The sequence below is a fragment of the Parasteatoda tepidariorum genome, chromosome 4 (assembly GCF_982258835.1).
Source record: "Parasteatoda tepidariorum strain Cologne lab strain chromosome 4, Ptep-v5.0, whole genome shotgun sequence".
Classification (NCBI taxonomy): Eukaryota; Metazoa; Arthropoda; class Arachnida; order Araneae; family Theridiidae; genus Parasteatoda; species Parasteatoda tepidariorum.
Window position 1 is genome coordinate 120,687,862 of NC_141758.1, and position 72,089 is coordinate 120,759,950.

The window sequence follows — 72,089 nt, forward strand, 5'->3', positions numbered from 1 at the left end:
ATCATCATATTTTATGCTCTTAATGGAAAAAAGTTTAGAGGAATACTTAATTACTTACCTTTTATTAATTTACATGGATTTCCTTTTTTATTAAAAGAGAAAATTGGAAAAAGTATAATTTTTGAAATTTATTTCTATTCCAAAAAATTAAATAATCATTCATTTCTATACCTACATCATCATAACTAGACAGCGGATTATATGCACTAAAAAACGGACAAAATATGCATGCAAATATGCACTAAAAAACTTGAATATATGCTTTCAAAACTAGAAATATGCATTTAAAATAGAAATTAAAAGTTCAACTTATTTAAATACTTCTACCAACAAGTTTTCCAACAAACACAGCTAAAACATTTTTTTGTTAAAAGGAAGAAAATCAAAATATTTCTTACTTGAATCTACACATTTCTAAAGAAAAAGCCTAAAACTGAAGTATGATAAATGAGAGAAGAAAAATCATCGCATTTTCGGGAAAGATTTTATTAAACTGAATAATTTTTGTTGCAATACACAACTAAGTGTTTTTCCAAATTTTCAAGGGTGAATTGATGTCGTCGGTCATTTAAGATCATTTTGAAAGTAGAAAATGACCTCTTCACGTCAACCGATGTTATTGGACAAAACTTGTACAATTCCAGTGCTATTCAGTACTTGTACAAAAATTTCCAGTGCTGCTGCAGATTTGACCATATACGGAGCGGCATCACTGACAAAAATCAAAACATCTTCAGAACCATCTCTATCAGGCCATAATAATCTGATAGAATCATTGACAAACCATGCTATGGTTGAATGATTGACTTTTTCAAGGGCTTTGCTTGCTAGAAGATGTGGTCGAGTAGGAATATTATCCATTTTTCCACAAATAAAATGAGCAATATAGCGACCGCACTTATCTGTAGTCTCATCGACTTCAATCCATATAGGGCCATCTCCAATATCTCGTCGAATATCATCCAGTTCTTCATTATATATCGGTTGAAGGTAGTTCTTTCTTAAAGTCGATTAATCGGGAATGATCTAATTGGTACAATATTTTTTTTAAAAACTGTCTTAAGTTTGGATTATTTAACTTTTTTAAAGGAATATTGCTGCTTACTAAGGCTTTGCATAAATCACTAGAAAAATCACTAACCTTTTTAGCTGCTTGAACACGAATAGTTAATAAACTTTGAACAAATCCTTTTGTATTCTGCTTTTTCTTCGCGGAGTGAGCATTAGTCTTTATATGTTGATCGATTTGGTACTTTTTTTCACAGGAAATGTGTTTTTGACAAATCACACAAAATACTATTTCCCCATCGGTCGTTTCCCATCGGTCGTAAAGTCCTTCCCATAGTCCGAAATCCATGTCTTCATTAAATTTGATTTAGTCGACTTAATTTTTGGCATATTATGAAATTCAGCAGTCAGAAGTCACGTTCGAAGCTTCACTAACTACGTATCCAACTGATGGATGTCGAAACTGTCTATCTATCGGATGGACTATCGAAATATGTTAGAATAGCAGCTCTCTCCGAAAATGTATTCACTCCACCTTTTAACTAATCAATCACAGGAAAGGGAGGTCATTTTCTACCTACCACAGAAGCCTTATTTTTCCCACACAGATTGACAATTATTTATTCCAGGAAAAGACATCCCTTCATAGAATATCTGACCATCCCTTTCTGAGGTTTCTATGACGAATGTCTGTTTGGGTGGGCCCTTTGTACCCCCTTCCTGACACACACCTCATTTCTACATCTTTTTCAGGTGATTGCAATCACCCCCAGCAACATCAATCCAGCTGACCCTTTCAGGTGATAAAGAATGACAAAACAAAATTTAAAGCGTTCCTTATGCTAACATAAAAAGAATAGTGATATGGTTTTATGAGGGAAAAGCCATAAAATGCTGAAAATATGCAGTTATAAGAGCAAATATACCTTTTTATGCATTTATATGCACAAAAGGCAAAAAGTGCTAAAATATGCAATTGCATATCCATGTATGCAATTGCATATTATCCGCTGTCTAATCATAACTTTTGAAGCAAACCTACTTATGTCTGAAAAATTGGTTTTGACCTTACATGAGTGGGATTGTTATGTTATGGAAATCTGTGTTTGCAAATAGCAAGTTAATATAAATATGGCTTTATTTGTAAAAAATAAATTATTTGGGAACAGTGAACTAGTGAAATACTTAAAGAATGTGTGCATGTTAATGCAATTGAAGGGAACATATTTTACTCTATGAATTCTCATAGTACTTCAGTGTTATATACTTCATTGTTGTCTCTAATCCTTTTCTGAATTTCATCAAGTTGTTGACATTTAAAAAGTTGATAACAGTCAAAAGATCTGATGTTATGTTCTTTCTTGTAAGTTCAATTTAGTTTTCTAAACCATCATAAATATAGGTGAAAATTAAGTTCTCTAGCAAAGTTCATGACACCCGGTGGCTGAGTGGTAGCGCTTCGCACTCCCGCACCACAGGCCCTGGGTTCGATCCTCAGTCCGGGCAACTCAGTTGACTCAGACTTGCATCCCTTCAGTGGGTCGATAAATGAGTACCAAGCATGCTTGGGAACTAAAAACTGGGGGTTCCGCGTTTGGCTGACAGCCTGACCGGAACATCTGCTCCTGCACCCCAGAGCCCAAAGTCAAGAAAGCTGAGGTAGTCCTTGGCTCTCTATGGGCTGTCGTGCCACTGAGATTAGCAAAGTTTATTGCCTGAAATAGTGACTGCATTTCAAACATTGCTAGTAGTCACTCTATTCGGAAGAAAAAAATGACTAATTAACTACAAAAAAAAATTTAGTTTTTCTGACCACTGATTTTGTTTTATTTATATATGTTTACAGTTTACGGAATTACAATTATTTTTCACTTGTATTTAATATGTACTTAGATCATTAAGAATAAATTTGTGTAAAATTTGGAGTATTTTACTTTCTTATGAAAATTTAACACTTTAAAGGAAAAATGAGCTATTATAATTCTATCAATCCTGAAAAGACATTATGTCCTTTATTTTAGTTACATGAAAAAGAAAGTTCTATTTATATTAAATTAGTACAATATTAAATTGGCTATTTCAAATAGCTTAGACGATAATATAAAAGTTTTATAAAAAATTTACAAGTTTGTAATTTTCTAATATAATATTTATTATTGCTGTACATCATTCAACTTTCCTATTTAAACCTTTCCAATTGACGTAGTAAAACCTTGATTATCGAAATTGCCAATTAATTTGTAGTTTATAACATTTTACTAAGTGTACAAACTCTGATTTATTATGAAGGTGCTATACCTGAAGCTAATAATAAAAAGAGTCATAAGTATAATTAAATATTGCTTTTTAATACTAAATCACCATTCATATTTTTATGCTTTATAAATTGTAGATGTTAGATGATTTGAACATTGTAATTTATATGAATAATGATTACTGATTAAGCATTGGAACAGTAATTTATGAGTGGAAATCAGAATATAGCTAAAAATAATGGTTGAGTCTTTAGCAAACTTTTCAAGTAGGTTTGGTAGCAAGTCAAGAAATGTCTGGAATAATTCGGGTACTACTGTTCTTTTATTTCTTGCAGAAAAAAAATTAAACCTAAAATGTATGTATTCATATTTTATGCCTTATGTGGATTTTTTTTCCCTTTCTCAGCGAATTGCAGAAGTGGCAAAACATGCAGCTGCTGGATATCAATTTGATGAAAATATTAAAGTTAGTAATAATTACATTTTTCATTATTGTTCCATGATTATTTCGAATGTTTATTAGGCTTCTTTCTTGTTTTAAACTTAAGCACATTATTATAAATTCATTGAAAAATTTATTAAAAAAAAAAAAACATGTTAAGAAGTTAGTGTTCACTAACTTTAAATAAAATAAAAACTGATTATAAAGTTTAAATGTTAATTTTCTGCTGACTTTCATTATTTTATCTCCTATATACTTTTAAATGACCAATTTAAATTTATTAAAGAAATTTAAACTTCCTTTTATGGCATTTTAAGCATTAAAACTACTAAGTATTTTTTTTATCATTTTAAAGGCTTTTAGAGAAATTAGAATGATTTTACATTTAAAAAAATTTATTTAATTGAAATTAAAAAAAGTATTTTCTGAATCTAAAAACTTTTTTTAAAAAAAGAAAATAATGATCTTCTCAAGTTTATTTCCCCAGTCACTTTGGTTTTAGATTCTTGGGTTAGGCGACTTTGTATCTTGTTTCAAACTTAAGCACATTATTATAAATTCTTTGAAAAATTTATGAAAAAAAAAACATGTTAAGAAGTTATTGTTCACTAACTTTTAAATAAAATAAAAACTGATTAAAACTTTTATGAAGTTTGAATGTTACTTTTCAGCTGACTTACCATTATTTTATCTCCTATATACTTTTAAATGACCTATTTAAATTTATTACAAATTTTTAAAATCTCCCTTTTATGGCATTTTAAGCATTAAAACTGCTAAGTATTTTTTTTTCTAATTTTTTTTTTTATCATTTTAAAAGCTTTTGGCGAAATTAGAATGATTTTACTTTTAAAAAAAATATTTAATTGAAATTAAAAAAGTATTTTCTGAATCTTAAAAACTTCTTCTTAAAAAAGGAGGTGATGATTTTCTCAAGTTTATTTCCCCAGTCTCTTTGGTTTTAGATTCTTGGATTAGGCTTCTTTGTATCTTGTTTCAAACTTAAGCACATTATTATAAATTCTTTGAAAAATTTATGAAAAAAAAACATGTTAAGAAGTTAGTGTTCACTAACTTTAAATAAAATAAAAACTGATTATAAAGTTTAAATGTTAATTTTCAGCTGACTTACCATTATTTTATCTCCTATATACTTTAAAAAGACCAATTTAAATTTATTAAAAAATTTTAAACTCCCTTTTATGGCATTTTAAGCATTAAAACTGCTAAGTATTTTTTTTTTATCATTTTGAAAGCTTTTAGAAAAATTAGAAGGATTTTACGTTAAAAAAATATATATATTTAATTGAAATTAAAAAAGTATTTTCTGAATCTAAAAACTTTTTTAAAAAAAAGAAAATAATGATCTTCTTAAGTTTATTTCCCTATTCACTTTTGTTTTAGATTCAATAAATATTTCTTGAAAGTAAGGAGAAAAGTTAATTCAGCTGGTTTTAATTTGACACCTTAGGACAAATAAAAACAAAGCTTCAGCAAATATGCTAAAAATAAAATTAAAAAAAAAACATAAGCTGAGTGGGCTAATATTTTTATCTTGAAAGGATTTAAAGATTAGATCGGAAATGCCTAAAGGCATTGGTAGAAAATTGATGGTACTTTTTATATTAAAGTCCTTGTGTATTTATTATGTAATTAAAATATCGGTTATAAGGAGCTTAATTTTTATACCAAGCACATTTGGAACAAAAATGTTAAATAAAAAATATTTCTTGCATTGTCATATGTATGTATTATGATGCTTATCAGGGGTCTGTCTAGGTTTTTCTGAGAGGTACCTATTTTATGAAAATTTAGGAATAATTTGTGAAAAATTAAAAGTTATGTTAAAAAATCAACATAAAAACATAGTAAATACATAGATTTATCGTTTCTTAAGGATACAAAAGTAAAATTTTAAGATAAAGTATTTTGTGAAACTACCGTTTTTCCTAAAGTTCAATTTGTGAAACTACCGTCTTTCCTAAAAGTGAATTTGTGAAGGTACCGCTAAGCGGTAGTAAATTCGGCCTGGACAGACCCCTGCTTATGGATATTTTAATAGATAAATCTTTATTTGTGCTTCCTGAAATGAAAAAGCTTCTTTGTTTTATTTTAAAACATTTATTGTATGTTTCTTAAATGTTTCTATCTCTTTTTATTTTCATTAATATTATTTAAGCATTGTTATTCTACATTTAAAAAAAGTGTTGCTTTATTTAACATTAAATTCTATTTAAGGATGATATTTATCAAGCATATATCTCTTTTAACAAGCTTTTATTTCGACTTAGGAATGTCTCTGTTTCGCAGTTAAAAAAAAATATCCCTCCTATCTTTTATCGGCCTTTGCAAAGCTTGTTCTCTAAATGTTTTGAGATTTACAAGTTAATTTTTAGCAGCTGATTTACGTGTTTGAGGGAATTTTGAGTTAAGGTTTTTTTTTTTTTTTTTTTTTTTTAATTTGACTTTATTTACCTGATATTTTTACTTTATTTTCCTGTTAACATATGTGATTAGTTTGATAAAATTTAAGAATAAAAAAAGAAATCAAATTCGAGAGCTAAACACAGCATTTATGAAGGGTTCAAATATTGTTTTTCCACACATTCTGTTTAATGATGCTTTCTTAAGTTTGTTAAATAAAAAACAAACCATGTACAATAAAATAAATTTTTGTCATTTCAGCATGAATATTATAATGCTCGAATGGAAGAGAAAGAGGTTGAAGTAGAAAATAATGAAATTGATTCTAATGATGTAGTAACTAAAAGAAAGCCCAAAAAGAGTATTAGAGATCTAGATATGAAACCGCACAGAAATTTTGCTAATGCTCCTGTAAATTTTAAACATAGCTCTGTTCATGTACCTACAAATGTTTATGATAAAGGTAATATAAACATAAAATAAATGTTGTTGCATTAAAGAAGCTTACATTAACTTGCATTAAAGAAGTAAAAATCATTAATAATAATTTTTATTTCTTAAATATAAACAGATTTTACTGCCTGTCCACCATTGGAAGACTATTTATTTTCAAAAAACTTTTGTGACTGGAATGTCATTTTGCTAAACTATCCTCATTGGCGCAAAGCTTTCTGCCAGCTTACTATCATTTCTTTTATCTTCCTTTGGTTTTAGTTTTTACTAAGGATGAAATTAACGGATATGGGAGAATTTCGATCCTTTTGCGTAATATTCGGTTGGCATTGCCAAATATTCTGCAAAGTATTATCTAGAAATTTATTTTTCAATAAAATGTTTTTTTTTTTTTTTGGAAGAGGAAGGTTAATTTGAATAGATTTAATAAAGAATATCTGAAATCGAATTTTTTACTAAACATTATTTAAAGATATTTTTACGCATATTTGTAAGTTCAAATTAAGTTAATTAGTTAGTATATGTTCTGAAAGACATATGGAAAAACGAAATGTGAAGAATCGCAACTAGATTACTTTATACTGAACCATGAGCTTTGTAATGCAAATTTGTTTTTTTAATTTATTTGTTTACATTCAGGCAAATCAGTTTTGCCGTGTTTTAAAAATTTTGTGTCTTAAAAATTGAGAACTTTTTCTTAATTTTTCATTTTTGTCTTTTTTTTTCTGTATTAACTATAGCAGAGCATTTTAACAGTGCATTTCCAATAGACTTAATTCTTTAATTGTCACTTTTTTCCTGTACAATAAGACAGATAACCAATGACATGGAAAACTATTATTCTCAACGTTAAAGTTATATTTCAGAATTAAGAAGAAAAAACATTTCTGCTTCTCTTTTGCTAACTTTCATTTTTATCGTCGTTTTTATTATTACAGCATTTTTTAAAGAGCATCTCTAATGAACATTATTCTTTTATGGTCACTTTTTTGTAAAAAAGTTGAATTGAGATTTTTAGTATTAAATCTTTCATTTAAAAATTAGAAAAATTCTTGTTTTGACTTCTATCTAGCTTTTTCAAAAATATTTTTGTTTTTATTATGGCACGACAATTAAGAGTATTTCTATTAATCTTTTAAACTTCATTTTTTCTTGAAAATAAGGTAATTGGAAAACTGAGATGCTTAGCTTTAAAATTTTTTGTCAAAAAGTCATCGATTTTTCTTTGAGAAATCATCGAATTTTATTTTTTCGGTTTTGCTTTTTTCTGTAACCTTTTTTTATATGGGCGTTTTTATGATACTGGTGCTTTTTTAAAAACGTTTCTGATACAGTTTTTTTCTCTTTCAATGTGTTACAGATAATTTTTTCTGGAAAATATTATTTTTAGCATTAAAATTTTGTTTTAAAAATGAAGACAATATTTTTTTTTCAACTTTGCAATTTTAGTTTTTTTAATAGCTGTTAGATAGTTTTTTTTTAATCTTAAATGTTTTTAATTATTTTAATATCTAATTATCTTTATTATCTTAAGCATTTTTATTGAAGTTTTTTTCCCTTTACCCCATACTAATAATACGGCTAAATATTTTATTTTATAACCGTCGTTGAACAGCCGACCCAATTTCATGGGTTTACGACTACTTACGTTCAACTCCGTAGCCTTGTAATTTTGAACCAATCCAGAAGACAAGGAAACTCCTGGATCAGTACCCCCAGAGGTATTGATTTGTTGTGGGAACATGGAGGACTTTGAGACTCGACAGATTTAACGTGCATCAGTCACCATTTACTACACGGGGAGTCTTCGGCCGGCGAGGATCGTACCCACGACCTCTTGGATATGGGCCCAGCGCCCTACCGACCAATAAGGACTAAACTTATTTATGTATAAAAACTATCATTTATTAATAATTTTAAAAAAAGGTTACTATTTGGGCGCCGAATATTCGGTATTTGGCCAATATTTTTGCCCGAACATTTGGTATTCTGCTAAATCACTATTCATTACATCTTTAGTTTTTACATAACCACTACTTTAATTAAACGTCTTTTGACTTTCAATTAGCTTATTCTTGTTATAGTAAAGACTGTTGTCATATTGTATTTATTTACTAATTGAACTTACTCAAAAAATTTTGCTACCAATTGTAATGGTATGTTACTGGTACTTTTGAATTTAAAATCTTTTAAACTAAGCTACCTGTACTCTACTATAATTTAACTTTCAATAATCTTCAAATGGTGGTAGAGAGATTACTTTTGTCATAATTCGTTAATAATTAAACTTACTTGAAAACTTCTACCTCCAATTAAAGTGGTACTTTATTGGTATTTATAAATTAAAAAAGTAAAAAACTTTTAAACTTCCTTTAAAATTATTTATTCATACCATGATTTAACTTTCATCTGTCTTCTTAGGTACAACGGGCTGTATATTTCTGCCTTATTTTCTTTATGCCCTAATTAAATTTTCACAAAATCTTTTTCTACTAATTTACTACCTAAGGAATAAAAAATTATAACCAAGTTTTTATTAAAACCTGATTAACTTAAGAAACTGTTTTGTCCTATGACTCTATAATAAATTGTAAATGCAAAAAAATACTTTATTATTTCTTTTGTTATAATCTGCAAATTTCCACTTTCACTTAGTTATCTTCAAATGGTTGGACTTGAATAGCCATAAATATTAGGCATAATAAAATGTTACTTCTTGATTAGTTTGTAATTTTTATTTTATTAAACAAAATCATCTCTTTTTTTTTAAGCTGTGTATTTTTCAATTTATTTGATTTTTGAAGAATGTTTTAACTATTTTTAAAGCTTCTCAAAAGCTCCTTCTTTTGGAATTTTTTATTTATCTATTTTATTCATAGTAGTTAGAACTATTTTTTTTTAGTGGATATTTTTGTTACATTGCTATTTTCATATTTAGATCCCAAGGTTCTCAACTCCATAAATGGTCAGAATATCTCACTCCTGCATTTCGAAATAATCTTGCCGTTGATCCATTCCTTAATTGGCAATATTTTGGGAGTAATACTGGTTTTTTATGCACATTTCCTGGTAAGGAAAAATTTATGGTCATATTTTTAATAAATAAGACTTATTCTTGTTGGGGGAAAAAATATGTAATGTTAACTTTTAGCCAGTTAGGTTTTTGAAAATATGATTTAAAACCTAGCAATAAACTTAGACTTTAAAATAACTATTGTGTGTAAAGCAAAACAATTCCCTTCTCTTATTGGTATTAATTTTTTTTTTCATGTGTGTGTGTATATGTGATTAAAAAGTAAATTTCCCCTAAATAACTATTGTGTGTAAAGCAAAACAATTCCCTTCTCTTATTGGTATTAATTTTTTTTTTCATGTGTGTGTGTATATGTGATTAAAAAGTAAATTTCCCCTAAAATTGTCCCTAAATATTTTACTACTATCATATTATATTGATTTTGCATTAAAAAAATAGCTGCAATTAGCTATTGTTGATTAAATAAATGATGAAACTGCAACTGTCATCAATTCAGAAGACCGTGACAAATTATTTTGTTGGATACTTTTTTTTAAGTGCAGAAGCATTTAACTATAGTTATAATTGATGTATTCCTAGTTTAAAAATGGAAATAGTAAACTAGTAAAATTGACCATATTAGTCTCTGATAACTTATATCTAATAATGTCACTTCATGTTTTTTAAATTATCTAATTTTTTTGTGTTTCTTTTATACAAATTATTTTAAATTAATAATACTCAAATGTAATTAATAAGTGCTTTATATTAGTTAACTAGTTTTTGAGTAATACTGTTTCAATTTATCTTTATTTCAGATCCAATCTCTGCAATATAAAAAATTAAAAAAATCATCAATTTTTCCATTTTGTTAGGCAATTAATTATTGTTACTATTTTTAAGCTATCTTCAGTTTCAAAATTTTTTCTTCATTTTTACAGCCACTACTTGGGTGAAAGAAGGCAGGGAAAAGCCAGACATTTATGATTGCCGAACTCGCTCTTGGTGAGATTTAAAATTTTGATGAGAAATCTAAATATGTATTTTTACAGGGTTCCCAGAGGTCTTAATTTTAATAAGTGGTGACAAAAATTAAATAATGTCACTTAATAATGGTGTTACTTTATTTAATTATTCTCATAGCATCATTATAAGTTATTTTGCATTTCCCATGTTTCAACCTTTAGTATTATGCTTCATGGATGGGACATAGTCATCATTCTTTCCATGAAGCATATTAGTATAGCACTATATCTGAATATTAATATAGGGCAATACCATCCTTTATATCTTTGCAGTCTTCAGATGTATAAAACTTTCACCTAGTTTAATAAAATCAAGCAGTTCTACTAATATTTACTAACCTTTAGAAATGTAATTTTTTTTTAAAAAAAAGAATTAAAACATGGCTTTTACAGTTTTTACATATCGTAACGTCTGTTTTTTTTTTTTTTTTAAACTTATGAAAGATACTATAGATTGGAGTAAATATAAATGATACTAAGAATTGATTTAACAAAAATTACTCAAACTGCTTTTTTTTCTAAACTGAGCTGTATGGTTTTAAAATCCTCAAATCTGATATTTGTATATCGTGAAATTACCCTATTGCAACTAACTATGAGAGAAATGCATTAGTTCGTGAAAAAAATGGAAAGGTTTACAAAACTGTAGCTTGTAATAAGGTATTCATCGACCACAATTTTCTATTTTTTTTATGAAACTGATATATATATGTATAATTGGAAGAAACCTAATATTTCAAGTATAACTATTTAGATTGCAGATCAAAATATGTAAAATTTAGGAAGTTTTCCTCAAATGCATTAGCAATTCCTCAAATGCAACACACATGCAAATGTAGCTTACAGGGAGTGCCAACTTAAATTTTTCAGTTTTAGTTTGCAACCGACTTAATATCAGTTTGATTCACATTTAACGTATGTTATCTGTCTTTGTTTTAAAGATTAAGTTTCTTTACCTTCACGCAGATCTCTTTATTGCTTTTCGCTATTTAAAAGTTCTTTAAATAAGTAAGATAGTGTTAATTAAACATATTTTGTGCATTTATATAAATGTGTGTATATATATAAATTTTGTTTGTGAATCAGCCTCTCACACTGCCTTTTTTTATGCTATTGTATTGATATATTTTGTTTTTGTTATATTAATGTAATATTAGAAAGCACTAGGTTTGCAGCTATAATTGTTTGAGCTTATTACTAGATTATATATTTTTATTGTTAAATTTAAATTTACTTTTTTAATTTTCAATAATTTTTACTTTTTTTAATTTACAATAGTTTTTTCTTTTTTTCCTTAAAATTCTCCCTTTTTTTGTTTGTTTCCTTGTTCTCTTTGTGTTTTTAACCTACATTATGGGTTCTATGTACTTGCAGCTTATGCACAGTTAATAAAATCTTAATTTTTCTTTCAAACTTTCTCTTTTCTTTTATTTGTCTCTTATGTATATATATATATATTCAAGTTAACTGTATCCTCTGTTTTCTGATATATTTACTTTGTATTTTCAGGTATGTAAAAGCTGCAGTCTCAGCAAAGGACATAGTTATACTTGTTGATAGTAGTGGATCTATGACAGGAATTAGAAAAGAAATAGCAAGGAATGCTGTGACTGATATTCTTATAACATTAACAGAAGATGATTTTGTCACTATTCTTGGTGTAAGACAACTTTGTATATTAATTAGAATTATTAAAAAGTTTATTTCTAGATTTCATTTAATCTTTGTTAATAACTTTTAATCCAAAAATGTACTAATGATAAGTAATGGATCATCTAGAATAATTACTGTGACTAAAAATATATAAAGATTCCAAAAATGCTTTATAAGTTTTTGCTCATTTGTCTAAATTTATTTTTATCATTTTCTGCGATATTTGAAACATTTATTCTATTATCATAAATGTCTATTATGCTTTAAAAAATAAATGCTTGTTACTTATGTTGTCAATTTTAAACTTGTCTACTATTTTCTGTTATTGCTATCGGTTCATAAATTTATCTGTATTGTTTAAATTATTTTCATTATGCAAACTAGAAAATTAAGAAAAATAAGAATTGTTCCTAAAGTTTTGATTATAATGAATGATAACTATGTTCATCCCTAGTTTTCGGAGGAAGTCACTCCTGTTGTTCCTTGCTTTGAAAATGCTTTGGTCCAAGCAAATGAAGAAAATGTACGAGTATGAGAGTTAAATTGTTTACATGAAATTTATTTGTACATTTCAATTATAAATCTGTCTTTTTTTTAATGAATAATGTTTTGAAACTGTTTGTATGTTTTTTAACTGTTCACATTTTATGTATTTATCATTTCATTAGTCAATTTTTTAGCACGTCAAAAAAAAGTTTTTTGCTTTAGCAGAAGTTCTTATAAATTTCTGTTTCATGAAAGATATTTGGATCTATCTTTCATTAAAATTCAATGTATAATGTAATTTTTATTCCACAGCTTATTCATTTATCTGATTTAACTTATTTCAAATCTTTATACACAATTAAATAAATAAAATGCGGTGTTTGATATGTGAATTTAAAATCAAAATTTCAAACCAAATATTCAGAGAGCATTTCTAACTAAAACACCTCTATATTCTCTACTTTTTTTCTCTATTTAACATATTTTCTATTGTACAATTCAATCAGTTGTATAATTTAGCATATTGTTACCTTATATTTATAAATTATCCTATTTTAACTAAAACTATCCTGTCTATGAAGATAGTCTTAGCTGTCTGTGTAAGATAAGATAGTAGTAATTTGCTGTTAATTAATTGGATGGCTGGGACTTCTCAACTAAACTAGAATTCACATCTCAATCTTAGTTGAATATTTTTTGGGATTGTGATTGCTTTGAAATTCTTGATCATTTGAGTGCTCAACTGTTCAATTTCTTCATTTAAGAATGTTATGAAGAAGAATTTTTTTAAATTAAATTCATTACAATAAGCCATGTGTCACTTTTTTGAAGAACAAAAATTTAGTCTTAAATTTTTCTTTCAAATTGGTTTTCTCTTAATGCATGTTATGTCATGAAGTTAAACAATATTTATGTATTTATTTTTTGTGATACATACCATAATTTTAAATATCATACTTTTTAGGAATTTATGAAGCATATGAAAGAAATGGAGACAGCAAATATAGCAAATTTTACATTGAGCTTGATAACAGCCTTTGAAGTTCTCTAAAAAGTAAGTTTCATATGTTTTAAAATTAAATAATATTATCATTTGCTTGCTGAAATTATCATTGAAACTAATATTTTGTGCAGTGATTGATTTGTAATTTTTTTTCCCTCTGAAAACAGATATAAACATGAAATATCTGTTTTCAATGGTTGTGAATCTATCAATTCTATAATGAATAAGTGATAAAATATTTCAATTTTATAATACTGTGATATAATAAGTGATATTTTTCCTAAAATTTTTAGCATATTTTCTGTGTGTTTTCTTCTGATCAGAACAATAAATATGTAACTCATATTACTTTTACAAAAACCTCTAAAAAGTTTGAAGAGGAGAGCTTGTTACAGATGGAAATTTATGAAAATTGATATTTTAAAAATTAGTGTATCTTTTAGCCTCAATAGTATTATTTCACTCTCTGTTTTATCTTTTTTGTCCATTTAATTCTCCTTGTTTTAACCTAACAGCCTAACATTCTCTGTTCACAAATATATATGACTAAAATTTCATCTATCCCTTTTAACTGTCAATTCTAAACTCCAATCAACATAAGACATAGTTTAATTCCTATCAAACTAGTTTCTCACTGCTAGAAATCGTGAAATTAATGCCATGCAGAATAGTGTATCATGAGAAACTTTATTCTCAAATTTACAGGGTGATAAAAAGTTGTCCCTGTGGTTTTAAATTTATCAACAAAAAAAAATTTATCTCTAAAAATATTACTTATATAATCTATTATATATAATTCTCTTACGTGGCTCCCAAATTTTGGCTGTATTTCTTTTCTGCCGGTAGCAACGTTTGCTTTGTTTTGTTTACGTTTTGAAAACACCAAAGCATTCTGCCTTTTAATGATGTGTTTCTGATCTAATATATATAATTATCGTACGTGGCTCCCAAATTTTGGCTGAAGTACTTTGTACAACTAAATAAGGTTCTTTTCACAACACTTAAATATTTACTTTATTTTCTTCATATATCAGTCGGCAAAGAATTCTGTTAGGTTAAAAAACATTTCGCTAAAAAAATAACGAATTCTAAAGGAAATAAAAATAAACCAGTTAAAAAATAAAAATGCTGTTGCCAGGCATAGAATTTTTTGAAAGTTAACTTAGCAACATAAATCAAAATGACATAGAAGCGCAACTAGATCAAAATTATGATACCTGAGCGCTTGAAGTAACAAATCCTTCAATTATATAAGTGTTGTATCGCCAAATGCCCAAATTAACAATTGTGTTTTTAAAGAAATTCTATAAAAAGTTTTAAATGAACAACCTACTTCTACAACTGCTTCTTGAAGAACTTGGCTCATTGATTAAAAATATTGTTTTAATTTTGCAATACTAACTTTACTTCTACTTTCATTATTGCTATGACCCTCTTTCATTACATTTTACAACTTCATGCTAAATTTGAGGACTTAAAGTTGTTTTGTGGTTGAATACTGACGTTTAGAAATGTATACATAAAAAAGTAATATTTAGAGGTTAAGAGTTGCCTCAGAAAAATTTGAATTGTGAAAAATTGAATTGTATTGTTGACATCAAAACTAAAAATATTGTGTTTCAACTTAACAATACTACCTTAATTTATACTTTAGAATTGCCTCGGAGAAATTTGAATTGTTAGAAATGACTTAAACAAAAGTTTTATTTTTACTGACAAATACTATATTATAATTTTAACTTTTTCTATGACTATACTCATTTTCTTATTCTTTTCTTTGTTTTTTATACATTTTATATTTTTGTGATAAAATAAAAAACTTATAGTTGTTCTGCTTCTGAACACTGATGAAAACTCAAAATGATGGGCTTCATCAACAATCAAAAATATCTACATTTATTTCACAAATTCCATATTAATAGGGTGGCGCCCTTCAGAGAATTAAAAATACAAAATTATCTTCATCAAAGCCGATGCTTTACATCCAGCGTTCAGTGGCAGACTACTATTTCATATTGTTTTACAACACATGGCTTTAGCCCTCTGGTGGGAATGACTTTGAAACAAAACTTACAACAGTTACTTTTCTCAACAACTGAAATTTAGAATAGTGTGATTAAGAAAAATATGTGAACTGCTAGGATTTTTAAAATAATATTGAAATGTACAGATTTAGAATTTTCTACAGTGAAAAGTTTTCGAAACTTCAGTATTAAAAAAAGTATGCAAAAGCTAGACGTTAAGAACGTATCCAATGAGCGAGCATTGGATTGCGTAGCAATCCGAAATGAACTACAAAAGCAGTTCCGGGGGTTGGCGAGCGCGAGCGAGCAGGGGGCGAAGCCTCCTAGTCATAAATATAAGACAAATTTTAGTCATCTAATTTAAAAATAATAATAATAAGTCATTTATGAAGTGCAATGCTTAAGTTTCTTGGAATTGTTATGAAAACCTCAATCTAACAATTATAGTTTTCAAATATATTCCAAGTTTTAAATATATTTTATTCATCGATATTTTGTTCTGACATTTTCACTCTAAACTTTGTTTTTGAACTTATATACATATTTGAGCTTAAAAACTAAAATGTGTTGTATATTTAGATTTTTTAAACATTAAAAGTTTTTTTCTTTTTAAAGAATAAACTTAAGACTCATTCCGCAATAACTACATGTTTTTGAATTTGACTAAAAAAAATCTTGTGAATATGTGAGTATAGAGATCAATCTTTTATCTATTTAAAATTTTGAATTTCAAAAAAATTTTTGAAAAAATTTTTTTTTTACTATAGGGGAGAGGGGGGCACATGTGAACAAATTTTTTTATTTCTTCACTTTTCGAAAAATATCATCAATTTTTCATAGTAAAAAAGTCCATATGTTTAAATAGTATTTTCTTTGTCTTGTGGAATTTTTTGAGATTTTTCAATAAAATATTTCTTTACTTTAAAATATTTTAGAAAAATGACTTCAATTGTTCACATGTGCCCCTATTGGGGGCACATGTGAACAGGCCTGGGGCACATATGAACAAGATTAAAAACACAAAGCAATCATCATATTTCAAAGAAAAAAAATCTTTAATATAACAGATATAGATACGCATTATACTGAGGGGGTTGTAGCTTACTATGTGAATTTAAATTGTACAACAGTACTGTCAATAAGAAAATAATTTTTCAGCTGTACAATAATTTATCCGTAATTGGGTTTTTCGCAACTTCATGTTCCACGGGTGTTGTAATGGGCCTTTTTCTTTCTTCTCTAATACTCTTTCATGCTTTTTTTTTTCATTTTTTCTATCTTTTCATTTGTAGCTTTAACAATTCTATTTTCTCAGGTGTATCAGTTACTATGCGTGATGCGCGATCAACCATTTAATAAAAAAAAATTTTTTAAAGGAAAAATTAATAAATTAATTATGGAAAATTAAATAATGATAATTTTAAATGCATACATATTTTTTAAACTTATAATATCATGAGGATAATAATCTTAATACTATGTAGGGGCACTTGTGAACTGTTCATATCTGCCCCAGATGTTTTGTTCACAAGTGCCCCCATCATCCTTCTTAAACCTAACTTGAAAAATAAAGAACTTTTAATTGAGTAAAAAAAAAGAATAATTGTCATAAACTTACCTGAATGTTCATATAATGATCTGCAATAGTTAATTTTAGTTTATTAGTTGATTTATATTATGCTTTCACTTGGAGAAGCGAGCGATTATAATATATGCAACAGCAGCTGATACAAAGAAATTGTCAGAATAGACCAACAAAATGTCTCATTGTTCTGAAAGTATTTCAGAGAGGTAGGACTAGTACTGCCATCAATTGAAAATTTTTCGAGATTTTTTATTTCAAATCATATTGGTAAAACATACCATGTTCACATGTGCCCCCTGTTCACATGTGCCCCCCTCTCCCCTACTTGGAAAATTTTACAGTTGAGAGAAGATTTTATTCGAAGCTGACTAAAATGCCTAGATGGTGTTTTAAAAAATCAATTCCGAAGTTGTTTTAGTATATTGCCTACTATTGTTTCATATGAAATGACTATGCTATTAGGAAAAATGGTAGTTTGTGGAATTTGGAGGAATTGGTTTTGAAATATACAAAAATATCAAGAATCTGTTTATTAGACATCTTTTTTTAATGATATAATTTAATCATTTAGAAAATAATATTCTATATTTTGTTTTTTTACAAACCACATAATTACAGAAATTTGAGTGTTTTCAAAATATTTAACATGTTTTTCCCCAAAGCTGTGAAATCTGCAATCAAATAATATAGAAAATAATTAATAAGTTAGCGAAACCTGTTTACTTTCTCCAAATGTTTCCTTGTGTTAAGGATCTGTTCTACCAAAACAACTTAATTGTAACCGTCTGTTTACAAGCTTTCTCTTTACCTAAATTTAATCCACTGTAACACCTCAACTCCAGTGATCCATAAGGCACTACTAAGAAATCTAATTATGTATGTTACATAATATATTAAATTTCAACACTAAAAAACTTCTTATAGTCGCCTTGACAACAAAAGAATAGGAGCAACCATATTTAGAAATTTAACTAAATTGATATGTTCATGTTGTGAAGAGTAGTGTATTTACTGAGTGTTTGGACTGTTTTCCTGTGGAAAAGAATAATATGTTTATTGTTTTGTATGTATAATGTGAGAGGCCATAGTAAGATTAGATATTAATCATTAGCAGCCTTGCATTAACAGAGTGGATTTGGATGTTGTAAATAATGGTATTATGGCTTTGAATTTGTTTTGTGCGAATTTTATGATTATTGAATAATTGCTAGCAACTTCACATGTATCATGATATCTAATTTGCTTTTCATTACAAAAAATTTGACTCCAGGAATGCACTATTTTTTTAATGTATTTTTGCATCAACTTTGGTATTGTTAACAGGAACGGATATTTTATCATCATCAAAATATTTTTGTTTTTCAATTGTTTTCAATCAAAACTAAAAATAAATTTTGCTTTATTGTTGCAGTACAATCGATCTGGATTGGGTACTCAATGTAATCAAGCCATTATGATAATTACCGATGGAGCTCCTAATACATTTGAAGACATATTTAGGCGTTACAATTACCCAAATTTACCTGTAAGTTTTCTTGTCATTATAAGACAGCAGTTATCATTTAAATATAATGTTTTTTTATAATTTTATTAAATGGAAGCAATCTTGCTTAATTTTTCTACTAATTTATAGGTCAGAGTATTTACATACCTAATTGGTAAGGAAGTTACTGAATCACATGAAGTAAATTGGATGGCCTGTGCAAATAAAGGTTTGTCTTTTTTTTTATATAAATTTTTTTTTTGAACTATGTTAGTACTTGGTTTTATCCAACCTAGTCAAATAAAATCAGGTTTGCATTGAAATAATGCTTGATTATAGTATTAAATTTACATAATCACCTTGTACAGTCCGCAAAAAAAAAAAAGATATCACCCTGAATAACTTTCGTTCTAATGATCGGATTTTCACGAACTAAGTGTCAATCTTAATGGTTCCTGGGGGTGACCTCAATTATGCTAATTAACTAGTGCTAACTATTAATTAAGCTACGAAATCAGATGCAAAAACGTACTTCCTCTGAATAAACATAAATTTTTTTTCACATATTTGGATTTTTCATCTTCAAAATATAGGGGGTAGCCGCAATCTGGGAAATGTGGTCCCCATAGTTTGGTCAAGTGAGCGATTCAAAGTTCGGGCCCCTTAATGTTAATTTCGCTTTTGCGTTTTCAGTCATATTTTAAAAACTAATGAGGCAATTCAAAAAAAAAATTGCACCCACTCATAAAACTCATTTACCCAAAGATAATTTCATGAAAAAACTAATTTTTAATAATTATTTATTATTTTTTATTATTTAATTAAAGTGAGGATGAAAAAAAGTTGAATTATAAGGTATGAATTTTTTTATACCATTTTAATCAACATATTTTTCAATTGAAAAATCGAAAGTTACAACTGTTTTTATTTATTAGAAGATGAGAAAAATTAAAATTAATTATTTAAAAAAAAATAATTTGGCGAAAATGAAGAAATGATTAAGTGGGGCGATAAATATTAAAATGTGATAAACTTACGAGGAACTTAACTTTGCGCACGTAGCGAAAATTTCATTCATATTTTTTTCGCTAATAATCGTTTGCAAATCTTATTATTTTTATTTTTTTTTAAACTATAAAATACGATGTTTCTTTTTTAATAGTCTAAAATTCTATTTGCAATTTAGTAAAGAAATTTGAATAAAACATCTTATTGAATAAAAAACATTTTATTCAACGAATGTCGAGTTTTATACAGGCATGCTTCTGATAGAATATGATTATACACCAGATTGTGCTTATTTAATGTGATTATTTTTTAGTTTTTAATTTTTTCTTCTCAATAACTGATACAATTTCAGTAGTATACATACGTATGAATAGATTTGGAATAAAATATTTATCAATTTCTTGAATACATTTTTTATAAATATTAGTAAAAATACGTAGTAAACCTATTTAAGCATACCTCACATCATCGCAAATTTCTCAACATCTTATATATCGTCTTAATGTTAGAAGTAATTTTTTAATCACCTGTCCGGAAGTGTTTCGCAAAACTATTTTACCAACTATTTAATCAAATTTTAGCATTTTTAAAAATCCTATTCTTTACCCTACTATGTTTATTATTTCTTCATTAATATACTAATCAATTTTTTAGTACTTTAATTTAGGTTTTCTTTAAAGTGAAGTTCCTCTTTAAATTATAGTCAAGTTTTTTTTTAAAAGAATTATTGTCTGCTAGCTAAGAATAAAACCTTGTTAAGAAATTAAAATCATTCCACTGTTTACAATTATTTAATGCAAAACAGCTGATTATTTGCTAAGCATACTATTTTTTTCGAAAAAGGAATATAAATCATTGATAGTCTTTTTTTTTTGTTTTGTTTCTTGTGACTTCAACATAGATTATCTAAAATAGCGTTGATGCTTTAGAAGTCTCTAAAGATACCGAACATAAAAAGCTGTAGATTACGTAGCCAAAATTTTTAAGCGTCTTAAAATATCTCAGTATCTTAAATGTCGTCCTAACATCTTAGTTGTGAAATTAAATTTTTAATTATCTGACCACGCGTGATTCAATAATTATTTCATTATATCTTTTACTCTTTCTTTATGATTACATGTAGATTTTTTTCCGGATAATATGCTAAACTATTTTGTTTAATTTTTTTCTTTAGCACGATTCCCAAGATATTATTGTCGTATAATTCGTTATCAGGAGAAATGCCTTATTGCGTTAAGCAGGAAATAATAAAAATTGAAATTTGTAAGAAGATTCCAAAGCCGAGCCAATTTTGGAACCATCTGATTTTTTTAAAGAAAATGCAATAGAAAATACGCAATTTTGATTAAAAATAAAAATAAATTAAAATAAAAAAAACGTGGCAAGAAGGCTAACTTACTTTTTTCAGAAATTGTGAAAGCCAATTTTTCCTATATTTCGTCAAAAGAGGATAAGAATGATATTGCTCCAAGGGACCTACTCAATAATTTCGCTATTTCTAGAATGAAATCTATTTGATCGAAACATATTTCCTTGAAAATTAAAACGAGAAAACAATTAATTTTATTATTTATCTAAGCTTATTCCATTTATTTAATGATAGCGGTATCAAGGTTAAGGATATGCGATGGAAGCCCCGTTTACTATTATACTATAAATGCATTAAATCAGGTAGCTTGAATATTTTATTTTAAGCAAATTATTTAATAATTTTAAGCTAATAAGGGTGTAAAAATAAACTCGATCAAAATACTCCGAAAGTATACCCTAAAATATATGAAGAATAAACTTTGGAATTGATATATAAAAAATACTTTTTCAAACAACTTCGAGTAGGACGGAAATAGTTGTCCTTGAAATTATTTAATTTCGATTCCTGGTGCTAGGGGACATTCCATTTTCACATTCGACTTTTAAAATTTAAGGCTTGCAGAAAAAAAAAAGGAATTGATTTTTTTAGAAAGTAGTGAATTATTATTTTTTTCCATCAAAGGACCTGTATCTATAGCTTATGTAAAACTTATTTTAATATCAACAGGGTGCGTAGCCAAATCTTTGAATCAAAAATAAGCACTTTTTAAAAACTTTTCAAGCACTTTACAAAAATTTTCAAGCACTCAAAAAATTCATATTCAATCAGTGATATCATTGAAAAACAAAAACTTTTTGTAAACAGTTTTAGCGTTAAAAAAAAAACCCAAAAAGAAACAGACGTAAATCGAAACAATCAGTACTTTCCCACATCATCGAGTGAATTCAACTTGACCCTGAACTCAGAACAAAAGTACCCGTACCCCCTACGTCAAAAAAGTGTTAGAAGTAAAATAAAATAAACAATAATAAAATTAAAATAAATTAAAAAGAAAAACATTTCATAAGGATCTGATATTCTCCATCCGAATTGGAGCACTCGGGTTTCGGTTTCAAGTGTGCATGAAAGCGCAAGTCATAACGTGGGTACGACATGAAGTCCGCGTGAATGATTACGTAGCAAACACCCCATTTTTCGTGAAATGCATGGGATCCACCAGATATCACTGAAGGGAAAAGAAATTATTCAGGACAAAAAATGCCAGATGAAAAATGCACTTTTGAAAGCTTTTAAAAACGAAATCCCCAAAAAAGCACCTTTTAGTACTTTTTACAAACGCTACGCACCCTGATGGAGTGAAATAATTTAATATGTTGTGTAACTAAATAGATAATCCTAAGAAACTGAATCGAAAATATAAAAGCTTTATTGATTTAAAAAATAATAGATGATAATAAAAATAGACATGTTTTGAGTGTCCAATAATAAAAGTCACATGTTATTCAAGCTTGACAAGTTTTGAGAATGGGCGATTATACTTGAACGCTCGAAAAATGTCGACTTTTACTTCCCTCTTCATATTTTTTGAGGCCAGGTGAGTTTTTATCATCAATTATACCGTTTTACATTTGAGTCTTGATCATTATTTTGATAAGGATTTTACACTCGTTAAAGTAAACATAAGCATTTCTATATTTTAACAGGATTTATGTGGTCTTTAAAAACGTAATAGCATCAATATTGTAAAAGTTATATTCAACTTAAAAATTAAAATTTTGAGACCCGATATTTTGAGTTAATGACATTAAATATTTTATCTTTTAAGTTTTTGTGCCCCCATTTCAGTATCATAAGGATCTTACGAGCTCTGCTTAAAAAGAGAGTATCAGATATATATAAGAAGAAAAAAAGTAATCATAGTAGCAGTATTTGGGGGTAAATGTAGCTTATCGTAATTGAAGAATATGTTGTGCGACATTTTATGGTGAATTTGCGAACGTAAGTTTCAGAATGTATCGAAACCTGCTATTTGCTAATCATCTTTATCCAAAGAAAACCATGTAACCTAAATATCTAGCAGAATGAAGCGATTTTTTAAACAATGAATCATACAATTTACAACATATTATTTCAATATTTTTTTCTTAAATATAACATGTTTCAATGTTTTTAAAATGCCACTAAACATTCAGAAATTCCTAGAGTTATGGAAAAAAGAAATATCGTAAATTATAGAAAACCTTGTGAATGTGTATTAGAATTACTATACAATCTACATTTTATTTTTCAAGCACTTTTTGTTTCTTCAAACTTTCTTGCGTAGAAGACTCGATTAAATCTGTAAAAATGATTATCCCTAAAATTTTGTATCTAGCTATAATAAGTTATGTCAATTTGATTTTAGTAAGAAATCCTCGAATAAATATAGCAAAAACAACATATCTAAATAATATCAGATAAAAAGTTCATGTATTTAAATTCTAAAGGATTAAAAAATCATAAATAATTCATAAATCAATTCAAATTTTCTTTTCAAAGGAGATTTTAAAAAAAAAATTCTGCTTTTTACAGAAATCAGCTTAAAAATTGTCTATTGCATTGAAACTTCGAGATATTTTCTATTAACAATTAATTAAACCTCTTCCAGCAATCACAGAACATTATTTCAATTTTTTTTACATTCAGAGTTCATTTATTAGGTTGCCTAGCAACCTAGTAAAATTAAGCATTAAGCTTTTGAATTAGTCAATGGGTTATCTTAAAATATTCATTTGCGCTGGCGACTTTTTTTGGCGGTTTTCTGGACTATCGCCAAATATATAAACCTCTATTGCTACCAAATTTTTTCAAAATTTTGTCTATCCCCCCTAATTCAAGTGTCTAGATTCCAAATATGTAAAAAAAAAATACATGTTTTATCAGAGAAAGTACGTTTTTGTGTCTGATTTTGTAACTTAATTAATAGTTAGCACTAATTAATTAGCATATTTGAGGTCACCCCCGGGAACCATTAACATTGACTTTTAGTTCGTGAAAATCCGATCATTAGAACGAAAGTTATTCAGGGTGATATCTTTCTTTTTTTTTGCGGACTGTACACTGCTAAGCAAAAAACTTGAAAATTGAGGAACATAAGTAATTATGAATTTCATATGTTTGTAACTTTTATTAAATTATGTGTAACTGACCTAACAGAAATCATAAATAAAACTTTAATCCTACTTCTCTGCATTGGTACTAGCTTCATGTGTCCATTATTTACATTTGGGGCTCTGTATCTAACCTTCCTATGATTTTAACTTGGTCTAGCATGTAACTTATAGCCTTTTGTACTACTTGATTTTGTCCAACTGACTAAATCTCAGTTTTATTCTACAGTGCCATTTAACAGAAAGGGAGAGTTATATTATTTTAAACTTGATGCGAAATCTGCTTAAATAATTGCTAAAAAAAAGGCATTATCAGATGATTTTACTGAAAATAAATCTTTAAAGAACAAAAAACTACAGAGTAATATTGATGATGTAAAAATTAAAACTTTTATGATAAATATTTCGAATAATTACTATTGACAGAGAAATAGTCTGCACTCTCTTTCATTCATATCTGAATAAAATGATGAATACCTACTTCTAGTTTCATGTCATATCTGATAAATGTCAGCAGTAATTTAATCAAAACTGACTGCTCCCTATTTTATTCCTCTTCCCAATTTTGCCCATCTCTCCTATTTACAAAAAATTAGTGATCACGGAGATATTCATTCTCGTAGAAATAATTATTTTCTGAATTTTGAAATAAGTAGCATTAAGAGAACACTGAAATATAATGCAAGTTGTTTTATAGTAATCAATAAATAAAAACTGGAGAACAAGTTTTATTTTTTGTCAAAACTAGACTCAGAAAACTTAAGAAATTTAATTGTCACATTGTGTGCTGTCAGATTTTTATTCCTCCTCCTTTTAGTGATTCAAATACCTGTCTAGATATCAATGTTGTTGAAATTTCCATTGCCTATTATGATATTTTGACTGTGGCTTCATTTTGTAATTTATAATAGAATCAATGCAAATGTCTAGTTGCGTTAGTACCAAAAAATTTTTTACTCTGGATTGGTTTTAATATAAACATGGCTTTGTGATTATTTAACTTAGATCCAAATTTTCTGAACAAAAATTCATTTTTTTTTCAGTTTTTCATTTTATTCACTATGTATGTGTATGATTTTTAGTCTTCCACTCTCAAGGGCCTTAATATATTTTACTGTTTTCCAGGTTTTTATACACACATGGCTACACTTTCTGAGGTTCGGGATAAAGTTCAGGTCTGTGTATATTTTTTATGCAAACTTTTTTAGTCTCTAGATTATTTGGTTCAATGGTCATTTTTTTACTAAAAAATGTATCACTGGTTGTCCTATATTTTTATTGCATAAAATATTTGTAAAAGGAAATAACCTTGCATTATTGTAATCTATGACGAAAGTTTTCTACCATTGGAATGACAAGGTTTATGTCCCTCAGAAAAAACCTGAAAAACTCAGGGGGTATAAATTTGCTTTTTAAAACCTGCAGGAGATAGAAACTGGTTACAAAAACCAGCAAAAATTGAAAATTCAGGAAAGTTTGTAAACAACTTTTTCAATAAAAAGTAACAATTTTGTATTAAACCTCCTTTTCACAAAATTTGTAATTTTATAACACAAATTCTTCACTTCTATTGACATAACAATTTTAGGTTAGAAAATATCTTTTATTTTAATTTAATAAAAAAATATTAACTGTATTATTTAAATTAGTTTTTTAAAGATGCAATATTACTTTAAGAAGGAATTTGATTTATTTTTTGAATTAAAAATTGAAGTTTTTAATTTTTTGTGATTAGGAGCTTCTTTGGAGGTGATTAGGGCTTATTCAAATATTATGAAACCATGTTTTAGACTAACCCTCCCCCTTGTCAAATAACAGTTTATTGTTTAAGGATTACTTATGAAAAATCTGGTTTTACATGCATGAGAAAAATATGTGAAAAAATAAGTATTTTTAGTATTTGTGCAATATAGTACATGAATCATGCTTAAAAAAAGTACCTATTTGGGTGTGATTAATTGGAACTCGCTAAAAACATAAAATTTTCTCATATGTTAATTCATAGTCTTAGATTCTAAACCGGAATAAAATTTAAAACAAATGTGCGTGAGATGAGGTGAATATTTTTGATAAGAATTTAATGGTTAATATTTCTGCAATGTAATCTCTTTTTTTATTATATTCTACAATTTTGTTAAAAATCATGTAATGATTTTTGAAAGACTCGTGAAAGCTCTTTTGTCACTCGTATCTTTTTCTGTTATCAACATTTGAAATGTATAAATCTTTTTAAAAATATTTTACCAAAATTTTGGGACAAATTTTGTCGGGTATCAATTTAATGAATTTCTATTCTTACTGTTTCAGAAATATGTGCCAGTTATGAGCAGGCCTGTTGTTTTGTCTGGTACACGACCATTTGTATGGACATCTGTCTATGCAGATGTGCCGGTGAGTTGTTAATTTAATCCTTTTTAGTATTTAAATCTTAATTTTTTACGTACATGTCTGTTTCTATAACACAGATGTTTTTATCAATATATTTAATATGAACTATAATTAATAATTGAATAAATGTTTCTTAATGTCTCATATTTTGTGAATATCCAATATATGAATAATGAATGTCCTCTATATATTGTAATACAAATATAATTTAAGAAGTTTTACTTCACTATCTTTTATTATTATTATTATTAAATTAATAATTTTTTATTTAAAGTTCATAAGTTAAATATTTCCACAATCGTTTGACATATTTTTACATTTTTCTGCTATAAAAATTTATTAAAATAATAGTATTTGAGCATGTATCGGAACATCGTTTTTAAGTAATAAGCTAATAAACTCAGCTATATCATTTTAGCCGCAATTTTTATACCACTTCAGCTATATTACTTTAAAACTTGCATGTTTTTTGGATTTCTTTTAAAGCTTTAAGGATCTTAAAAATCATTTTTTAAACCTAAATTATTTTATGCATAATGCTTCATGATTAATAATTTTACACTATGCACTAATCTATTTTTTCATTGTTAATTTTGATGAAATTTTATTTGAGTTCTTATTACTATTTTTCACATCAGTTTAAGAAAAAATTAGAGCCAATCTAATTTTCAAAAATAGTACTTGGTATAATTTCTTATATTTACTGCTTTTAAACAAAATTCAGGCAACTGACCTCAACCTAGCAGAATGGAAAGATAGAGAATTTGAACAAATTCGTATCAAACTAAATCAAATGCGAATTCAGCAGTGGCATTCTGCCCAAGAAGATAAAGATTATGCTGATCCTGATAGTACACCTGAGCCCGAACACGAAACAAAAGAGATTAGGGTTTGTGTTTTGTTCTAAAGTTAATGACCCTATGTTTTGCTTGATTCCCAATTCAAATCCTGATGTTTGTTGTTTCTAGTAAATTACTAAACAAGTAAATTACTGAACAAGCAAATGATTTCAAATTTCATGAATCCATACCCTGTAATTTCTAAGTTTGCCTTAACATTCACTGATTCACTTTAGGGTCTTGAAGAAAACCTTTAATCTCATTTAGACTGATGAATTAATTTTAAAAAATTAACTATAGTGAAGGAAATTGTGTTTTTTAATAAAAATTATGAAAAATAAAATTAGTTTTGAACTAATCTTATTATTTTAACTTTCTTTGATTTTTTATAACAAGCAATGAAAATTGTGTGTAAAACTAAAATTTGGAATGATGCTTTTTTTTGTTGCTTTTTTGCATTATTATAACGGAAGATGTCTTTTGTATTACTTGGAATATTAATGGATAACTCTTTAACAGTGTGCATTTGTTATATTTCTCTGCATGCTGCATTCTGGAATTTTACATTATCTCATGAAACATTCTGCGTGTGCTATTTATGTATTAGATTCCTCGTAGTAGGTTCAAGAAAAAACAGGTGTGTACCCTATTATGTTCGGATTGTAATTTATACTATGTGTAATTATTCTATTTTTACCCTTAAAACCTTTTTAAAAATTTTGTTCCATTATTTGGCTTGTATTTTTCCTGAATTTTTAAATGAAATATATCTGTAATATGATTCTGTCTTTAAAAAATGTAGTTATGATTTATTTATATGTATGTTACTGGAAATATATAAAGCATCTACATAATGTAGGATGCCTAGTGTTTTGAGGCAAAGTATGAAACATGAAAATTATTATTACAGGGAAACCTTGGTTAAGCAGACACTCTTGAGACTTAAAAAATTGCCTGTTAATGAGAGTTGCCCATTTACAGGAAAGGTACACTAGCAACGAAGGCTAAGGCCATTAATTGTTTGGAATAATTGATGGCATTAATTGGATTTGAGATAAAATAATTAAATTATCTATAATAACTATTCACATTGATATTTATTTAAACTTAACATAATTATAACAACAACAAAAAAATAGCATTTAATATATACCTTTGTTTTATATTTATCTAATTGAAAATAAAGATGTGAAGTTTTTTTAAGCTGCTGCATATCACTATTTCTTCGTGATACAGTTTTAAATCATTTAGCCTTTTTGTATCGATTTCATCAGTTTTGGATAGATAAAAATAGATATATACCCTCTAACACCTCTCCACCACTTGATAGAAAGCATTGCAATACCTCTTTAAAGGTAAACCATTCTATATCTCTTTGAAGATAAAACGTTCTGTAGAATACTTGTACATGCCAGAGAATGCCTGAATATTATGTAAAATAATGTTTAATCATTTCATTCTTTGTGGGGCAATTCTAGGTATTATGTAAAATACCGAATTTCATACATTGCTAGTAGCGTGTACAGTAGAACCTCGATTGCTCGTTTCCCGTTGAACAATTCATTACAATGTATAGATACGGGAAAGTGGCGAATGCAGGTCAACAAAAATATTAAATAATGGCCTGAAAACACATAAAAAGTTGTAAAGAAATAATAGACTGGAAAATCAATAAATTTAAAATAAGTATTAAAATTTTAATTGAAATTTTCTTGCTGCAAAAATATTTAAGATGCGAAGGAAAGAAGAATAACTGATTTATATATTTATTTAAAATATTTGGAACTATTTCATTGAAAACAACACTCCTCTAACAACAACTAACTTTTGACATTTTCGACAGATTGTTCTTCATCTTCTGTATTTCCTATGGCTATGGAAAGTCTCTCATTATTTTGAAAGCATTTCGCAAATGTTGGCAGTGGTTGTGGTTCCATTTCATTCTCATCAGTATCACTTTGCACTTTTTCAGCTTCTACAACCATTTTTCAAGCTGACAACTCCACAAATGTCACCATTTTTATGAAATGAATTCATAAACATCAAGCGTGATTATTGAGGCGTTTTTCCCAAACTGTAACAAATCCTTATCTTCTTCTCCATCGGTATCATCAGAAATTACTTCTTTTTTTTTTCTTATTGATATTTTTTTTAGTGTTGTAAAATTTCTGAAAAACAGATGTGGGAATCTGCCTGTTTCATAACAAAAACTGATATTATTAACATTATAGGAATAGCATTTGGGATAAAACTGTTCAAACAAGACGATGCATGGGGGAACATTGGATTGAGGTTCTACTGTGTCATATTTTATTTTTAAGAGTTTTCAATGTGATTAACAAAGCTCTTAGACAGGAAATTATAATATTGCAAAATTATTATAAAAATGATTGATTTTTGAAATCAAAAACATCAATGTCATGTTTATTATTTCTTAAAATAATATGCTAAATATATTAAAATTCCAAACATCATTAAAGCTTGCGCTATACTTTTTTTAACTTTGTACGTAACTATTGAGTTTGTAGCAATTAGTCTAAAGTACTGCAATGGTGTATTTTGCTCATCATCCGAATTATTAAATTACTGCAAAAAAATCTGAAAATAAACACCTGTTTTAATGAATTCCATACAATTTGATGTATTTAGTCATCTAGGCTCTTTGTTTATAATGTCTTTTTTTACATTCTGAGTTTTTTTCTTAATTTTAATTCTCATTTTGTAGAATGCATAGCCTTGGATAGAATGTATAAAGTAGTATAAGAAAGCGAAAGTAGATAACATCAAACTAAAACAAATGAAAAAAGAATCTTTTGTTTAACATGCCATGCATATATCACAGCATGAATTTTTGTTAATAATCAGCTGCTTTAATAAGGATTTTATTTTATTATTATTGCATTATCTAAGTCTTTTATTGTATTTATTTATTTTTGCATACCATGAATCTTCCACGAAATTTGATTCTTTTTTTCCTGCAACAAATTTCAAACCCTAGCCTGCACATAGCATTTTAATACATTTTATTTAGAAAATAAAATTAGTTAATTATTATTTAGAGCATCTAAAGACAAGAATGCAAAAAGACAAGTGGTTCAATGAATGTTTGCTTTAACAACGTTTTGGTGTTAATAATTGTTGGTTTTTTTGCAAAAATCTTTATTTAACAAATCGAAAAGTAGTGCCATTAATCTCTGTAATAAAAAAGCTAGGTTATTTTTATGTAAATAAGTTTATAATTCTAATGAAGTGTTGCTCTTTTCAGCCTCTTCAATTAATGACTGCAGTTGCCACTCCAGTATTTGATAAACGAAATGTAAGTATACTGGCCTAACGTTGCAAACTGTGAAACTTGCAGCATATTTCCCTTCTTTATTCTTGTAAGAGTTTTTTTATTATTTATTTATTTTTCTGTGAGTTGAAATAAACTTTCTCTTAGATCAAGTCTGCTAGTTTATTGGGAGTGGCTGCTACTGATGTTCCTATCAAGGAAATTACTAAATTAACAAGAGCTTATAAGGTATCTTTCATATTCACTATATACATTAGTATAGTTATTTGTGTCAAAAAAATCAAATCAGCTTTAAACTTGATTTTCTTTTTACAGTATAGTAAATTAAATATAAATAATTTTTTAACATTGTTTAAATCAGTATGTTTTTAAAGTATGTACTAATTTTTTAATAATTCATTTTTCCTAATTTTTTTTTTTACCAAAAGTTTTCAAGTTTAGCTATTGAACCTGAAAAACACTATTGCTTTGAATTATTGCCCTTATATAGTTTCATTTATTGCGTTTTTATTTTATTTATGCTTTTTTTTTTAATTCAACATTTTTCAGCCAAGAAGCTATTTTTTCACATAGAAACAGTTTTTCGTATCAAAATTACAATGAATAACTAAGAATCAAAATTTATTAAAAGCGCATAGGGTTCTCATTTTCTGATAAAACTTGATTCAAGTTTTAAAGGCTAGCATTAGTTTTGCATGAAAAAAAGGTTTTGAAGGGAAAAAAAGGCCAATATCACCATGATACTAATTGCAACTGATTCTGAACTCTGCATTTTTTTTATTCAGAATGTCTTTTATATCGATCACTCAGTGCGATAATATTTAATGCGCTGAAGCAAATTTTGACCAATCGCAGAATTGGTTCTGTTCGTATAACTTTTTTCTATTTATTTTTTAATTTTGATAATCATGGCAGTAAGATTGCATTTTTCTTCTTATGTGGAATTTTTAGCACTTGATATTAAGTGAGGTTTTTTTTTTCTTAGAAGATTAAGGAAAATATTAGCGTATGGAAAACGGCTGTTATTAATAATTGCTGTTTATTATTTTTGACAATCAAATCTTCTTAATCATATTTTTTTAAGAGAATTTATTTTAGAGCATTAAAATATTCACTATGTGTTTAAGAAATTTTTATGCAATAATGGAAGAATATACTTAATCAAGTTATTCACTTCTGCAATATTTACTATTTGCTTTGCAAGTTCTGTCCTGTACACCACTTCACTGTTTATTTTCTGATTTCACAATGCAGAACAAACTACAAGTCATTATGTGACTTTCTTTTTCTATTTCTAACTGTCATAGGGTCAGTAAAGTTACCTTACAGTTTTTTCAATGTATACTATTCAAAACTGTACATTTGAAAAGAAGTTGAAACTATCTTAGAAATCCAATTATCAGCAAAATTAAATTTTTTGAATGAATCTTCTACAAAAAAAATTTTTAATCTACTTTGTATGCTTGAAATTATTTTTGTGGTAGATAATGTTGAGTGTGTGACTCATTCTACTTCTACTACATGTTTGAAATTTGATGTCTTTAACTATTCTGTAAATTTAAGGAAAAAAAAATATCTGTATTTTCCTGTTTGACTTTAAATAAAGTTTCAAATTTTAAAAACATAATAATTTGCTTGCCATAAAAACACACACACATCCCCTTATTAACTAAAACAGTTTTACTAATATCTTAAGATTTATATTTAAATTTATCTTAATTTTACTATCGCAAAGTAACATTTGCAATTATTTTTATTACATTTATTTAAGAAATTGTAGGGGCAAGAACTAAGTTTCAAACCTATGTTGAACATTTTTACGTTGCTTTTTTCAGACACTTGTTATTTATAATTTCATATGGCGGTTGCAGTGTGTGTCGTATTTCATGTATTGTTAAAAGTTTGTATTATGTGCATAAAAATATTTATTCTTTTTTTTTTAGATTGGAGTCAATGCTTATTCATTTGCAATTACAAATAATGAGCATGTACTTTTTCATCCAGAGCTCAGACCAGGGATGGGCAAACTACGGCCCGCGGGCCAACTGTGGCCCACCGGAAGGTTTTATCCGGAAAATTTTACAAATCATTACCAAAAGCTGGTTTCCAAAATTTAATATTTCATGCCCAGAAAATCAGCTCTATGTTTGCTTAATCTTATATATGTGAACAAGAGTTTTCAACTTTGAACCTTAGAAAGAATAATTTCAGAAGTGGACTAACAGAAAAGCATTTAGCCTTGTTCCGTAAAATGGGCACATCTCACTTCGAACCTTAATATGTTAACTTTTAAAAACGAAATCGCAATTTCATTCATCTCACAAAATATTTAAATTAAAACTTGTATATCGCTTTTTTTTTAAATTTTGAAAGTCTTATTTGTCCCACCAAACATTTTTTTTCTCGATTTTTGGCCCTCGACCAAAAAAGTTTGCCCATCCCTGGCTTAGACCATTGGTAACTTTTTTTCAATGCTACTTAATATCACTTGTTTATTAAAATGTTCTGAACTAATATCAGCACTTATTTCTTAAATTAAATTCATTTCCTATAACTTTTTCTAAATTTTAATGTAATTTCTTTTGTCTCATTGAATAATTTCTTCTATTACTTTAAAAGAAAATGTTGCGCAGAATTTTTCATTCATATCTAAAAAAAACTCGAATCATTTCTCAATCATCAATTTATTGATTTCAAATTTTGTAAATATAGCACTTTTCAAATTCCTTCAAATTACTATTCTCTCCTTTCTTTGTTCTTTATTATTTTACGCATTAAGCAAACTGTGTATTTCCTCCTCATATTAGGCACTGTAATAATTATTATATTATAGGCACTAATCTAAATAGGAATGAGAGTTAAAATTTTTGAAGGAGAAAAAAACTTTTGTCTCTTATAGATTTGCTTTATATTTCCTATTTATTGTTTTTATGATTTATTTTCCGACCAATTTTTACTTTTTTTGAGATTTGACAATATAGATTCGAACTTGCATATATGTTATCTATATTAATTCCTTTAGTAGTTTTTTTTTTAAAAATTATTCTGGAATTAGATATGCTCATAATAAAACATATGATATATGGTAGCAAAATAAGAAAATGGAACGCTTTAATAACTTTTGATCTGAGTTTCGTGTACTACAACATGCCTGCCAAGTCTCCTGTTTTTTTAACGAAGGCTCCTGTATTTTATGACTATCTCCTTTTTACCCATATAGTTTTCCATATCCAAGTTTCTCCATATATGTTGAAGAAATTTTTTTTGTTGAAAAAATGGCGATAAAATATCCGCTGATGTCAAAAATACTTCTTAGTCCTCAACAGATGGTGCTATTGCCAGTAATGCAGTATATTGAGTGTTAATAGTTTAAGTAATTATAAATCATGATTTAAAAAGATCTTCTTTAGATTAAGATTTATTTACTTATTTTTTACTTCGTTAAAGGTAAGTGCTTATATTATTTCCAATTTTGACTTACATCATTATGCTTGATGTATCAAAACTTTACTTGTAGCCTAAAAAAATGTCACTAGTAAAATCTCCATTATTTTATTTCTCCAATGTTGGCAGGTATGCTACAATGCAATCTTAATGATTTGAGGAACTAACTTTAAATACGCTGAAATGCTTGTCAATTTCCTTAAAATTTAAATCAAACACACAAAAATATACTTTCTTTGATTAAACCATAACTTTTTACAGCTCATTGGAATTCTTGGCACTCAAAATATGGGGAAAGCTGAAATCTTGAAAAATGATTTCAATGATTAAGAAAGGAGTGTGATTTAGAATTTGGTCCCTTAATATTAATTTGACGTTTTGAATATTTCACCATATCTCTGGAACTAATTAAGAAGTCAAAAACATTTTACACACATACACGTCGAGCTCTCGTTTATCCAAAGTAAAATCTACGTAAAACAAAATAATTAAGCGTCCATTGTACGAGAAGCATCTTAATAACCATTATTTTAGCAGTTTTAAGGGGAAAAAATTAAGTAAAATACATTGCAATGCAATATGTAGATTTTATTGCAGTGCATATTATGTTTACTGTATTTCAGATAGTACTTTGTATAAAAATAATTTTACTAAAGAAAGTAATATAAATAATTTTTTTCTAATGAAGTAATTGAGAAATTAATTGCCTTAAAAATGTAATTGGTTCATTAGTACAGTTTTAGTATGCCAAGACCTTAATAATTTTTTTTAATTGAAGCATTGGATTGAAATGCAATCTTTTGTACTATTCTGGGATGATATGAAATATTTTCTTATAGTTTCAAGAGTTACTTAAGCCAGGATACAGAAATGTCGACCTAACACTAAGTTGAATTAGTTGACACAAATTCTGGTTTGTATGTAAGTTATTCTTTCCTATTTTTTGTTCTCTGTGTTAATATCCTTGAAAATTTCAATCTTATTAACATAGCCAACTCATATGATTATTTTTTGTCAAAACAAAGTTATAGTTTTAAGTAGCTTTATACTCCCTCTGTTTTGAAATACATCAGTAGTCTTTCTCTTTTTTTTTCTTTTTTTTTTTTTTGACAGTCTTAGTTTAATTGCTTAAATTTGCCGCAGTGTTTTGTCTTGTATTATTAAACTCCATATTCAGTCTGATCTTCTTTGTTAAAATTATTTTCTGGTTTGCAACTTTAATTTGACTTGTATTGTATTTAGGAATTTATAAAAACCCATAAAAATTTCAGAGTGAAGACGCAATAATGCTGTGAGTTATTGGAAAAAATTAAGAAAATTTGATACTAGCCAATGGATTTTCAACCGTAGCCATTTTTTTAAACATGTTTATGTTTTTTCAAAAAATGAAAATGTTAAGCAATTTAAAAAAGGTGTTGTTATTAATAATTTAAGTCATTTCCCAAAATATGGTAAACGCTGCAGTGTTCATATCTAAAATGAAGAAAAAATTTAAAAAATAAGGCTGCAATAAAGTAATTTTTAGAATATAAAAAAATATTCAGAATAATTCTATGTTTATTAAAAAAAAATAATAACCTGCTTGCTAATGCACGTGCGTGCATTTTGGACGAAAAAGTGCCAATTCGGTTGCAACTGACAGGCAATTTTTTATTCACAATTTGTTGTATTTAGTCGCCTTGTATCCAGTGCTGGCCCTTAATTGTGACTTATATTTCTGTACATTTTTAACTTGTGTAATTCTGTAAAAATTAATGAAAAAGGACAGAAAGTTTTATTTTCATGTTACATCTAAAGTTATTCTTCACTGTCAAACTTGCTATTTTGAAATATTGACTTGAAACTCACCACTACTCCTTCATTAAAGACTTTTTGTTTGAAAATCTTGTTTTGCATTGCTTGTAGAAGAAATGGGAGACTTTAATCCATAATTCAACTAATACTGGTAGTATTTTTCCTCAATAATCTAGCTGCTGAGAGTTAGGTGCTGTATACACATCGATTTTCTTTATTAGATGGTGTGTGTATATTTAATACTATGTAGTTTAATATATAATTTAATAAATGATATATTTATCTCTGGAAACAGTTTCCCTTTACTATAAATTGTGTCAGAAAACTGTGTGCTCAAACTGCTATAATTTTAAAAAAAACTCATTATCGAATATTTTAGTAATGGCATTATTTTTACCAAGGGTGTACAACAGTGCATAAATGTTCTGGAAAATTCCCTGACTGATCTGGTAATTTAAACTTATAAAATTTAGCAGAGGTTGGAAATTCTATTTCCATGAACATAATAAAACACTTTTATATGAGACTGTGTGTAATTATGGACATAGCATCAAAATTATTACATTTCCTATAAACCCTGAATATTTTAATTTATTACATTTTGTTTGCATGGAATTTTCATTGAAGTAATCTAATCCTTATGATAGATTTGACAGTTATTAATTTGTAATGCTTGCAAATTTATTACTTTTTGTATGTGTTCATAATCAATTGTTTATTTTTCTTTTTAACTGCAACTTGTATTTTTTATGTCTGTTCCAAGGAATTTGAAGATCAGTTGCTAATAGTAAGTATGAAATTTTATTTTATTTTAAAATTACTTTTAAAACTGGTTTCCGTTACTAATGAACTTTTTATGTTGTTTCAGATAAGAAAAAACATGGTAGACAGAAGAATAGTTTGGGGGAAAATGGCTGTAAAAATTCCAATTGAAGGCTTTGTAAGTAGTTCTCCTTAATTAATTGTCAATAAAATTTGAAATTTTTTATGACATCAAGTAACCAGAGAAGTTTTGCAACTTTTTTTTATGTCACTCAATTTTTTTTTAGTGTTGTATTCACTTAGCTTCGACATTTTCCCCAGTTTTTGTTCGTGTGCTCAAATTGTTTCCTCAGAAAAATGGAACTTATTTAATTTCAGAGAAACCCTTTTTGTTAGTTACCCTTTTCCTCTTAACAATGACTTAAGACTGGAAGGAATTTGAGATACCCTTGTGTAGTATTTCACCTTAATGTTTTATGCAGCAATGTTATGTTTTATAAAGCAATAGAAGTTCAAATAATACTTTAAAAATGTTTAAATGGCCTTAGATCAGTATGCGTAAAGAGACATACAAAACTACTCCTGTGCAAAACTATTAGATGCCCAATCCTTATCTATACATCTGAAACTTAGACTCTCCCGAAGAAAGAAGCTTATGTTAACCATCTGTGGAAAAAAAACATCTTGCAAACCATTTTTGGCAAAGTCAAAGAGGGCACTTTCTACAGAAATTTTCATAATTTATGAGGACATAGATATAATAAAATTTGAACAATGAGATTTGTTGGGCACATTTGTTTAGATACAACTAGTCCAACTCATAAGATATTCTTACACAAACCAGTTGTTAGTAAAGCTAGAGGACATCCAAAACTTGAATGACTCAATCATTGGGATTTTAAAATAATCAGCATTTCGAACTAGTAAGATCTGGTGACAAGAAAAATGACATGGAGAAATTTTCTAGAGAAGACTATGTCCCACCCTGGGCTGTCGTGCCAATGATGATGATGTCATTAACTAAAACTTCTTATGGGGAAAATGTAGCCAGTCCAAGTGTATTGAAATTAGCTCAACTCAAACTAGTGAGCTCAAACTCACTCTTTGAGAGTAATCCCAAAATCTTTTGATTTGAGCAAAAGATTTGATAAGTAAAAACACTGAGAATTTCTTAAAAGCTATTTATAAGGCCAATATTTACTGACATATAGAATACATTATTTAAAATTAAATATTTTCAGGCCGTGATATTAAAAATTTCTAAATTCTTAATGCTCTTTGCATATATTTTATACCAAATAACTTAACTAAACAGATACTTGTATGTAGAAAAAAAATATATTTAAATTTTATAGGAAGTTCTCCATTAGTTTCTGAAAACTTTTTTTTGTTTTGTTATAATGCTGGTATCGGGGTTTGGTTGAACCTGTCTCATCTGTAATGCATGCAAGTAATGTTATTTGCAATTCGCCTCATCTAAACGAAACTAAAGTTTTCTAGTTGCTTAGCAATTTCTAAGAAACTGTTTACATTTTATTCTGTCACAGATTTACTTGCTGGAGAAAAAAAATTAAAGTAAATTACAATTTTTTGTGAACATGAATTTTTTTATTAAAATATTATTCATAACCATATTTAATTATTAAAAAAAAATTTATGAAGATAATAATGATAACAAATAATGTATTATTTTTCCCAATAGATTTCATAAATTAAATTTTTGCATTCTTTTAATTTGTGATAATGAAGTGATCTAATATGATCTTAGAATTATCTTGCTATTTAGCAATCGATTAAGATTTTAATATAATTCATTTTTATTAATTTTTCTTACCTTTATTACTGCTTTTGTTTATTATACAAATAATTTTGCTGTTTCCTTGGGTTTTTTACTTTGTTACTTATTTTAATGTTCTTTTTTTTTTATCTGGAGCAGAAAAGAATTGTTACTCGGAATAATTCTTACTACTATGGACCTATTGATGACACTCCTTTTTCGTAAGTGTTTGAGTCTTCCTTCATATTGTCCCCAGAAATAGTTATTGTCTAGTTTCTATGTTGTTATGTTTCTCATATTTTATTAATATTGTTTATTTTCCTTTAAACTCTTCTATAGTAAAGTTAGCATGCTTCCCTTTATGATATTTTCTTCAAAAGTATTTTATTGTAATTATGATTATAGTATAAGAAATAGTGTAGAATGGCGAAGCCATTCTCCTGGGTAGAGACCTAGAGCCAGATCACTCCTAAGCTTTATTTTCCTTGGTGCTGTAGCCCTAAATTTCCCCCATTGTGCTAATGCTATCACAGCACCCCCACCCACCCCGTTTCAACCTTCTGGCCACTGCCTAATTTTCTTAAATTACTTTTCCCATTGTGCCTAGTACCTACCATTTAACTGTAAAGGTAAACCTTAACAAGCTCAAATACCTGGATCGACGCATATTCCATTGTCGATCGTGCTCGAAGTAAGATTTAGCTTAGACTTAAATTTATGCAGCCTAATTCATTTGGATAAGTTAATCACTTTTACATATAATAAGAAATAGATTTATTATAGAGTGTATGTAGAGGGGAGCAGATGCTTCATCTGAGGTTCCCTCTGTCACAATGGAATTTGTGAACATTCCAGTGTCTCTTCCAAAATAATGATAAAAATTGAGAGAATTGTTTTTAAATAAAATAAGTTCCCTTTGAACGAATCTATTCTCCTTCATCTCCACACTTGCAGGGATAGTCTCAACATGGAAGTGGGAATTGACCACTGGTCGATCCTAGTGTGATGTTTTTTATGATGCTGCCCCCTGTCTTGGGATTTTATAGCCAACAGTGGCTTCCTTGCTACTGCTCCTTTTTGTTAGAATCAAAGCAGTGACAGCTCTATCATACTCATGCATCAATGTTTCAGAAATTTCATCGTGTCCTACAAACATTCAAGAAACCTGCTGCATTGTAACTACATTGTCTGTTACCCAAGTTGTGGTAGAAAAGCTATTCTTGTAATTTAATGAATTAAGATCAGTTCTAAATGAAAGTTTATTAGATTCAATTATTTCCTTAAGAATGAACAACTATCTGAACTGGGAATTATATTAAATTTATATTTTAAGTGTGAGCTGATGATTACGTTATTTTTTATTTATTTGCTTATTTTGTTTCTCTTTGTAATAAAAGTTTCAAATCTGAAATTAAAAATCACATATAAATATATATTAAAATTGTTGGAGCCTTAGCGAAGCCAAAGCATTAAAAAAATTTCTGTTATGAGTCCCTTTCCGAGCGATTGATGAGTGTTAGAAAACAGGAGGCAGAGTCTTTTACTATATCTGATGCCCCTATATCTATACTAAAAGTTCCATTCAATGTACACTTCAAAATTTTTTTACTCATTTACGGTAATGAAAAGTTTTATTACATTCAATTTCAGAATATCTCTAGACTTTGTAAGGTCTTAGGCACAACATTTAGCAGATCCTGAAGTGCTCTCTTTCTCTGCTGTCCCTAAGAAAATAAATCATTTAGGACCCAAGATTTTTGCCAATATTTTCAAAATAAATATGGATATTTTTCTTTTCCAAATTCCAGTCCTTAAAACTAACAGCATTTTATTGTAGCATTTATCATACATTTTATCGTAGCATAACATTTTATCGACTTTTATTCTTCAAATTTCATCATTCTCTCTCATAGAAGTATGGAATTTTGTCTACAAGGGTTTGTTCAAATAATTATGTAAAGATATAGAAATAAAAATTTTCTAATTCTATAATTTTAACTGAGAGTTAAAGCTTAACTTCTTGGAATATGCAGGATAGATGTTTATTCCTGATATTTGAGCACCCAAAAATTTTGATTTTCTACATTACTTTATTTCTGGAAAAAAGAAAAAAAAATCATTATTGGTATTAGCAATTGTGAAAGTTAATAACAAAATGCTAGTTGTCCATGAAAGTTATTCAAAATAAATATGAAAAATTCTATTACCAAATGGAAAAAACAAAATAGAAAAATTTGTTTTGAATTCTTAACTTCTATTTTGTTGCCATCTGTTTCGATTCTTTCATGCTGAAAATTTAAGTTTTCTATATTACTGTTATTACTTATCAAAGTGTTGACAAAACATTTTTATTTTATTGTATCTTATAGATTAGCTGTTTCTTTGCCTGAACCTTATGGCCATTATAGAGTAATCGGAAAAGTTGAAGTGAAAAGAAAAGAAGAAGATTGTAGGTGTTACTTTTTGTCACCAAAATTATATTTTATTATGTAATTTTTCAATATTTGAAAGCATTTAGATTTTAGGGATAAAAACATTTTGATTATAAAATATTTAGATATTAATTCAATTTTAGAATGTGCTTTAGGATTCTATTTAAACATAAACCCATATGCATATAAGAAGCAAAAATCGAGACATAGTTTATAAGCATTTAGGTAATGATAGAAACAGCTTTATATTATACTTTAACCTTTTTATTATTTTTGTGCTACTTTTAGTTATGGAAAAACATATGTATATTTATAATGACCAATGCATCAGCAATTTTTACTTACAGGATATTACTTCAAATTTATGTATCTATCTCTGTTGAATTAGGATCAAAATTATAAAATATTTGGATAATTGAAAAAATTTAAAACTCACGCAACATGAGCTTCCTTGGATAAAAAGTATGATTAACATAAATAATTCATTTTTTGATTAGTTGTTCTCTCTCAAAAGTTAAAACTTAATATTTAATATTCTATTATACACAGCATGACCTAATAAGATTTCATTTGTTATTTGCTGAATACCTATTAGATTGTCACAATAATTTTCTTTTTTAATAGTTCACTATCTGTTATTTTCTACTTTTGACATTTGTTTTCTATTTAAACTCTTCCTCGTATTATCAACAAACAATGCATTTTCATTAATTTGTTATTTTTTAACTATTTTATGAGGATTATGAGTTCAAATTTCTTTAATGTGCACAATCTTGCTGATGGAAAACCTTTTTCGACTTGCATGCAGAAGAAAGAAAGTTATAATTGATCATAGAGATTAATCATTTGTCTAAATAATGTTTGGAGAGTTACTATTATTTTAACACATTGACTAGTTTAAACTAGCTTTCCATAAGTAAAGAAAAGGTGCTGAATTTTTTATACTCCTTTTCTTCATGGTTTATATTTATTTATGTTTAGAAAATCAAAACTAATGTAAAATTCTTCTACTTTTTTTTATGTCTTCATAATTTAACTTTTTTTAAATAAAATTTTCATTTCAAATCATTCTTGTATTTTTATTTTTAATTTGTTTGACCGTTCACATAAATTATTTTCTTTGTTTTAGGGATGGACTATTTTCGTGGTGATAACTGGCGAGTCCATCCTGATTGGTAAATATCGAGATTCAAACTCAAATTAACATGCTAATACTATTTATTCATTTATTATTATTACTTTCTCTCTGTTTATTAAGTCATTGTGAATAAACTTACCAAAGGCATGTATCCCTTAAAATTTTTAGAAATATTTTTTGAAATTCTTCATGCATTGATAATGAATGCATTAACTCTGCCCATGAATCTTTTTTAAGGATACAAAAATATTTTTAATTTTAGTCATATACTATATCTTTGTTTATAAATTTGTGCATTTTGAAGAAAAATTCAATTGATAATTAGATGTTCTTATTTTCTTTGAAAATTACAATAGACTGAGCTCTAATTATTTCATTTTTATTCGTGTTTTATTGAACAATTTTCATTTTTAATAATGTCATTCAACAGTTTTAACCAATCAACTTTTAGGCTAAAGTGTTTTAGTTAAATTTAAAAAACTAAAAGGGTGATAAGTAGCTAATGCACAGCTCTATACTTTGCAAAAGTTTTTATTAATGAACAAGGGGTTTGCAAACCCTGCTCACCATTGCTCTTCAACCCATGCAGGGCCTGTGCTAAGTATTTGCCACCTCACAAAATGTGATAAAATCGTGAATTTGATGAATTAAATTGTGTTTTGCCAAATTATTTTTTCCACTGGAAAGAAAAATTTATATTTAACTCGACCCTCAAAATGAGTTTTTCTAAACAAATCAATATTTTTATTCAATTGCGGTAATTTTCAGGGATGCACATGCGCAACATAACCAATTAGAATTGGGTCCAAATAATATAAGCTTAAAACAAATTACCGTAAAATAATTTTCTGTGAGAAAAAAAAATGAATCATGAAAATTTAAGATTTGCATTTGGCAAAGACTTTGAAAAATTGGCAAATACTTAAGATATTTGGTTAATTTACTGGCTAATAATTTGAAATCTTTATCGCAGGCCCTGCCATGGAATAATTTTCTCTGTTAATTCTTTTGAATCATCTCACAAACAACTTGTTTAGCTTTCTGACTAGATAATGAAGCATAATAGTATTTTATTCTTATTCATGCAGTATTTCAAAGACTATACTCTGGCTGCAAACGTATGCTTGAAAAAAGTTATTTCCTTCCTTTATACAAACATTCTGAATTGAATTTATCAAGTAGTAATAAAAAACTATTGTTGTAATTTTTTTTAATAACTTAAATTATTTACTAATAGTTATTATAAATATTACAGTTATTATGATCAGTTACAAATAATATCATACTGATGTCCGTCACTTAAAACTAACACTTATTGGACATCAGATATTAAAATTCATCTCAATATGATAAAAATTTATACATTTGTGTTTGTATAATTTAAAATTAACAATTCGGCACTGGCAACTTATGCTGACTTGCCATTTTTTATTTATTTTGGGAATGACACACTTTAAATTTTTAAAAATTCTACATTTCCACTTAACAAAGGCATAAAACTTTTCTTTCATATGTGTTTAATTTTGTTTAACTTAGATATCCAAAATATAAGTTTGAAAATGACTAGTGCAAGTCATGGAAATGTTTTGCATTTACTTCTGTCTTTCTTGCATATTTCAATCATCTGTATTTTACTGATTTCTTAACTGAATGAAAAGGAACATAATTCCACACATTTAGGCCTAAAAAATTTATTCAAAAATTTTCATTTATGTCGCGATAAATAGTGGCGAAAACTGAATTATTCTATGACTTTTGGTCCTGATCCTCAAATTTCATTAAGTCATTGCTATTTAACTTAGTGCTCGCGATCAGGAATTATTCGTGTTTCGTTTCTTGATGCAATTGAGGCATTGTTGTGGCCAACAGAAAGAAACGAATCCGTCCCTTTTTTTAGGGTTATGTTAGCGTTTTATGCGTACAAAGTATTCATTTACAGATGTATATTTATTCCAATTCTGTATTTTTTTACACTTAATTTTCTACTGTTTACCATTTTTTCATTATGTAATACATTTTTGTTAATTTCTGTTTATATTAGGGTATATTGTGAAAACCCCCAAAAAGAGGATGATGGTTATACATCTGCTGAAGACAGTATTAGAATGTTTTTAACTGACTCTCTTGCTAATCAAAATTTTAGATGGAGAACAAGCACCACCCGTCCTTCCAATATTTGACAAACCAATATGTGAGTGTATAAATGTTTATTTGATTTCGTAGGTATTAAATAATTATTTGTTTGAATAAAACTATTTACTTTAACTAAAAACTTTTATAAATTTTTAGTTTCTTTGCCATTAAATCTTTATGTATCAATGTAACATTGAAAATTTCTCGTTTTGAACCCATTCTTATTTTATATTTATTTAATTTTGTAGATATTAAATAAGTATTTGTTTTAATGAAACAATTTGTTTTGACTAAAAACTTTTATAAATTTTTAGTTTCTTTGCCATTAAATCTTTATGTATCAATATAACAATTGATACATAATATTGATTTATTTGAGAAATAAGCACTTAGTTATGTAATACAGTTTAACAGTTGTAAAATTTCTCTTTGTTAACCAATTCTAAAACCATAAAAAATGAGGTCACTTTCAAGTAAGAAAACTGTAGTATTTGGAAGAACATTTGTTTTCTATATTGCATAATAGCTCATAACAAGACATAAAAACAAAATTAGGAACATACTAATGTCTTGAGGACAGACATTTATGTAATTTAAATAATCACTTCAAGAAAATTAAGACATAATTAATTCAACTGGATAACTGGTTCTTAAACGGGTTAAATTTAAAAAACACTAGCTTAGTAAAGTTATTTGTAGAATCAATAAAAATCAAAGTTTTGAAGAAAAAAAATGAAACGATGGATAGATGAATATATTTTTTTCTGATTGGAAGATATAACAATTATTTAATATTAAATTTAAAATTATGGAACACTAGAGCTCTGTTTATTCCTGTTGAGCTCATACTATATTTTAATTAAAAAACTTAAATAAAGTTTGCTATTTATTATTTGTTTAATTTTTGCATATTAATAAAAATTGTAAATTGTTTGCTTTGTAGCTGCAGTTAAATTATTGAAATTGTGAAAATTTCTGATCTACAACACACATAAATATATTTTGCAATAAAAAACGGTTTTTGAATTAACATTTTGCTAGTTGCACCCCCTGAGAAAAATTTCTGCTGATGCCCTTAACTCCTAGGTGACTTTCACTAACTACTGATTGGAAGCAAACGTATTACATTTATTAATATTACTTTTAACTATCTTCAAATTTATCTATATTATTATGACATTGCCAAAAAAGCAAACCCACTGCTTTTATTCTTTGTTTTGGAACTGAAAAATATTTCTTTCTGTTATGGTTAGCCTATAAAAATTGAAATCATTAAATATTTCCTTCTTTGTTTTAGGTGAAAAAGATTTAATACAAAGTCTGGTGTTTGATGCTAAAGCAACTTCTGTTGAATGTGAAAAAATGACTTCAATGGATGAGTAAGCAATAATTTTTTCATATTATTGATAAATCATAAGAATGAAACATATTCTTCATGAAGAAACAATTATAATAATTGATAAAGAATTTAACGAAAAGATTATTCTTTTATCAGCTTCCTTCAACATTTTTAATTTTTGTTTGAAACGTATGATGTTTACATTGGTTACAGGCAGCCATTTTCGTTAAATAACATACCTCCAAAGAAATACTTAGCAAAAATAAAATTAAGAAGAATGTCATAAATACTATGAATTTTTATTCCAAAATAAGCCACTTAATCACATTACAAAAGAGTAAATGCCACCTTCAAATGAAAAAAACAAGATTCATGAATTAATTGAACGTTTGTACAGAAATTTATAAATGTTATGAATGCAAACAGGTGTGACTCCGATTTTCGTATAGCAACACAATATACGCTTCAAAATCTCTATAATGAAAAGTGATCAATATTTCACCCTCTTTTTGACTATAAAGTAGGCCTGACTACTTAGGGTAAGAATAAAGTGTCCTTTTTTTTGATTTATAGAGATTTATTGGCATAAAACTATTATAATATAACATCAAACTAAATATTAGCTTGAATTATTTCCTGGAGAGAATGTTTACTTCAAAAGCACATAATAATATTTAACCTCTGTTTTTGAAGTAATTTTCTTAGAATTAAGCAAAAAGATAAAATTTCAGGTGCTATATTAAAATGAACAGTTCAGTTCGGGCTCTCTGGTGGACATTACAATAACATTACGTCTATGGAATCGAAAAGCTTGTGATACTTCATATATTGGTCATTAAAATGGAAGGGTTGTAGTAATAGAGAGAGTTGTGCTAACGAGCGTTAATTGTCTTAATTTTTACTAGTCAGCAAAACTAAGAAAGTTGAATGCTAGTTCTGAGCACTAACATATTTTTACAAAATTTTAAGCAAACTTCTCGTCCTGGTATTATTTTCAGTAAATAAACGTCTTGATTTGGATTATTTTATGCTAATTTTTTTATTTCTGTTACTTCACTTAATTTTTCATTTTTCTCTTCTACTAGCTGTATTCCAATGAAGTAGTTTTGTTTGTCAAACATTATGTTTGAAATAATTTTGCAAAATTTTATTATTCTCTTATCAATAAGCTCTTTAAAGAAATAAAAAAATAAAAACTGAAATCTGTAAAATATTTTTTTTTAAATGTGTGGTTCAAATCTGTGGTCATTATGCCTGATTACAGGGTTGCCACAGGCGACCAAAATGCAACTATTTGCAGCTATTTTTGGCGTAGGCGACTATGGCAACTTTTCTTGCCTGAAAAGGCTAAAAAAGCAACTATTTTCAAGAAAAGGAAACTATTGGGTGACTTTTCTGTACTCCTAGAAATGTTTTTTTTTTTCAAGCATAAATTGGTGAAAGAAAATAAAAAATGTTAAAAATTTTGAATTGCAAATTTGAGTCTTCACTTTTTAATTCGTTCAATCTGCACAAATTCCATTGTAAGTCTATTTCATATCTCGATCACCTTTTTAATGATTATCACTAAAAAATTCTGCATGAATTTTTTAATTTTTTTTTTAAAAAAAAAAGAAATTTTAACGGTATTACAATGCATGAATTTCGAATTTTAGTAATCACTTTTTATATATATATATATATATATATATATATATATATATATATATATATATATAAACATTTATATGAAAATTATCATATTTGCCACCAACTTGACTGAATGGATGATGGTATGTGACAATTAAGTCATTAACAAAATTTTAGTCATATTTTTGATGAATTTTTGTTCTTATTAGGCAACTATTTTCCTAGTTTTTGGCTACTATTTTCATGCTTTAGGCTACTATATATATATATATATATATATATATATATATATATATATATATATATATTCTTGAATTTCCTCTTTCTTACTTTCCAACTGCTCTCATCCCTGATTCTTAAAATATAAAACAATTTTAAAAAGTTAACATTTTATAAGTTCTACTATCTTTATTCTCTACTATCATTATTTAAGTAAAGATTTTTGATATCATTTTTTTAAAATAAATTGATAATTTACTTATGAGCTCATTGTTATAAAAAAATTTGTAAATTGAATATTTCACATACATTCTTTCTTTTAAACTAAGTCATTTATCTAAATGTTGTAAATATTTTCAAATTTCGTTTAACAACAAGTGTTTATTTCTAAATACAGATAAATATTAAAAGTAATATTTATTGCATTTCTAAATTTCTAGTATATCATGAGTTTTGTTAATATATCATAGGTATCACAAGTTTTTCATATCATCTTTGAATTATATCACTTATTTTTTTTAAAAGAAATGAGTCTGTGTTCTTAAGCTTTAGAATTAGTTTTTTTTTTAAATTTTTTATTACCTACTACTTGTTAGTTTCTAAAATTATTTTCATAATTTGTTTTTCAATGAGAAGTTTCATATTATGTATTTTGTGAATTTGCTGTTTATTTATACGTGAAGAAGATGGTGTTTTAGCTGAAGTTTTCAGTTTTTCACCTGCCTAATATTATACCCAACTACAATTTTTGTGTTGATGAATTTTTTTAATAAAATATAATTATAATTTAAATGTAAGTATAATTTTTAAAGATAAGTTTTAATTAAGGAAATAATTACTTTAAACCTCAGTGATTTTAAAACAATATTTAAATTGCAATTTTTATTCTGATCATATGATTCATTTTTTATGATTGGCCATGAGAAACATAAAGAAAATATCGGGTGTTGCAACTTTAAAAAATTGAAGGAGAAGAAATTTATGTTAGGAAATTTGTTAATAAAGACTTTTTAAACTATGATCTAAATTAGCTTTCAAATTTATTTTTGATGTATCTAGAGAAAAAATTCTATACCTTGAAGGGAAATTTATTTCAAAAAACAGTAATTATTTTGACATATCAGTTCACTGAGTTTACTTCATTGCTCACTGAGATCTGTATTATTTATTATAATGAATTCATGAATTAAGTGTAAATAATTACCCTATTTTTATTCAATATATGATTTTAAACTATCCATTTTTTTTTGTAAATGTTTTACACAATGAATGTAAATGTTTAGTATTATTTTAGTATTAAATGAGAAAACAAGATAACAAAGAGTATTATGAAAATATTTCTAAATTTAATATACTTCTATTTTTATGAGATAATAGCAAAGTTGATATTTCCAAAAGAAATTTTCATTTATGTAAAAAAAAAACTTTGGGGGGGAGTTTTTTCAGGAAAAAAAAAAACATTATTTGACGAAATTTTTTAAATGCTTTATGTGTATTTTTAATAGGTTATTTGTCTTAATTAAGGACAATTGCTTGTTACCTAATCGTTCCCCCGTTGGGTCAATATTATTTTTTAGCTATTTTTTGTTAAATTAAATTTGATTTTTTTTTGTTCAGAATTTGTTTTTATTATTGTAATTTTTTTATTTAAAAATGTTTAGCAAAAATCTGCATTACTCGCAAAAAGAAATCTTATGGGTAACTTCTGTGTCTAGAGCAGCCATTTTTACTAAATATTCAGATTGCATTTTTAATCTCTAGAATGCAATTGTTATATATATATATATATATATATATATATATATATATATATATATATATATATATATATATATATATATATATATATATATATATATATATATATATATATATATATTCAAAATGAAGATAAAACAAAGGATAATAATAGACATAGGAAGAAATAAAGGGGGGAATAATAAAGAGAAAAAAAGTTATTTCTCCCTTTTTTTTTCTTTTCTTCTTATGTCTATTATTTTCCTTTGTTTTATCTTTATTTTGAACTTATCTAATGAGTTCTGTTTACTTGCAGCTTATGCACAATAAATGAAAGTTATTGTTTTTCTTAACTTTCTTCGTGTTTTCTTGTATTTATTTATTTTGTTGTGTGTGTATATATATATATATATATATATATATATATATATATATTATTGCTGATTCAATGTGTTGAACTGTTTTATTCATTACACTATAAAACTTAACATTATAATTTTATAACTTGTAATATTTCATTACAGCTATATATTGTTTCTTTTAGGAATTGGTGTATAATCAGAGAAATATTTTTCCAATGATAGTAAAATCTCGTGAACTTACTGAAAATATTCTTTGTAAAATCAAAACTATATTTTCTAATCTTGGAGATGCCAAAGGTATGTTTTTTTTAAGATAAATTCATTGCAGTTTTGAATATAAACAGTAAGGGCTAATAATGTATAGGTAGAATCCTTTTTATTTATCTACGATTATTTTTTTAATATATTTGACTTATTCAATTTGATTTTTAAAATTCATTTTAAATTGGGATTATTGGGAATTTCTGTTCTTATTAGGCATGTGTTTCTTCTGTTAATTTGCAGAATTCCGCGATTCTCAAGATTATTGATTAACGGACTTTCGTAAATCAATAATTTATATTTCAACAAAATTTTCTCGGAATTTCGCTAATCAAAAATTTTAATTTCACCACTTACACAAAATCTCCTTAACATGAAATTTATACCTCCTTTACAAGCACCTTTTTTTTTTTCATTCGCTTTGAAGAATATCTCTGTGCCATAACAAGTCAAAATTTAGTCATTAATTTTGTTATATGTATTAGATATAATTGTAAATAAGATATTAATATCATTTATGTCTTAGATTAGATTCTGACCCACTGCAGAACTTTAAGGTAACATGATTTAAATTTTTTTATCAAGAAAAATGCTTCTATTTTACAGCTGAATAAGCAGACAAGACTTTTAGCTGCTCCTTTTCTCAGGATGTTGCCACTAGTAGCTGTCATAAACCTTATGTGATTGCACCATCATAGAGTCAAGCTGTCTACCAATACTCTTTGTATATTGTATAAGAACTTTTTTTTTGTGTCCTATTTTGTACTTTTTACATATATGCTGTACTCTTACTTACCACTAAAAAATAAATAAAAAGGTAAAAATAAAAATTATCAAAAGAAAATGTATCTCATTTATTTATCATTTCTTGAAGATTAAGGGAAAGCTGCTATTTTATAGAATATCTATCCAAGGTACTTAGTTCACTTTATATACAAGCTTACTACTATTTCACTGCAACTGTTTCAGTTGAAATAAATTTCAATTTAGAATTTAATGCTACTGTATTTAATTAAAAAACTTCTTAAATTTAGAAAATATGTCCAATAGTACGATTGTAGAAGTCATTTGATTGAAACACTGATAAGTATTGAACAATAGAACACTTGACTTGAAGAAAAGCCACAGTTTTGGGAAACTAACTTTCATTGAAGAACACAACAATTTTGTGTCACTTGGATGATTGTTCTCTCTCTAAAAATTAAATATTGTACCTTCTTTCCCTGCCTAAGATCTGTTTTTATCCTTCCTCTCGGCAACGACGTTATATATATATAAAAGAATGCATCAACGTGACACATAAAAAAAAGCAAGATACTAAAAGAAAGAGACAGAACAGATTTAAAAAGACATATTGTTACCTCAAAAAGCATAATATAAAATTTATCATTTAATTCAGTCAATTGAGCATAAAAATATTATACAATCGTATAAACTTAAAATACAATATTCTGTTTATCTTTAAAGACATTCTAATTTATAAAATTTGAAACACAAGAAAGATTTTTTTTTTAAAGTAGCTGACTCAATTTTAACTGTTAGTCTTTAAGATGACTTTGTATGAATGATGTGCCAGATATTCCAAAGATTAATATTTTTCAGAAATATTATTTCAATGCCCACCACTTTTGGCAACATATGGCACGTGACAGGCACTATTGTTTATTTCTGTTTTGTGGGTCCCATTAAGGTGGATCAACGTCACCATTAAAAGGACAGATAGATTACACCTATGCACTAAGCGGGATTCGAACCCAGAACCTGCCTGGTACAAGACCAATTACAGCGTGGTCAACACTTTAAAAAGCATAAAACACCATATTTGAATTAATTTATTAACACAGAAACTGTTCTACACGAACAGTTTCTGTGTTAATAAATTCGATTAAAAACGCAGTGTGTTAATAAAATCGATTAAAAACACAATAAAATTGGACATATATCCAAATTTTAGTACAGTATTTATTTCAAATCAATGCTTGAAATAGGTTAGGATCAGTGACTTTGATTTTGAACCAATATAAAATTTAAACATAAAATGCCAATTCTCTACATGTAATTATATTCTTCTCAACAAAAATTACAAATTCAATAGTATACAAATCTTACTTTCTGCCTTAAATTAATTGTTATAAAAATAAAAGTTGTGTTACCTGCCATAGTAGGCAAAAAAGAAACGAAACTTGATTTGCAGAATTTTTAAAAACAATTGTACAAAAACAGCTCCTTTTTTTAAATTAACTTTTATTGAGTACACACTTAAGTACATTAATATTGATAAAAGTGATCCAGAAATTAAGCACTTAATGTACTTTTTATTACCATTTAAAATATAATTGATTTATTCTAAGAAGAAAGAATACAGTTTTCTACTTTATTAAAAAAAACAAAGCACTATTAATTCAGGTTACGAAGTAGCAGTAAAGCATAAGCAAATAATTCATATAATGAGCATTAAACGGTTCAACTCTATTTAAGTTGATTTGAAATGAGGTCCAGAATCTCCAAAGACAGTATTTGGCGCTTTTAACAAGTAATAAAGGAATAGAGTATAAATGCCCTTTTAACACAAAGAAGACAGTCTTACAGTAAAAATATTTTATGAAATCAGACACAAAAATGCACTTTCTCTGAGTAAACCAACTTTTTTTTTTTTAGTGATGTAGATGTCTGACCCCCAAGATATTGGGGGCAGCTGGAAATATGCTTCCAATAGTTTGGACAGAAGAGAATTCCAAAATTTGGATTCCTTCATGTTAATTTTTTTTTTAGTACTTTTTAAACGAATTGAAAGATTTTTGTTCACAGTTGTAAAATTCGTTTATTTTAATTTAATTCCACTCAAAATATATCTTTTAGTAAATGATCATTGGTTTTTTATTTAATATAAGTCTTAAAATTTTTGAATTGTATTGTAGATAATTTTTTTACATCATTTTAAAGAATGCAATTTTAAATAGCAAAATCGGTCAATTAGTGAAAAGTTAAATTTTGAAAAAAATTTCTACCCTGCAGTTCAATTTTTCGACTATTATTAAATAAAATAATTAGCATTTACTATAAGTTATATTTTGCATAGAATTTTCTTTTGGATACACGATCTTTATAACTGAGAGCAAAAATTTTTCTAATTCTTTTTATAAGTTTTCGAGATATGGTGAAATACACACAAAGTAAAATTAACATTAATTGTTCTAAACTTTGGACAGCTTTCTTGACGAAACTATTGGGACATTACCTCCCAGAACTACAACGTACTGCTGTGCTAGTTTTGGAGCTCCGCCTTTCGATAGCGCTATGCATACTCTCCAGAAAAACTTCAGTTATATAGCAGATAAATGAGAACGATAAAGTGTAAGCTCGATCACATTTTCATTATTTATTCATTTTGTACACGAAACTAGCGATAAGGTAATATATTAAACTTTTTTAAATGAAAATCTATAATCCAAAAGGCAGAGCCGTTTTGGGGGCCCTCGGCCTGTCTTTATCAGGGGGCTCTTTATGAATAATATCAAAGAAAAAATTTTACTTTTGAATAATTTTAAGAAAGTAAAACATTTATACATTATTATAAAAGCTTTAATTACATCATTTTCATCAAAAGTTTAAGATAGCAATACTTTTTGCGCGTTTTGAGAGGTGAAGCCTTCTATCACATTGCTAAAATCATTTTCCAGCACATCATATTCAATGCTCATGATGACTCATTCTTTCTTAAGTCATTTTTTACCAAATTTAGTATGGAGAATGAGCGTGCGCCACTGCATCTAGCTTTCATGAATGACAATTGTCCAATGTCACGCTTGAAAAACATATGACAAACGTCAATGTATGGAAAAGTGTCTTCGACATTGTTGTTTTTTACAATTTTATGCATCTGTTCCAAATTTATCTACTTTATTCTCCAAGGCCAAATCATGCTTGAAATGTTTTAATTATAGCACTAGCTCCTTTTCGTTTATAATACTGGCTTAAAATGTTCAAAATTTATAACGGTGAAGTGTTAGTTCCTCGGACTTTATTTTTTATTCCATTAATGCGATCTTCCACTAAGAAAGACACTTGATTTTAAACACAGAACACATTTCGCATGCTAAACTATCGTGAAAATATTGTAAAAGGAGTTTAATAAAAATAATATAATACAAATAAAGTAATTTTTCAGGATTTTTCCAGTTTTTAAGAATTATTTGCTAAGAAAAAATATTTGAGGGGCCTTTGTGGCCCCCCTATATGGTCTATAAAAAATTTTCTCGGTAGGGTGGTTTGGCTCATAATGGCCAACTTTCCGCCCGACTTTGAAAATTATAGCTTAATATTAAAGGGAGTTAGACGGACTTGAAATTTGAGCCTTTTTCCCGCCATTTTATTTTGTTTCATTATTTATTCCTTTATGCGTTCTTTCACCAAGAAAGACGCTTGATTTTAAACACAGAGCATTTTTCGGATGCAAAACTTTCGTGATTCTTGTAAAAGGAGTAAAAAAAAAATGATATAAATAAACTAATTTTCCGGGAATTTTCCAGTTTTTAAGCTGTATTTGAAATTTCTCGAATAAAAAAATTTTTTTTTTGCATGTAGGATCCTTTAATGTATCGAAAAACACATTAAATAAATAATATAATGTAAAAAAAACAAAAGAAAAAATACAAAAAATTTTAAAAATTTACCTCTGCCGGGGATCGAACCTGTACCCCCTCGCTTAAGGCGTAAGTCACTAGCACGCGGTCTTAGCCGTTGGACCACGTTTATACGAAGATCAGTATACTACATAGCTTCAAGTACCCTCTCCCGGTTAGCTAAGAAAAAATACTTGAGGGGACTTCGTGGCCCCCCTATATGGTGCATAAAAAATTTTCTCGGTGGGGTGGTTTGGGACATAAAGGCCAAATTTCAGCCCGAGTTTGAAAATTATAGCTTTATATTAAAGGGAGTTAGACGAACTTGAAATTTGAGCCTTTTTCCCGCCATTTTATTTTGTTTTGTTATTTATTCCTTTATGCGTTCTTTCACAGAGAAAGACGCTTGATTTTAAACATAGAGCATTTTTCGGATGCTAAACTTTCGTGATTCTTGTAAAAGGAGTAAAAAAAAAAATGATATAAATAAACTAATTTTCCGGGAATTTTCCAGTTTTTAAGCTCTATTTGAAACTTTTCGAATAAAAAAAATTATTTTTTGCATGTAGGATCCTTTAATGTATCGAAAAACACATTAATTAAATAATAAAATGTAAAAAAAAACAAAAGAAAAAATACAAAAAATTTTAAAAATTGACCTCAGCCGGGGTTCGAACCTGTACCCCCTCGCATAAGGCGTAAGTCACAAGCACGCGGTCTTAGCCGTTGGACCACGTTTATACGAAGATCAGTCTACTACATAGCTAAGTACCCTCTCTCGGTTAGCTAAGAAAAAATACTTGAGGGGACTTCGTGGCCCCCCTATATGGTGCATAAAAAATTTTCTCGGTAGGGTGGTTTGGGACATAGAGGCCAACTTTCAGCCCGAGTTTGAAAATTATAGCTTTATATTAAAGGGAGTTAGACGAACTTGAAATTTGAGATTTTTTCCCGCCATTTTATTTTGTTTTGTTATTTATTCCTTTATGCGTTCTTTCACAGAGAAAGACGCTTGATTTTAACCATAGAGCATTTTTCGGATGCTAAACTTTCGTGAAAATATTGTAAAAGGAGTAAAAAAAAATAATAATATAAATAAACTAATTTTCCGGGAATTTTCCAGTTTTTAAGCTGTATTTGAAATTTCTCGAATAAAAAAAAATTTTTTTTGCATGTAGGATCCTTTAATGTATCGAAAAACACATTAAATAAATAATATAATGTAAAAAAAACAAAAGAAAAAATACAAAAAATTTTAAAAATTTACCTCTGCCGGGGTTCGAACCTGTACCCCCGCACTTAAGGCGTAAGTCACTAGCACGCGGTCTTAGCCGTTGGACCACGTTTATACGAAGATCAGTCTACTACATAGCTTCAAGTACCCTCTCCCGGTTAGCTAAGAAAAAATACTTGAGGGGACTTCGTGGCCCCCCTATATGGTGTATAAAAAATTTTCTCGGTGGGGTGGTTTGGGACATAAAGGCCAACTTTCAGCCCGAGTTTGAAAATTATAGCTTTATATTAAAGGGAGTTAGACGAACTTGAAATTTGAGCCTTTTTCCCGCCATTTTATTTTGTTTTGTTATTTATTCCTTTATGCGTTCTTTCACAGAGAAAGACGCTTGATTTTAAACATAGAGCATTTTTCGGATGCTAAACTTTCGTGAAAATATTGTAAAAGGAGTAAAAAAAAATAATAATATAAATAAACTAATTTTCCGGCAATTTTCCAGTTTTTAAGCTGTATTTGAAATTTCTCAAATGAAAAAAATTTTTTTTTGCATGTAGGATCCTTTAAAGTATCGAAAAACACATTAAATAAATAATATAATGTAAAAAGAAACAAAAGAAAAAATATAAAAAATTTTAAAAATTGACCTCAGCTGGGGTTTGAACCTGTACCCCCTAGCTTAAGGCGTAAGTCACAAGCACGCGGTCTTAGCCGTTGGACCACGTTTATACAGAGATCAGGCTACTACATAGCTTCAAGTTCCCTCTCCCGGTTAGCTAAAAAAAAAATACTTGAGGGGCCTTTGTGGCCCTCTTATATGGTCTATAAAAATTTATCTCGGTAGGGTGGTTTGGCTCATAGAGGCCAACTTTCCGCCCGAGTTTGAAAATTATAGCTTAATATTAAAGGGAGTTAGACGAACTTGAAATTTGAGCCTTTTTCCCGCCATTTTATTTTGTTTTATTACTTATTCCTTTATGCGGTCTTTCACCAAGAAAGACGCTTGATTTTAAACATATAGCATTTTTCGGATTCTAAACTTTCGTGAAAATATTGTAAAAGGAGTAAAAAAAATTAATAATATAAATAAACTAATTTTCCGGGAATTTTCCAGTTTTTAAGCTGTATTTGAAATTTCTCGAATAAAAAAATTTTTTTTTGCATGTAGGATCCTTTAATGTATCGAAAAACACATTAAATAAATAATATAATGAAAAAAAAACAAAAGAAAAAAATATATAAAATTTTAAAAATTGACCTCTGCCGGGGTTCGAAACTGCACCCCCTCGCATAAGGCGTAAGGCACTAGCACGCGGTCTTAGCCGTTGTACCACGTCTATACGGAGCTCAGGCTACTACGTAGCTTCAAGTACCCTCTCCCGGTTCGCTAAAAAAAAATACTTGAGAGGCCTTTGAGGCCCCTCTTTATGGTCTATAAAAATTTTTCTCGGTAGGGTGGATTGGCTCATATAGGCCAAGTTTCCGCCCGAGTTTGAAAATTATAGCTTAATATTAAATAGAGTTAGACGGACTTGAAATTTGAACCTTTTCCCCGCCATTTTATTTTGTTTCATTATTTATTCCTTTATGCGTTCTTTCACCAAGAAAGACGCTTGATTTTAGACCTAGAGCATTTTTCGGATGCTAAACTTTCGTGAAAATATTGTAAAAGGAGTAAAAAAAAATAATAATATAAATAAACTATATTTCCGGGAATTTTCCAGTTTTTAAGCTGTATTTGAAATTTTTCGAATAAAAAAAAGTATTTTTTGCATGTAGGATCCTTTAATGTATCGAAAAACATATTAAATAAATAATATAATGTAAAAAAAAAACAAAAGAAAAAAATATAAAAATTTTAAAAATTGACCTCAGCCGGGGTTCGAACCTGTACCCCCTCGCTTAAGGCGTAAGTCACTAGCACGCGGTCTTAGCCGTTGGACCACGTTTATACAGAGGTCAGACTACTACATAGCTTCAAGTACCCTCTCCCGGTTAGCTAAAAAAAATACTTGAGGGGCCTTTGTGGTCCCCCTATAGGGTCTATAAAAATTTTTCTCGGTAGGGTGGTTTGGCTCATAATCGCCAACTTTCCGCCCGAGTTTGAAAATTATAGCTTAATATTAAAGGGAATTAGACGGACTTAAAATTTGAGCCTTTTTCCCGCCATTTTATTTTGTTTCATTATTTATTCCTTTATGCGTTCTTTCACCAAGAAAGACGCTTGATTTTAAACATATAGCATTTTTCGGATGCTAAACTTTCGTGAAAATATCGTAACAGGAGTAAAAAAAAATAATAATATAAATAAATTAATTTTCCGGGAAATTTTCAGTTTTTAAACTGTGTAATAAATTTCTTTAATAAAAAAATTATTTTTTGCATGTAGGATCCTTTAATGTATCGAAAAACACATTAAATAAATAATATAATGTAAAAAAAACAAAAGAAAAAAATATAAAAAATTTTAAAAATTGACCTCTACCTTGGTTCGAACCTGCACCCTCTCGCTAAAGGCGTTAGGTCACTAGCACGCGGTCTTAGCCGTTGTACCATGTTTATACGGAGATCAGATTACTACATAGCTTCAAGTACCCTCTCCCGGTTAGCTAAGAAAAAATATTTGAGGGGCCTTTGTGGCCCCCCTATAAGGTCTATAAAAATTTTTCTCGGTAGGGTGGTTTAGCTCATAATGGCCACCTTTCCGCCCGAGTTTGAAAATTATAGCTTAATATTAAAGGGAGTTAGACGGACTTGAAATTTGAACTTTTTTCCCGCCATTTTATTTTGTTTCATTATTTATTCCTTTATGCGTTCTTTCACCAAGAAAGACGCTTGATTTTGAACATAGAGCATTTTTCGGGATGCAAAACTTTCGTGAAAATATTGTAAAAGGAGTAAAAAAAAAAATGATATAAATAAACTAATTTTCCGGGAATTTTCCAGTTTTTAAGCTGTATTTGAAATTTTTCGAATAAAAAAAATTATTTTTTGCATGTAGGATCCTTTAATGTATCGAAAAACACATTAAATAAATAATATAATATTAAAAAAAAGAAAAGAAAAAAATATAAAAAATTTTAAAAATTGATCTCTGCCGGGTTTCGAACCTGCACCCCCTCGCTTAAGGCGTAAGTCACTAGCACGCGGTCTTAGCCGTTGTACCACGTTTATACGGAGATAAGGCTACTACATAGCTTCAAGTACCCTCTCCCGGTTAGCTAAAAAAAAATACTTGCGGGGCCTTTGTGGCCCCCCTACATGGTCTATAAAAATTTTTCTCGGAAGGGTGGTTTTACTCATAGAGGCCAACTTTCCGCCCGAGTTTGAAAATTATAGCTTAATATTAAAGGGAGTTAGACGGACTTGAAATTTGAGCCTTTTTCCCGCCATTTTATTTTGTTTTATTATTCATTCCTTTATGCGTTCTTTCACCAAGAAAGACGCTTGATTTTAAACATAGAGCATTTTTCGGAAGCTAAACTTTCGTGAAAATATTGTAAAAGGAGTAAAAAAAAAATTAATTTAAATAAACTAATTTTACGGGAATTTTCCAGTTTTTAAGCTGTATTTGAAATTTATCGAAAAAAAAAATTATTTTTTGCATGTAGGATCCTTTAATGAATCGAAAAACACATTAAATAAATAATATAATGTAAAAAAAAAAAAGAAAAAAATATAAAAAATTTTAAAAATTGACCTTTGCCGGGTTTCGAACCTGCACCCCCCCGCTTAAGGCGTAAGTCACTAGGACGCGGTCTTAGCCGTTGTACCACGTTTATACGGAGATGAGGCTACTACATAGCTTCAAGTACCCTCTCCCGGTTAGCTAAAAAAAATACTTGCGGGGCCTTTGTGGCCCCCCTACATGGTCTATAAAAATTTTTCTCTGTAGGGTGGTTTTACTCATAGAGGCCAACTTTCCGCCCGAGTTTGAAAGTTATAGCTTAATATTAAAGCCAGTTAGACGGACTTGAAATTTGAGCCTTTTTCCCGCCATTTTATTTTGTTTTATTATTCATTCCTTTATGCGTTCTTTCACCAAGAAAGACGCTTGATTTTAACATAGAGCATTTTTCGGATGCTAAACTTTCGTGAAAATATTGTAAAAGGAGTAGAAAAAAAATATGATATAAATAAACCAATTTTCCGGGAATTTTCCAGTTTTTAAGCTGTATTTGAAATTTCTTGAATAAAAAAAATTATTTTTTGCATGTAGGATCCTTTAATGTATCGAAAAACACATTAAATAAATAATATAATGTAAAAAAAACAAAAGAAAAAAATATAAAAAATTTTAAAAATTGACCTCTACCTTGGTTCGAACCTGCACCCTCTCGCTAAAGGCGTTAGGTCACTAGCACGCGGTCTTAGCCGTTGTACCATGTTTATACGGAGATCAGATTACTACATAGCTTCAAGTACCCTCTCCCGGTTAGCTAAGAAAAAATATTTGAGGGGCCTTTGTGGCCCCCCTATAAGGTCTATAAAAATTTTTCTCGGTAGGGTGGTTTAGCTCATAATGGCCACCTTTCCGCCCGAGTTTGAAAATTATAGCTTAATATTAAAGGGAGTTAGACGGACTTGAAATTTGAACTTTTTTCCCGCCATTTTATTTTGTTTCATTATTTATTCCTTTATGCGTTCTTTCACCAAGAAAGACGCTTGATTTTGAACATAGAGCATTTTTCGGGATGCAAAACTTTCGTGAAAATATTGTAAAAGGAGTAAAAAAAAAAATGATATAAATAAACTAATTTTCCGGGAATTTTCCAGTTTTTAAGCTGTATTTGAAATTTTTCGAATAAAAAAAATTATTTTTTGCATGTAGGATTCTTTAATGTATCGAAAAACACATTAAATAAATAATATAATATTAAAAAAAAGAAAAGAAAAAAATATAAAAAATTTTAAAAATTGATCTCTGCCGGGTTTCGAACCTGCACCCCCTCGCTTAAGGCGTAAGTCACTAGCACGCGGTCTTAGCCGTTGTACCACGTTTATACGGAGATAAGGCTACTACATAGCTTCAAGTACCCTCTCCCGGTTAGCTAAAAAAAAATACTTGCGGGGCCTTTGTGGCCCCCCTACATGGTCTATAAAAATTTTTCTCGGAAGGGTGGTTTTACTCATAGAGGCCAACTTTCCGCCCGAGTTTGAAAATTATAGCTTAATATTAAAGGGAGTTAGACGGACTTGAAATTTGAGCCTTTTTCCCGCCATTTTATTTTGTTTTATTATTCATTCCTTTATGCGTTCTTTCACCAAGAAAGACGCTTGATTTTAAACATAGAGCATTTTTCGGAAGCTAAACTTTCGTGAAAATATTGTAAAAGGAGTAAAAAAAAAATTAATTTAAATAAACTAATTTTACGGGAATTTTCCAGTTTTTAAGCTGTATTTGAAATTTATCGAAAAAAAAAATTATTTTTTGCATGTAGGATCCTTTAATGAATCGAAAAACACATTAAATAAATAATATAATGTAAAAAAAAAAAAGAAAAAAATATAAAAAATTTTAAAAATTGACCTTTGCCGGGTTTCGAACCTGCACCCCCCCGCTTAAGGCGTAAGTCACTAGGACGCGGTCTTAGCCGTTGTACCACGTTTATACGGAGATGAGGCTACTACATAGCTTCAAGTACCCTCTCCCGGTTAGCTAAAAAAAATACTTGCGGGGCCTTTGTGGCCCCCCTACATGGTCTATAAAAATTTTTCTCTGTAGGGTGGTTTTACTCATAGAGGCCAACTTTCCGCCCGAGTTTGAAAGTTATAGCTTAATATTAAAGCCAGTTAGACGGACTTGAAATTTGAGCCTTTTTCCCGCCATTTTATTTTGTTTTATTATTCATTCCTTTATGCGTTCTTTCACCAAGAAAGACGCTTGATTTTAACATAGAGCATTTTTCGGATGCTAAACTTTCGTGAAAATATTGTAAAAGGAGTAGAAAAAAAATATGATATAAATAAACCAATTTTCCGGGAATTTTCCAGTTTTTAAGCTGTATTTGAAATTTCTTGAATAAAAAAAATTTTTTTTTGCTTGTAGGATCCTTTAATGTATCGAAAAACACATTAAATAAATAATATAATGTAAAAAAAACAAAAGAAAAAAATATAAAAAATTTTAAAAATTGACCTCTACCTTGGTTCGAACCTGCACCCTCTTGCTTAAGGCGTTAGTCACTAGCACGCGGTCTTAGCCGTTGTACCATGTTTATACGGAGATCAGATTACTTCATAGCTTCAAGTACCCTCTCCCGGTTAGCTAAGAAAAAATATTTGAGGGGCCTTTGTGGCCCCCCTATAAGGTCTATAAAAAATTTTCTCGGTAGGGTGGTTTAGCTCATAATGGCCACCTTTCCGCCCGAGTTTGAAAATTATAGCTTAATATTAAACGGAGTTAGACGGACTTGAAATTTGAACTTTTTTCCCGCCATTTTATTTTGTTTCATTATTTATTCCTTTATGCGTTCTTTCACTAAGAAAGACGCTTGATTTTAGACCTAGAGCATTTTTCGGATTCTAAACTTTCGTGGAAATATTGTAAAAGGAGTAGAAAAAAATATGATATAAATAAACCAATTTTCCGGGAATTTTCCAGTTTTTAAGCTGTATTTGAAATTTCTTGAATAAAAAAATTTTTTTTTGCTTGTAGGATCCTTTAATGAATCGAAAAACACATTAAATAAATAATATAATGTAAAAAAAACAAAAGAAAAAAATATAAAAAATTTTAAAAATTGACCTCTACCTTGGTTCGAACCTGCACCCTCTCGCTAAAGGCGTTAGGTCACTAGCACGCGGTCTTAGCCGTTGTACCATGTTTATACGGAGATCAGGTTACTACATAGCTTCAAGTACCCTCTCCCGGTTAGCTAAGAAAAAATATTTGAGGGGCCTTTGTGGCCCCCCTATAAGGTCTATAAAAATTTTTCTCGGTAGGGTGGTTTAGCTCATAATGGCCACCTTTCCGCCCGAGTTTGAAAATTATAGCTTAATATTAAAGGGAGTTAGACGGACTTGAAATTTGAACTTTTTTCCCGCCATTTTATTTTGTTTCATTATTTATTCCTTTATGCGTTCTTTCACCAAGAAAGACGCTTGATTTTGAACATAGAGCATTTTTCGGGATGCAAAACTTTCGTGAAAATATTGTAAAAGGAGTAAAAAAAAAAATGATATAAATAAACTAATTTTCCGGGAATTTTCCAGTTTTTAAGCTGTATTTGAAATTTTTCGAATAAAAAAAATTATTTTTTGCAAGTAGGATCCTTTAATGTATCGAAAAACACATTAAATAAATAATATAATATAAAAAAAAAGAAAAGAAAAAAATATAAAAAATTTTAAAAATTGATCTCTGCCGGGTTTCGAACCTGCACCCCCTCGCTTAAGGCGTAAATCACTAGCACGCGGTCTTAGCCGTTGTACCACGTTTATACGGAGATCAGGCTACTACATAGCTTCAAGTACCCTCTCCCGGTTAGCTAAAAAAAAATACTTGCGGGGCCTTTGTGGCCCCCCTACATGGTCTATAAAAATTTTTCTCGGTAGGGTGGTTTTACTCACAGAGGCCAACTTTCCGCCCGAGTTTGAAAATTATAGCTTAATATTAAAGGGAGTTAGACGGACTTGAAATTTGAGCCTTTTTCCCGCCATTTTATTTTGTTTTATTATTCATTCCTTTATGCGTTCTTTCACCAAGAAAGACGCTTGATTTTAAACATAGAGCATTTTTCGGAAGCTAAACTTTCGTGAAAATATTGTAAAAGGAGTAAAAAAAAAATTAATTTAAATAAACTAATTTTACGGGAATTTTCCAGTTTTTAAGCTGTATTTGAAATTTATCGAAAAAAAAAATTATTTTTTGCATGTAGGATCCTTTAATGTATCGAAAAACACATTAAATAAATAATATAATGTAAAAAAAAAAAGAAAAAAATATAAAAAATTTTAAAAATTGACCTTTGCCGGGTTTCGATCCTGCACCCCCCCGCTTAAGGCGTAAGTCACTAGGACGCGGTCTTAGCCGTTGTACCATGTTTATACGGAGATCAGGCTACTACATAGCTTCAAGTACCCTCTCCCGGTTAGCTAAAAAAAATACTTGCGGGGCCTTTGTGGCCCCCCTACATGGTCTATAAAAATCTTTCTCTGTAGGGTGGTTTGGCTCATAATGGCCAACTGTCCGCCCGAGTTTGAAAATTATAGCTTAATATTAAAGGAAGTTAGACGGACTTTAAATTTTAGCCTTTTTCCCGCCATTTTATTTTGTTTCATTATTTATTCCTTTATGCGTTCTTTCGCCAAGAAAGACGCTTGATTTTAAACATAGAGCATTTTTCGGATGCAAAACTTTCGGGAAAATATTGTAAAAGGAGTAAAAAAAAAACTATATAAACAAACTAATTTTCCGGGAATTTTCCAGTTTTTAAGCTGTATTTGAAATTTCTCGAATAAAAAAAATTTTTTTTGCATGTAGAATCCTTTAATGTATCGAAAAACACATTAAATAAATAGTAAGATGCAAAAAAAAAGAAAAAATATAAAAAAAATTTTAAAATTTACCTCAGCCCGGGTTCGAACCGGCACCCCCTCGCTTAAGGCGTAAGTCACTAGCACGCGGTCTTAGCCGTTGTACCACGTTTATACGGAGATCAGGCTACTACATAGCTTCAAGTACCCTCTCCCGGTTAGCTAAAAAAAATACTAGAGGGGCCTTTGTGGCCCCCCTATATGGTCCATAAAAATTTTTCTCGGTAGGGTGGTTTGGCTCATAAAGGCCAACTTTCCGCCCGAGTTTGAAAATTATAGCTTAATATTAAAGGAAGTTAGACGGATTTGAAATTTGAGTCTTTTTCCCGCCATTTTATTTTGTTTCATTATTTATTCCTTTATGCGTTCTTTCACCAAGAAAGACGCTTGATTTTAAACATAGAGCATTTTTCGGATGCTAAACTTTCGTGAAAATATTGTAAAAGGAGTAAAAAAAAATGATATAAATAAACTAATTTTCCGGGAATTTTCCAGTTTTTAAGCTGTATTTGAAATTTCTTGAATAAAAAAAATTTTATTTTGCTTGTAGGATCCTTTAATGTATCGAAAAACACATTAAATAAATAATATAATGTAAAAAAAAACAAAAGAAAAAAATATATAAAATTTTAAAAATTGACCTCAGCTGGGGTTCGAACCTGTACCCCCTCGCTTAAGGCATAAGTCACTAGCACGCGGTCTTAGCCGTTGGACCACGTTTATACGGAGGTCAGACTACAACATAGCTTCAAGTACCCTCTCCCGGTCAGCTAAAAAAAATACTTGAGGGGCCTTTGTGGTCCCCCTATATGGTCTATAAAAATTTTTCTCGGTAGGGTGGTTTGGCTCATAATCGCCAACTTTCCGCCCGAGTTTGAAAATTATAGCTTAATATTAAAGGAAGTTAGACGGATTTGAAATTTGAGTCTTTTTCCCGCCATTTTATTTTGTTTCATTATTTATTCCTTTACGCGTTCTTTCACCAAGAAAGACGCTTGATTTTAAACATATAGCATTTTTCGGATGCTAAACTTTCGTGAAAATATTGTAACAGGAGTAAAAAAAAATAATAATATAAATAAATTAATTTTCCGGGAAATTTTCAGTTTTTAAACTGTATTTGAAATTTCTTTAATAAAAAAATTATTTTTTGCATGTAGGATCCTTTAATGTATCGAAAAACACATTAAATAAATAATATGTAAAAAAAAAAAACAAAAGAAAAAAATATAAAAAATTTTAAAAATTGACCTCAGCCTGGGTTCGAACCTGCACCCCCTCCCTTAAGGCGTAAGTCACTAGCACGCGGCCTTAGCCGTTGTATCATGTTTATACGGAGGTCAGTCTACTACATAGCTTCAAGTACCCTCTCCCGGTTAGCTAAAAAAAATACTAGAGGGGCCTTTGTGGCCCCCCTATATGGTCCATAAAAATTTTTCTCGGTAGGGTGGTTTGGCTCATAAAGGCCAACTTTCCGCCCGAGTTTGAAAATTATAGCTTAATATTAAAGGGAGTTAGACGGATTTGAAATTTGAGTCTTTTTCCCGCCATTTTATTTTTTTTTATTATTTATTCCTTTATGCGTTCTTTCACCAAGAAAGACGCTTGAATTTAAACATAGAACATTTTTCGGATGCCAAACTTTCGTGAAAATATTGTAAAAGGAGTAGAAAAAAAATATGATATAAATAAACCAATTTTCCGGGAATTTTCCAGTTTTTAAGCTGTATTTGAAATTTCTTGAATAAAAAAAATTTTTTTTTGCTTGTAGGATCCTTTAATGTATCGAAAAACACATTAAATAAATAATATAATGTAAAAAAAACAAAAGAAAAAAATATAAAAAATTTTAAAAATTGACCTCTACCTTGGTTCGAACCTGCACCCTCTTGCTTAAGGCGTTAGTCACTAGCACGCGGTCTTAGCCGTTGTACCATGTTTATACGGAGATCAGATTACTTCATAGCTTCAAGTACCCTCTCCCGGTTAGCTAAAAAAAATACTAGAGGGGCCTTTGTGGCCCCCCTATATGGTCCATAAAAATTTTTCTCGGTAGGGTGGATTGGCTCATAAAGGCCAACTTTCCGCCCGAGTTTGAAAATTATAGCTTAATATTAAAGGAAGTTAGACGGACTTGAAATTTTAGCCTTTATCCGCCATTTTATTTTGTTTCATTATTTATTCCTTTATGCGTTCTTTCGTCAAGAAAGACGCTTGATTTTAAACATAGAGCATTTTTCGGATGCAAAACTTTCGGGAAAATATTGTAAAAGGAGTAAAAAAAAAACTATATAAACAAACTAATTTTCCGGGAATTTTCCAGTTTTTAAGCTGTATTTGAAATTTCTCGAATAAAAAAAATTTTTTTTGCATGTAGAATCCTTTAATGTATCGAAAAACACATTAAATAAATAGTAAGATGCAAAAAAAAAGAAAAAATATAAAAAAAAATTTAAAATTTACCTCAGCCCGGGTTCGAACCGGCGCCCCCTCGCTTAAGGCGTAAGTCACTAGCACGCGGTCTTAGCCGTTGTACCACGTTTATACGGAGATCAGGCTACTACATAGCTTCAAGTACCCTCTCCCGGTTAGCTAAGAAAAAATATTTGAGGGGCCTTTGTGGCCCCTCTATAAGGTCTATAAAAATTTTTCTCGGTAGGGTGGTTTGGCTCATAATGGCCAACTTTCCGCCCGAGTTTGAAAATTATAGCTTAATATTAAAGGGAGTTAGACGGACTTGAAATTTGAGCCTTTTTTCCCGCCATTTTATTTTGTTTCATTATTTATTCCTTTATGCGTTCTTTCACCAAGAAAGACGCTTGATTTTAATCATAGAGCATTTTTCGGATGCAAAACTTTCGCGAAAATATTGTAAAAGTAATAAAAAAAATGATATAAATAAACTAATTTTCCGGGAATTTTCCAGTTTTTAAGCTGTATTTGAAATTTCTCGAATAAAAAAAATTTTTTTTTGCATGTAGGATCCTTTATTGTATCGAAAAACACATTAAATAAATAATATAAAGTAAAAAAAAACAAAAGAAAAATATATAAAAATTTTTAAAAATTGACCTCTGCCTTGGTTCGAACCTGCACCCCCTCGCTTAAGGCGTAAGTCACTAGCACGCGGTCTTAGCCGTTGTACCATGTTTATACGGAGATCAGGCTACTGCATAGCTTCAAGTGCCCTCTCCCGGTTAGCTAAAAAAAATACTTGAGGGACCTTTGTGGTCCCCCTATAAGGTCTATAAAAAATTTTCTCGGTAGGGTGGTTTGGCTCATAATCGCCAACTTTCCGCCCGAGTTTGAAAATTACAGCTTATTATTAAAGGGAATTAGACGGACTTGAAATTTGAGCCTTTTTCCCGCCATTTTATTTTGTTTCATTATTTATTCTTTTATGCGTTCTTTCACCAAGAAAGATGCTTGATTTTAAAGATATAGCATTTTTCGGATGCTAAACTTTCGTGAAAATATTGTAACAAGAGTAAAAAAAAATAATAATATAAATAAATTAATTTTCCGGGAAATTTTCAGTTTTTAAGCTGTATTTGAAATTTCTCGAATAAAAAAATTTTTTTTTGCATGTAGGATCCTTTAATGTATCGAAAAACACATTAAATAAATAATATGAAGTAAAAAAAAACAAAAGAAAAAAATATAAAAAATTTTGAAAATTGACCTCTGCCGGGGATCGAACCTGCATCCCCTCGCATAAGACGTAAGGCACTAGCACGTGGTCTTAGCCGTTGTACCACGTTTATACGGAGCTCAGGCTACTACATAACTTCAAGTACCCTCTCCCGGTTCGCTAAAAAAAATACTTGAGGGGCCTTTGAGGCCCCCCTATATGGTCTATTAAAATGTTTCTCGGAAGGGTGGATTGGCTCATAAAGGCCAACTTTCCGGCCGAGTTTGAAAATTATAGCTTAATATTAAAGGCAGTTAGACGGACTTGAAATTTGAGCCTTTTTCCCGCCATTTTATTTTGTTTTATTATTCATTCCTTTATGCGTTCTTTCACCAAGAAAGACGCTTGATTTTAAACATAGAGCATTTTTCGGATGCTAAGCTTTCGTGAAAATATTGTAAAAGGAGTAAAAAAAAAATGATATAAATAAACTAATTTTCCGGGAATTTTCCAGTTTTTAAGCTGTATTTGAAATTTCTTGAATAAAAAAAATTTTATTTTGCTTGTAGGATCCTTTAATGTATCGAAAAACACATTAAATAAATAATATAATGTAAAAAAAAAACAAATGAAAAAATATAAAAAATTTTAAAAATTGACCTCTGCCTTGGTTCGAACCTGCACCCCCTCGCTTAAGGCGTAAGTCACTAGCACGCGGTTTTAGCCGTTGTACCATGTTTATACGATGATCAGGCTACTACATAGCTTCAAGTACCCTCTCCCGGTTAGCTAAAAAAAATACTTGAGGGGCCTTTGTGGCCCCCTTATATGGTCTATAAAAATTTATCTCGGTAGGGTGGTTTGGCTCATAGAGGCCAACTGTCCGCCCGAGTTTGAAAATTATAGCTTAATATTAAAGGGAGTTAGACGGACTTGAAATTTTAGCCTTTTTCCCGCCATTTTATTTTGTTTCATTATTTATTCCTTTATGTGTTCTTATGCCAAGAAAGACGCTTGATTTTAACATAGAGCATTTTTCGGATGCTAAACTTTCGTGAAAATATTGTAAAAGGAGTAAAAAAAAAATGATATAAATAAACTAATTTTCCGGGAATTTTCCAGTTTTTAAGCTGTATTTGAAATTTCTTGAATAAAAAAAATTTTATTTTGCTTGTAGGATCCTTTAATGTATCGAAAAACACATTAAATAAATAATATAATGTAAAAAAAAAACAAAAGAAAAAAATATAAAAAATTTTAAAAATTGACCTCTACCGGGTTTCGAACCGGCACCCCCTCGCTTAAGGCGTAAGTCACTAGCACTCGGTATAAGCCGTTGTACCACGTTTATACCGTGATCAGGCTACTACATAGCTTCAAGTACCCTCTCCCGGTTAGCTAAAAAAAATACTTGAGGGGCCTTTGTGGCCCCCTTATATGGTCTATAAAAATTTATCTCGGTAGGGTGGTTTGGCTCATAGAGACCAACCTTCCGCCCGAGTTTGAAAATTATAGCTTAATATTAAAGCCAGTTAGACGGACTTGAAATTTGAGCCTTTTTCCCGCCATTTTATTTTGTTTTATTATTTATTCCTTTATGGGTTCTTTCACCAAGAAAGACGCTTGATTTTAAACATATAGCATTTTTCGGATGCTAAACTTTCGTGAAAATATTGTAAAAGGAGTAAAAAAAATTAATAATATAAATAAACTTATTTTCCGGGAATTTTCCAGTTTTTAAGCTGTATTTGAAATTTCTCGAATAAAAAAATTTTTTTTTGCATGTAGGATCCTTTAATGTATCGAAAAACACATTAAATAAATAATATAATGTAAAAAAAACAAAAGAAAAAAATATAAAAAATTTTAAAAATTGACCTCTGCCTTGGTTCAAACCTGCACCCCCTCGCTTTAGGCGTAAGTCACTAGCACGCGGTCTTAGCCGTTGTACCATGTTTATACGGAGATCAGGCTACTACATAACTTCAAGTACCCTCTCCCGGTTCGCTAAAAAAAATACTTGAGGGGCCTTTGAGGCCCCCCTATATGGTCTATTAAAATGTTTCTCGGATGGGTGGATTGGCTCATAAAGGCCAACTTTCCGGCCGAGTTTGAAAATTATAGCTTAATATTAAAGGCAGTTAGACGGACTTGAAATTTTAGCCTTTTTCCCGCCATTTTATTTTGTTTCATTATTTATTCCTTTATGCGTTCTTATGCCAAGAAAGACGCTTGATTTTAACATAGAGCATTTTTCGGATGCTAAACTTTCGTGAAAATATTGTAAAAGGAGTACAAAAAAATGATATAAATAAACTAATTTTCCGGGAATTTTCCAGTTTTTAAGCTGTATTTGAAATTTCTCGGATAAAAAAAAATTTTTTTTGCATGTAGGATCCTTTAATGTATCGAAAAACACATTAAATAAATAATATAATGTAAAAAAAACGAAAGAAAAAAATATAAAAAATTTTAAAAATTGACCTCTGCCGGGGTTCGAACCTGCACCCCCTCGCATAAGGCGTAAGTCACTAGCACGCGGTCTTAGCCGTTGTACCATGTTTATACGGAGATCAGTCTACTACACAGCTTCAAGTACCCTCTCCCGGTTAGCTAAAAAATTACTTGAGGGGCTTTTGTGGTCTCCCTATATGGACTATAAAAATTTATTTCGGTAGGGTGGTTTGGCTCATAGAGGCCAACTTTCCGCCCTAGTTTGAAAATTATAGCTTAGTATTAAAGGGAGTTACACGGACTTGAAATTTGAGTCTTTTTCCCGCCATTTTATTTTGTTTTATTATTTATTCCTTTATGCGCTCTTTCACCAAGAAAGACGCTTGATTTTAAACATATAGCATTTTTCGGATGCTAAACTTTCGTGAAAATATTGTAAAAGGAGTAAAAAAAATTAATAATATAAATAAACTTATTTTCCGGGAATTTTCCAGTTTTTAAGCTGTATTTGAAATTTCTCGAATAAAAAAATTTTTTTTTTGCATGTAGGATCCTTTAATGTATCGAAAAACACATTAAATAAATAATATAATGTAAAAAAAACAAAAGAAAAAAATATAAAAAATTTTAAAAATTGACCTCTGCCTTGGTTCGAACCTGCACCCCCTCGCTTTAGGCGTAAGTCACTAGCACGCGGTCTTAGCCGTTGTACCATGTTTATACGGAGATCAGTCTACTACATAGCTTCAAGTACCCTCTCCCGGTTAGCTAAGAAAAAATATTTGAGGGGCCTTTGTGGCCCCCCTATAAGGTCTATAAAAATTTTTCTCGGTAGGGTGGTTTGGCTCATAATGGCCAACTTTCCGCCCGAGTTTGAAAATTATAGCTTAATATTAAAGGGAGTTAGACGGACTTGAAATTTGAGCCTTTTTTCCCGCCATTTTATTTTGTTTCATTATTTATTCCTTTATGCGCTCTTTCACCAAGAAAGACGCTTGATTTTAAACATAGAGCATTTTTCGGATGCAAAACTTTCGCGAAAATATTGTAAAAGTAGTAAAAAAAAATGATATAAATAAACTAATTTTCCGGGAATTTTCCAGTTTTTAAGCTGTGTTTGAAATTTTTCGAATAAAAAAAATTATTTTTTGCATGTAGGATCCTTTAATGTATCGAAAAACACATTAAATAAATAATATAATGTAAAAAAAACAAAAGAAAAAATATAAAAGTTTTTAAAAATTGACCTCATCCGGGGTTTGAACCTGTACCCCATTGCTTAAGGCGTAAGTCACTAGCACGCTGTTTTAGCCGTTGGACCACGTTTATACGGAGATCAGGCTACTACATAGCTTCAATTACCCTCTCCCGGTTAGCTAAAAAAAATACTTGAGGGGCGTTTGCGGTCCCCCTGTATGGTCTATAAAAATTTTTCTCGGTAGGGTGGTTTGGGTCATAATCGCCAACTTTCCGCCCGAGTTTGAAAATTATAGCTTAATATTAAAGGGAGTTAGACGGACTAGAAATTTGAGCCTTTTTCCCGCCATTTTATTTTGTTTTATTATTCATTCCTTTATGCGTTCTTTCACCAAGAAAGACGCTTGATTTTAAACATAGAGCATTTTTCGGATGCTAAGCTTTCGTGAAAATATTGTAAAAGACGTAAAAAAAAATAATAATACAAAAAAGACTAATTTTCCGGGAATTTTCCAGTTTTTAAGCTGTATTTGAAATTTCTCAAATA

The 72,089-nt window shown here is 28.7% G+C and overlaps 1 pseudogene across 1 annotated transcript; it reads left to right on the forward strand.

The window, feature by feature from the left end:
• The first annotated feature begins 3,049 nt into the window (after nucleotides 1-3,049).
• On the forward strand, nucleotides 3,050-50,713 carry LOC122272930 (voltage-dependent calcium channel subunit alpha-2/delta-3-like; annotated as a pseudogene). Its single transcript, XR_015433359.1, has 25 exons — nucleotides 3,050-3,729; nucleotides 6,391-6,592; nucleotides 9,521-9,651; nucleotides 10,537-10,600; nucleotides 12,130-12,280; nucleotides 12,728-12,802; nucleotides 13,724-13,813; nucleotides 18,783-18,896; nucleotides 19,005-19,083; nucleotides 25,449-25,498; nucleotides 26,631-26,714; nucleotides 27,436-27,600; nucleotides 30,816-30,866; nucleotides 30,990-31,070; nucleotides 32,786-32,858; nucleotides 35,124-35,207; nucleotides 36,844-36,867; nucleotides 36,949-37,020; nucleotides 38,779-38,840; nucleotides 40,989-41,068; nucleotides 42,181-42,226; nucleotides 44,231-44,380; nucleotides 45,620-45,701; nucleotides 49,791-49,905; nucleotides 50,476-50,713. The product of XR_015433359.1 is annotated as a voltage-dependent calcium channel subunit alpha-2/delta-3-like (transcript).
• The last annotated feature ends 21,376 nt before the right edge of the window (nucleotides 50,714-72,089 follow it).